General features: G+C 44.8%; 1 protein-coding gene and 1 pseudogene across 1 annotated transcript; both read left to right on the top strand.

The window, feature by feature from the left end:
* Positions 1-3,740: 3,740 nt before the first annotated feature.
* LOC110526954 lies at positions 3,741-11,303 on the top strand (annotated as a pseudogene).
* A 25,356-nt stretch (positions 11,304-36,659) lies between these two features.
* LOC110526451 (calretinin-like) lies at positions 36,660-54,581 on the top strand. Its single transcript, XM_021607442.2, has 11 exons — positions 36,660-36,853; positions 41,655-41,731; positions 42,041-42,130; positions 42,769-42,849; positions 43,623-43,679; positions 43,845-43,922; positions 44,021-44,076; positions 44,184-44,223; positions 47,150-47,203; positions 49,243-49,314; positions 53,898-54,581. Exons 1-11 carry the CDS (start codon positions 36,760-36,762, stop codon positions 54,012-54,014), a joined length of 816 nt encoding a protein of 271 aa, XP_021463117.1. The 5' UTR covers positions 36,660-36,759; the 3' UTR covers positions 54,015-54,581.
* The last annotated feature ends 17,508 nt before the right edge of the window (positions 54,582-72,089 follow it).

The following is a 72,089-nucleotide window of genomic DNA, read 5'->3' on the forward strand; positions in this document are numbered from 1 at the left end:
CTGGGCCCCAACTACAGTACAGCACATTGCAGACATCACACACAACCAGTGTGTACTTGAACTACTAAAAAATATTGCAGTGTTTTCAACTGGCACCCCCCCTCTCCATCATTCTCTCCCTCTATGTCTGCCTCTCTCAGGCTGTTATTCAGTAATTGAGTTGACAGTTAGAGGACACTTAAAGCTCGGTGCTTCCTAATCAGATGTAATCAGATGTTCACAATCATTGGGGGAAAGAAAACTGCCAAGCAGATGGAATGTGTGTTTGTCTCTTGCTGCCACTACATTAAAATACACCATATATACAAAAGTATGTGGACACCCCTTCAAATTTGTGGATTTGGTTATTTCAGCCACACTCTTTGCTGACAGGTATAAAACTGAAACGCTCAGGGACTTGCAACATGACACCGTCATAGGATGCCTTCTTTCCAACAAGTCAGTTCGTCAAATTTCTGCCCTGCTAGAGCTGCCCCGGTCAACTGTAAGTGCTGTTATTGTGAAGTGGAAATGTTTAGGAGCAACAACGGCTCAGCCGTGAAGTGGTAGTTCACACAAGCTCACAGAATGGGACAGTAAAAATCATCTGTCCTCAACACTCACTACCAAGTTCCAAACTGCCTCTGGAAGCAAATTCGGCACAATAACTGTTCGTCAGGATCTTAATGAAATGGGTTTCCATGGCCAAACAGCCGCACAAAAGCCTAAGATCACCATGTACAATGCCAAGTGTTGGATGGAGTGGTATAAAGTTCGCCGCCATTGGACTCTGGAGACCTGTTCTCTGGAGTGATGAATTACAGTATATTTCACCAAAGCTACCTGCCCCAATGCATAGTGCCAAGTGTACAGTTTGGTGGAGGAGGAATAATGGTCTGGGGCTGTTTGTCATTTTTCAGGCCCCTTAGTTCCAGTGAAGGGATATCTTGACGCTACAGCATACAATGACATTCTAGACAATTCTGTACTTCCAACTTTGTGGCAACAGTTTGGGGAAGGCCCTTTCCTGTTTCAGCATGACAATGCCCGCATGCACAAAGCGTGGTCCATACAGAAATGGTAAGTCGAGATTGGTGTGGAAGAACTTCACTGGCCTGCACAGAGCTTTGACCTCAACCACATCGACCACCCTTGGGATTAATTGGAACGCTGACTGCGAGCCAGGCCTAATCACCCAAAATCAGTGCCCGACCTCACTAATGCTTTTGTGGCTGAATGGAAGCAATTTCCTGTAGCAATGTTCCATCATCTAGTGGAAAGCATTCCCAAAATAGTTGAGGCTGTTATAGCAGCAAAGGGGGACCAACTCCATATTAATGCCCATGATTTTGGAATGAGATGTTCGACGAGCAGGTATCCACATACTTTTGGCCATGTAGTGTATGACGGCATCAAAAGTTCCGCCCTGTTCCCAGCATTCAGCAGCAGTGTCTCTGTTGTCGTGTGTTACAGTACCAACACACTGCTCCCTCTAACACACACACACAATGATAGTGACATCATGAAGGGACATCGATATCACTGACATAGACAACTACAAACACATTGTTTTAGAGGAAGAATGAAACATCTCTCTAGAGAGGGAAACACAATAAAGCAAGAAAAATAGAAAGTGGCAGACAAATAACTTGTTAGCAGGTTTACTTTGGCAATAAAGGAATTTCACACAAATAATTTTGTGTTTACTTTTCTAAAATGGTCTGAATAGGAGAATGGCATCTCCAAGTGTGAAGAGAAGGCTGAGACTACCTCAAGCTAAAGCATGTCACAAATAAACAATATAATTTTGGTTAGTGAATAAACGTTTTTAAATGTACAATAATTCCAACTCTTTCGACCCCATTGTGGCATTACTGGCATAAGTGTCTCTAAAGGTAGTAATTTCTAAGATGTCTAACTCTTATCAGTTACAACAGTAGTAATATGGGAACATAGTGAGAGACAGAGCACAGATGTACATGCCTCAGGGCAGTATGGGTAGAATGCACACAGTTCTCATGTTGTTCTCTCAGACTAATAAACGAACCATTATCATGTCAAATTAAGGCCATTACATCACCCGCAGCTCCACTCTTCAGGCTGAGACGTTGGGGGATGGGGGTAAAGTTGTGGATTGCTGGTTTCCCAATCAGAGAAGGACTTAGGTCAGACTTCACTTAATTGGTTCTGGATAAGTTCTATTCAGTGTGGGATTTCCCTAATGGCCCCATTGCCCGTGCTTAACTCGGGCCCAAGCTCACAGGAACTGTACTAGCACCTCAAATGTTCTACAGCTTGAGTTCCGACCCCTTAAATATTGGCTTAAAGTTCCAGCACCTAAATACAAACAGTACCGGGACCCCAAAATAATACCGACACCTATTTCAGACCAAGTCAAGCACCGCCCATTGCCAACCAGGCAGCCTAAGGTAGTCGTTATCCAATCTTTTCAAAATGTTATGTTGCAAACATGGATTAAAACTATTGGTTTTGTGTGGGTGTTTGTCTGGATGAGGTTCACAGACTGGATTTATTGGTTATAAAATGCACAAAATACAGATGGATATGGTGGAAAAGCAAAAAGTGATGAGATGTAAGCTTAGATATAGCCTAATAATGGGAGAACGACTATGACGGAGGAAGGAGAGCCCTAAAATGGGAAGTGGTCGATTAGGAGGAAGACAGTGGAAGTGGATGCCAGGATTGAATCAAGCAGTGCGTTGAGCGAAATTGGTGAAGATGAATGGACAACAGTAGTGTCAAAGAATGGACAAGAATGGACAAAAAGGAAATGATCTGAAGTTGGAGTGGAGGATATATATTTGTGTATGTTAAGGTTGCATACAACCTTAAGTGCTATTATTCGGATTAATTGGATTTCTGTAGAACAGAGTAAGATTGCAGTAATTCTCAAAATAATCCATACAACAGAAATATCGTGCTGTGAACTTCAGAGCAGAGAGCCTGTTAAAGGAGTCCTCTCAGGGGTGACGATGAAAATTAACATTGAATATATGAAGAGAATTTCTGGTGTAGTTGGTGTCCGGCGCCTTACCCACTGGGTGATTGTAAAAAAAATAAGAAAGTCTGTCGTCCTGTTTTATTTATTTATAAAGAGCACCTACCTACGAATGTGAAACTTGGTTATGTTCGCTGTAAGAGCTTTCTTCCCCAAACCATTGCAGTGTAAAAATTGCAAAGAATTTGGCCAAGTTTCAAGTTTGTGCAGATGGATGGAGTATATTGAAGAATGGTGTGTAGAAGGACAATGGTGTTGCAATTGTGGTGGGGATCATGATCCCGAGTTCCTGGAGTGTCCTGTAAGGGTGAAAGAGATTGAGGTGGCAAAGGTTAGAGTGGTCAATCGAATCTCCTATGTGGAGGCAATTAAAAGAGTTGAGGTTTGGTTGGAGAAAAGGTTGGGGACTGTTGTTGGGTGAAAGTAACTCGAAGTGGACTCCTGATGACTTTTTTGTTGTTTCTACCACCCAGAGGGAATGGGCGCTTCTTCCCAAGCGCCTAGGGACAAGTACTGGGACTTTCTTTATTCCCCGGATTAGGGCACTGTTGAAAGGAGTGATAACTGGGGTGGCGTTAATGGGTATAAGGTAAGTTGGTATTGCAATTTTTCTAAGAAGTGTAATGAACTCACACTCCAGAACAGTAGGTGGAAACACAGAGCTAGATAAGAGGAATACATGAATAGGGAGGCCTTGAATGGCCTCACACTCCAGTACAGTAGGTGGCAGTGTATGCACATCATGGTTGCAATCCGCCAATACACATTTAAAGAAGAAGAACAAAGTTAGACTATTCAAGCAGTTAACTGATTATGTGTCAGTGTATGTGGGCCGAGTTGATGGCCTTGATTATAGGTTTGAAATGAGTGGAGGAGGTGAAACATTCAGAATGGTGATCTGCTCTGATTTGGCTGCAGTGTTGAGTAGTGTGAAGTGGTCAGATAGGGGAGACTTGCTTGAGGAGATGATGTTGCTGTTAATGGGATTGGAGAGGATGGGAGTGATGGTAAGCTTTTGCTGGGTTTTCACCCATGTGCGTGTGGAGAGTAATGAGAAGGCTGATGTGTTGGCTAAGAGTGCTGTGAGGCGAGAGGGGGTATATATTCAGGTCCTGCTGGGCCGCAGGGAATTCAAGTCCTCGATCAAAAGGGCTCAATTTTTGGCAAAGGAAGTGGGGTGCTAGTAGTAAGGGGAGCCAATTTTATCACGTAAAGGAAGAAGTAGGGAGTATGGGATGTAGGTTAGAGGAAGTTCTGTGGAGTAGACTACGGTTTGGGCATACAGGTTTGAATGCCACATTGTGATAAGGAGACATGAAACAGGTCTGTGTGATGACTGTTTGGTGGAGGAAACGGTGGAGCATGTGTTGATATTTTGGGAATTATATATCGTAGATAGGGAGAGATTGTGTGAAAGGGTTAGAGAGGCTGGACAAGTTTGGGTGGTGTAGTTTAGGGCTCTTTCACTTTCTTAGAGGAACAGGACTAAGGAACAATTTTGTGTAGTTAGGCTGTGCCTGGCCTCACCCTCCAGTACAGTAGGTGGAGGTGTATGCACCTTAAAAGTCAGATGTAATCCACCAACCCAATCCCTAAGAAGAAGAATCTTAAGTCAATTAAAGGTAACCTGCAGTGGACTTGTGAATTTTGTTTGTGTTACGTATGACCAGAGTGAGAAGGTGCTTCGTGTCACGAAACTTGGGTCAAGATCTGTTTCTTGCTTTACTCTTAGGAATAGGGCACCATTGAAAGGAGTGATTTATGTGGTAGTGTTAAGTGTGGAGGTGTAGCAATTGAAGTTGAACATTCCTGGTGTTTGTGATGCCTGCCGTTTGGTGCCACGCACACCCATTGGGGAGCATGGTGAAACAGTGGAGTCATTGTCAGTCTCTACCAGACAAAGTGATTTTAGGATATATCAGTTATCCTTTTAGAGATTTTGTGCAGAATCTACTGCGCTGTAATCAGGAGCAACGTTTATGGTCATGTTGCCCCAGTGTGTAGGAGGGAGATTCATGTGACTGAGGATTGAAGATTTGGTGGATGAAGTTGTTTGTCAATTGTAGGGGTGCTCATGTTGCTGGGGATCGGGAATCTCTGGTGCTAGAGAGGCAGGTTGAGGTGGCCAGAGTCAGAGTAGTGCAGAGGGTGTCATATGATGAGGCAGTGAATAAAGTGGAGGAGGATGGGTCAAGGGTGAGGGATCCTGAGAGGATCCCAGTGAGTAGTAGATTTGTGCCAATACAGACAGATAGGCCAATCAGTGAGATGCTTCAGTAAGGTTAGCTTCTTAGCATTCATAGTAATGGTTATCAACTCTACTGCAGAAATGGTAAGTAAATCACAGAAAATATATGTTGTGGTGGCAACTGCAGAGAAGTATTTGGGTATATGAGATTTAACTTCAGAAGAGTTACAGGGTGTGTTGAGGAGCAGTGTCCCATCTTCCCAGGCTGTTGGCCTGAGGTAGGATCAGAGAGGGTTAAAGAAGTGGAATAAGGTGATGGGTTTTGATGAGTATTAAGTTAGTTGATGGGGTAATAAAAAATAAATGTTTTTATTTTTTTCTGATTCCCTTTTCAATCTAGTATCCTAAAGTGTAATGGATCTATAGTTAATTTGGGGGCGGTAATGCAACATATTGAATGCCAACCGCCGTTAAACCTCACCGAAAAAGAATAATACAAAACAAAAAAAGATATATATATATATATATTCGGGGGTACATCTGTTTCAATCTCGGGACAAACCACACACAGCTGCAGGGAAGTGTCTGCTTGGAAGCCAGCTGTGCTTAGCTAAAGAGGATGTTAGCTGATTTATCATTTGCTAGGTAGAAATCAGAGTTGTGTAGTTTACGACCATGGAACAAAGTTAGTATTATTACGGCGGTAAACTTTTTAAAGTTACAAACAAAAGGTAACAACCGTAAGCGTTGGAATAGTGTGCCTGTTATGGAAGCGTTTGTACAGTAAACAAGTATAGTAGCTAGTTAATGTTATTCAGAGATGTTCCTTGACGCTAGAGAAACTAGCGTAGGTAGCTAACGAAATTCGTTTAGGCCTAAAAGGCGACCCGTAGTTTCCTGTTTAGCAACCTGGACTATGCCGCTGCACCTGCAAGGAGAGGGACACATGTGCTGTTAGCAACTCACAGAAGCATGTCCTGGCCTGTGTGAGGGGTGTGTGACCATTTAAACAACTTGCAAATTTATGTATCCCTTAAATATGTATTATAGCCAGCAATAAAATGTAAATAAATCATTTCGCTTACTTGTTTCGCCTTAAGGCATTTCATACAATGTGCCTAACGTTTAACTAGCTTTATTTAGTAGGTTAGTCAGGTTTAGCAAGCTGACCTGCCTGCTTGCCTTGGGTTTGTTCGTAAATCCGCTCTACTCCGATTTCAGAGCACTCGTCAGTGTGACAGAGCGCAGAATAAGTGATGAAATTGCGAACGCTCAACACTCGTTGAATATGGCCGTCGGCAAAAAAACGTGATTAAATTGTTGCCAGCAGCACAGTTAGTCACCAAAGCTCTGAATAATGTGAAAACAGCTTAACCAGCTCTGCTATGGCGAGTAAAATGGTAAGAGGTGTTCTCTCATTTGTGTCTGGAAGTAACTTGCCAACGTTAGCCAGTTCGCTTGGGTGATTGACTGCGGTTGTGAGTTCAGAACGCTCGGATCAACCCTACTCTTCTTTGGCCGGAGCGTCCAGTGTGCGTTCTGAATGCTCCAAGAGTGAAACGCTCTGAATTTACAGCGTGCTCTGGCACTCCAGATTGAATTTACGAACACACCCTGTTGCTTGAGATTTTTTTTTTACCTTTAACTAGGCAAGGCAGTTAGGAACAAATTCTTATTTACAATGACTGCCTAGGAACAGTGGGTAAACTGCCTTATTCAGGGGCAGAACAACACATTTGTACCTTGTCAGCTCGGGGATTTGATCCACCTGTTACTGGCCCAATGCTCTAACCACTAGGCTACCTGCCGCCCCAGAAAATGATTAATGTACACTGCCAAATGTCCATTTAACATAAGGCAAGGCCTACTATTCCATCATAGTTAAATCACATTAACAACGTAGCTGGACACATGAATCAGTATGCTGCCCATGCATATATAGAGTGACAGCAGTAGTTGCGCAGAGCTGGGACCGGGCATTAATGCATATAAACTAAAAAGTCAACAAATACGGGTGTAAATAAAATACATTTACCAGATATAATCTACATTTTCAGGGCATGCATTGCATAGTGTTGTGGATGTCATCAAATCAGTTTTTTTGCTGCAGGGTGTCCAGTGGAGAGGATGAGTTGGGGAGCGAGGAGGAAAGCTGTCAGACAGCAGCCCACCGATGTGGAAGCCTTTGACCCGGAAGTGGTTGCGGAGGTCAGAGAACTCTTCAACAAAGTCAGGACATATGTCAAACCGGCAACTGGGGAGTGGTGTATCCCTTACCCCAGCGAAGCACTGAGACACCCGGCCCAGGACCACATCCTCCTGCAGACCCTGAAGACGTCACTAAATGAGGTGAAGAACCGACTTAGCGATAAGGATCTGGAAGTCTGGCACCAACATACCAATTCCACCAACCATGCCGGGAAGGTCATTGGTACTGTGCGAACCTCTGCCAATGCCGAGATCTGCACTCAGGCCTGGTGCACGTTCTATGAGATCCTGGGCACCTTCAACCTTCTGCCATAGGAGGAGTTGCAAAGCGGGGAGCTGAACACTGTTCACCTGTGTGAGGCTCCAGGGTCTTTCATTGCCGCTCTGAACCACTACCTCAAAACTAGCGAGCACACACGCTACTGGGACTGGAGTTGGGCAGCCAACACACTCAACCCCTATCACGAGGCCAACGGAGGGGGCACCACCACCACACCTCATTGCCAACACGCTGCCCTGGTGGTTCTTTGGCTCGGACAACACAAGCGTCATCATTAGCCAGAGGCAACTGCTGGAGCTGCAGGGCTTTGTTGGTAACATGCTCAGTATTGATGTGGTGACGGCGGACGGGAGCTTTGACTGCCAGGGGAACCCAGATGAGCAGGAGGCCTTGGTGGCGTCGTTGCACTACTGCGAGGCTGCGGCCGCACTCTTCCTTCTGGGCCCAGGAGGCTCGTTTGTACTAAAGATGTTCACTCTGTACGAGCACTCCTCCCTCTGCCTGCTCTACCTGTTAAACTGCTGCTTCCGCTCCGTCAGCGTCTTCAAACCGGCCACCAGCAAAGCAGGGAACTCTGAGGTGTATGTCGTCTGTCTTCACTACGATGGTAGGAAGGCTGTGAGGCCCCTGCTGTCCAAGCTGATCCGTCACTTCTGGCCGGACCTGTCTGCCCGTGAAGCCCTATTCCCCAGCCAGCTCCTCCCGCAGTCGTTCCTGGCGCAACATGAGCAGGCGTGCTCCTACTTCCATGCCCTACAGACAGGGACGATTGGGGAAAACCTGAAATAGTTTGAGGGCCTCAATGAGAAGCAGAGGCAACGACTGGAAAACATCAGGGACTGCACTGCTCACGAGTACCTGCAGCGCTTCCAGGTAAGAGTGGCAAATGTGCAAAGTTAATTAAAGTAGATAGCGAAGCCTATAGCATGCTAAAAGTTTGCTGATGCCCTTTGACCATTAGTTGGACATAAAGTGCTAGGATAATAATTATCTACAATTTCAGAATAATTTGATGAGTATAATATGAGATATTCAGTGACTGCCACATCCTGGATTTCATTTTGGTGGATCTGTAATTTATTATCAGTGAATTGTTTAACACAAACTTCTGCATAAAAATTTCAAGCCATGCTTGAGCTGTTCTTCCTATTCCTGTGTGTAGGTGAGTTCTCTGCCGCAGGACCGCTGGTTGTCTCGTAACAGTGGCCCCAGCGTGTTGCAGCGTTACGGGTCGGATGCCCCTGGGCCAGAAGAGAGAGCTGCAGGCCCTGGGCTGGAAGGAGCGTGTTGGGAAGGGCCGCAATGCTGCCTGGGTGGAAGGGCACAGGGGGCATGCTGTGTGCTGGCAGGGCCGCTGGCAGAATGTCATATGGACACCTGGTTTGTGATAGTGGGGGCGACCCTCCCTGTAGTCAGGAACTCACCATTCTGTGATGGGGGTTTGTTGAACCACCTCAATGAAGCATTGGAGCAGGCATGCCCTGCCTGGACTCTGGTCCCTCCCTGTAGCTCCTGCCCAATGGTTTGTACCACCTCCATCCTCTCTGAGGTGGCAGCCCTATGTGACATCACTCCCTGCAATGGCAAGGGAAACAGAAAGTGCCTAGTTTTTGGCAGAGCATCGTGTTGGGGGGATTGTGAAGAGCAGGCTGGGGGGTTGGCGCTGGAGTTTCGTTCGGAGCCCTCGTTACCACCTACGGCCCGCACCACTCTGCATGACGGGGAGCCACAATATCAGAGACCTGCTGGGCTGCGTCGTGCTCTCCCTGCACCGCATGGGACCCGGCGACGCCCTCCTCCTTCCCCTCTCCACCTTTACCTGCGTAACCGCTGCAACCGTCCATTGCCTCCACCTGTCCTTCCGCTCCATCACCTTAAAGTGTCCTTCTCCTCCAGGTGCTGCGGTGCTGTTATGTGTGGGGTTCTGTCGAGCTGCCGCTCGACAAATTCCCCACCTCGGTGACGTGCAGGAGCGTATGAGCTGCCTGGCCATTGGGGAGGAGGACACTGACATTCTGCCTCCTGTTGGTCAGAGACAGGTACTGCAGTTTGTTCCCATGGAGCTTCTCAAAGGAGAGCTGACAGAGTTCCTGTGGACCATGAACTCAGCCATCGTCCATCAACGGCTGCACCTGCTTATGAAGGCTTAGCTGGGGTCAACAGAGGGGGCTCTGGGTGTCTCGAGTGGATTGTACCATAGCCTGGCCTGAAAACAAGCACTGACTAGCTAATTTCTCTAGCCCCTACCCCATCAGTGTTGACAGATGTGAAGGAAGTGGATGGGTGGAAGCCCCCCATAAACTTAATCCCATCTGGTCCCTTCAGATCTGTATCACAGAAGTGGGATTGGGTTGTTTTTGGACATTGCAACTTTCATTATTTAATAAGGGCACATTTGGTCCCTGTTTGGATGAAAATTAGAGGCAAGCAATGCGGTGAAGTACATTTATTTGATATCTTTTGATTGGTGCTGTGATTATTTTTTTTAAATGATTGTCAACAGTTATTCTGTTCAAATTAGGACAACATTTGGTCACATTTCCCTGGGTCCCTGATCTAATGTATTTTTAGGACAGCACAACTCATGTACTGCTGATTCAAGTTATTTGAAATAAAAAATATATTTCATATTAGTTTCACTATTTAAATAAAAACATTATCATGCAGTTTGTTAGGAGTTAAAATGCCTTTTTTGTGTAATTTTCCTGACACTGTCTAACCAGAAGTGACTAAATACAGTAGATTGTGTAACTGTGTTTTTACCTGGGGACTGCTGTGAAGGTTAGCCGTGCATACGCTGTTTCACTCTGCAGGGGTTTGAAGAAAATGTAGTCTTGCCTCTACGGCATCTATACTTAGACCCCATTTACACCTGGTGTTAAACTAAAAATGAATACCTGATTATGTAGGATCTGATAATGTCTGCGGCACAGCTGGCCTTGAAATGTCTCATACCAGTCTAACCTGCATTTCTAGGTTTTCTTTGGAATGATGCATCCAGTAGAACAGCTAGCCTATGTGGTCAGATACTTTATTGAAGAAAATGGTTGGACCAAAATGTTGTGCTTTGGGTTTTGGGAACATGTTGTGCAAGTCGATGTGTCCACAAAATGTGTTTTTATACATACTTTTGTATTGGTTTTGTACATGTTTTGTTAGCCTTTGAAAAAAACGATTACATTTTTTTAGATTTATGTTCTTTTGAATATTTCAAGTGATTATATTTTTTTGGTGCATGTGGTATTTCCTCAAATATTGACTTCAATGGATTCTTGCCTCGTTTTGCCTTACTTTAGTCATCTTTAGTGAACAGAAACGGAGTAGAGTCTAATTATTTATTTTCAAGCTATTCATAACAAAGAGCCTGGAACAGCCATTTGTGAATACCAAGAAAAGTCTTCATTAGCAGAAGCTGTCAGGACAATCCTGGTGTCTACATTGGGAAGAGGGTTTTCAAAGGTTTACCAAAGCGAGTGTGAACTCCCAGGGGTGCTCTGTAATGAACACAAGCTGCTGAAATCAGGGTAAAGAAAGATACTGGGAGATGATTCTTCTTTCTCTTTGTTTTGCTCTGAATTTGTTTTTATAAAAACATCCAAAAGCACAATAAAGCAAACGTCTGAGCTACAGCCCTGAGCCTTGTTTATACAGTACCAATGTTCTGTCAGTACATGTTATAGGTAGATGATGAACACATTCAGTTTGTAATTTTCACATTCTTCCTCTATCTCTCTTACGTTCTCTCTGTTCCCCCTTCTCTTTCTCAGCCTCTCCCCCCACACTCCTCCACTACAAACTCATCTCTGTTGATTTCAATAGCTGTGGAGTGGAGGGCTTCAGTGAATGTAGTGCGATCTAATGAATCGTTTTAATGGAACCATTGAATGATTCCGAGTAGAATCCCTGCTTTTGCTTCGATTAACCAAATCCACTCACCATCTGTGAGTGAGGGTAGAGATGGGGTTTGGAGAGGGGAGAGAGTAGCCGAGTCGGCAGCTTTATGTAATATTTGAACAACTAGCATCTCCCTTGGCAAAATTCACATGCCAGCGACTACTAATGAAGGACTGAGCAGATGTCTGGATGAACAGAAAAGGAGAGGGAAACAAGCCACCCCTCTGCAGGTTCACTCAGATCAGAATGTGCGTGTGAGAGAGTGTTGAGGCAACAGCAGAACAGAGAATAGTGTTTGTCTTTTTCTATGTCTGGTTTATCAGAATCTCGCTGTCTGGATGAGGCTAAATGGTGAACCATATGATGGATGGCTAATGTTCTACAGTGTCACACACACACATTCTCACACTTTAAGCACTGACGTGGTATAAGGTCATTACCCACACATTGCCTTTGCTGAATAAATCACAGTTTGAATCACACAAACGTGTACATGCATGCACACAGACACGCAGACACACTAACAATAGCTTGGAGTGTTTCAAATGCATCAACTGAACATGGAAAAGCTATGTCTATTTGATTACATTATGTCTGTGTGACAGTGTGAGTTTACTGATTAACTTCTGTCTGTGTAATATACTATAGATTAATTTATGTCACAGAGAGTGAAATAGTGTGTGTGGGTAAGCGAGGTAGATGACAATGAGTTATGATAGGCTTAAATTGGTGAGAAAGATAGAGATTGGTCAGGTGATTGGGCGACATTTACTGTAAATGTAATCCCTTTTCAGTGCTCCAAATTTGTTCCTCTTTCACCGCTCTGTTCAATCCCAATCTGTACACACACACACACACACACACACGTTTGTTCATGATACACACATATCACAACTGCTGCTACCAGACTCTTAATTACCCGTGTTAATAATGCACAATTTAAAAACTTGCCCCCGAATCCCCCCTTCCCTGATACGCACATGTGTACATATTGGACTATAAATTGTGCCTTACTGTATTATACTTATGCTAAAAAGTTTATTCTGGTCTACTGAGCCATTTACTTTATGTTCGTATCCTTCTATTTTATTATTTCTTATTGTTGTTGCATTTTCAAGAAGGAACCTGCAAGTAAGCATTTTGTTGAACCGTGTCTACAATGTGTATCCTGTACATACGACTAATAAAATGCTAAGCTTGAAACACACACACACAAACACACACACACACACACACACACACACACACACACACACACACACACACACACACACACACACACTGGATCTTCTCTATGAACTCTGCCTCTTACACACTGAATGGATGAACCCCTGCCCCCTCTTCTGTGGATGGATGGTCTACACTGGTGGCATGATTCCAGCTACATTACAATCTGTGGAAAGCTTCTCCATCCATATGTCCCTCCATCCATCCAGGAGTGAATCCAAATAATGATCAGGGATGTAATCACAACACCAGAGAGAAATGCCAAAGGTGAAGTGAATGGAGTGGAATGGCCGTCTTCTTATAATAATTATAATTAATAATTATGGGGGGAGCGTGTTGCATTGAAGATGTAGGGGCTTGTGTGGGAAATTACACTCTGCAAATCCCACCCTATGCCCCAGTGATGTTGTCCACCATGCCCCACGTCTGCCGCCCAGGTTATAGTTGTGTGTTGATGTCACCCATTGTGTGAAAGGGGGTATTTACTTTCTATGGGATGTCTCCAACCCTGGCTATAATAACAGACTGACATTTTTTTTATTTCACCTTTATTTAACCAGGTAGGCAAGTTGAGAACAAGTTCTCATTTACAATTGCGACCTGGCCAAGATAAAGCAAAGCAGTTCGACACATACAACGACACAGTATAAACAAGTCTATATACGATGTGAGCAAATGAGGTGAGATAAGGGAGGTAAAGGCAAAAAGGCCATGGTGGCAAAGTAAATACAATATAGCAAGTAAAACACTGGAATGGTAGATTTGCAATGGGAGAATGTGCAAAGTAGAAATAAAAATAATGGGGTGCAAAGGAGCAAAATAAATAAATAAATAAAATACAGTAGGGAAAGAGGTAGTTGTTTGGGCTAAATTATAGGTGGGCTATGTACAGGTGCAGTAATCTGTGAGCTGCTCTGACAGTTGGTGCTTAAAGCTAGTGAGGGAGATAAGTGTTTCCAATTTCAGAGATTTTTGTAGCTCGTTCCAGTCATTGGCAGCAGAGAACTGGAAGGAGAGGCGGCCAAAGAAAGAATTGGTTTTGGGGGTGACTAGAGAGATATACCTGCTGGAGCGTGTGCTACAGGTGGGAGATGCAATGGTGACCAGCGAGCTGAGATAAGGGGGGACTTTACCTAGCAGGGTCTTGTAGATGACATGGAGCCAGTGGGTTTGGCGACGAGTATGAAGCGAGGGCCAGCCAACGAGAGCGTACAGGTCGCAATGGTGGGTAGTATATGGGGCTTTGGTGACAAAACGGATTGCACTGTGATAGACTGCATCCAATTTGTTGAGTAGGGTATTGGAGGCTATTTTGTAAATGACATCGCCAAAGTCGAGGATTGGTAGGATGGTCAGTTTTACAAGGGTATGTTTGGCAGCATGAGTGAAGGATGCTTTGTTGCGAAATAGGAAGCCAATTCTAGATTTAACTTTGGATTGGAGATGTTTGATATGGGTCTGGAAGGAGAGTTTACAGTCTAACCAGACACCTAAGTATTTGTAGTTGTCCACGTATTCTAAGTCAGAGCCGTCCAGAGTAGTAATGTTGGACAGGCGGGTAGGTACAGGTAGCGATCGGTTGAAGAGCATGCATTTAGTTTTACTTGTATTTAAGAGCAATTGGAGGCCACGGAAAGAGAGTTGTATGGCATTGAAGCTTGCCTGGAGGGTTGTTAACACAGTGTCCAAAGAAGGGCCAGAAGTATACAGAATGGTGTCGTCTGCGTAGAGGTGGATCAGAGACTCACCAGCAGCAAGAGCGACCTCATTGATGTATACAGAGAAGAGAGTCGGTCCAAGAATTGAACCCTGTGGCACCCCCATAGAGACTGCCAGAGGTCCGGACAGCAGACCCTCCGATTTGACACACTGAACTCTATCAGAGAAGTAGTTGGTGAACCAGGCGAGGCAATCATTTGAGAAACCAATCATTGACATGTCATAGTGACAGTGTGTCAGACATAAATGGTTTACAGTGTCAGGGTTTTCGAATGATAACAGTATCAGCGTGTTTGGGTTTTTGGAATGATACATGTGCCACAGTGTGTTTCTGTTTGAAAATGATGGATTGGTGAAGGTCAAGATTTTGGGAATGATGGAGTGTGGGGATGACAGCTCCATTCTGTGGCTGGTATCCCCTGAGACAAACTATCACACTGAGACACATTGGGATGCACAGACTTGATATAAACACCAAAGAAAAGAACAGTGAAAAGCTGTTTTCTGTTGCAGCAACAACAACAGGACAGAGGCAGTCACCCTCCCATAGATGCATGCATGTATACACGTTTGTGTGATTCAAACTGTGATTTATTCCGTAAACCCTCCTTGTTCCTACACTTGCTCAGTTAAGAGAGAGAATAGATTTAAAGGAAGTAGGTAGAAAAAGAGAGAGGAGTGAAGAGACAGGAAGGGAGAGAGGAAAGAGAGAGGGAGTAAGGAGACAGAGGAAAACGAAGGAAGATGAAAGTAGGGGAGATGCAGGAAGAGAGGGAGAGAGAGAGTTTAAAGAAAGGGAGGCGCGTGAAGAGGTTTGTGAGACGCAGTTGTTCTGCTGAGCCCATTCTATTTTCTCCCCAGATGCTTGCTACAGGCAGAGCCTTCCGAAAGATAACTGTGAGAGCAGCTGTGAGAGGAGCTGGGACACTGTACTGTTTGCTCTACAATAAACATGCAAATAGGAATAAATATAGAATAGAATAAAATAGAATAGAAATCAATGGCAAAGACTGGTAATCAAGACAGGGGGGGGGGGGGGGGGGGGGGTTGCCTTCCAGTATGTGATTAACCAAGAGGAGCTTGTTGGGTAAATGAGGAGTAGGTGCCCCTGTTATGTCATTGATTAACAAATTAGTTCTGTCCAGCCTCACAAAGTTGCTATGCTAATAAACATACAGTGCCTTGCGAAAGTATTCGGCCCCCTTGAACTTTGCGACCTTTTGCCACATTTCAGGCTTCAAACATAAAGATATGAAACTGTATTTTTTTTGTGAAGAATCAACAACAAGTGGGACACAATCATGAAGTGGAACGACATTTATTGGATATTTCAAACTTTTTTAACAAATCAAAAACTGAAAAATTGGGCGTGCAAAATTATTCAGCCCCCTTAAGTTAATACTTTGTAGCGCCACCTTTTGCTGCGATTACAGCTGTAAGTCGCTTGGGGTATGTCTCTATCAGTTTTGCACATCGAGAGACTGACATTTTTTCCCATTCCTCCTTGCAAAACAGCTCGAGCTCAGTGAGGTTGGATGGAGAGCATTTGTGAACAGCAGTTTTCAGTTCTTTCCACAGATTCTCGATTGGATTCAGGTCTGGACTTTGACTTGGCCATTCTAACACCTGGATATGTTTATTTTTGAACCATTCCATTGTAGATTTTGCTTTATGTTTTGGATCATTGTCTTGTTGGAAGACAAATCTCCGTCCCAGTCTCAGGTCTTTTGCAGACTCCATCAGGTTTTCTTCCAGAATGGTCCTGTATTTGGCTCCATCCATCTTCCCATCAATTTTAACCATCTTCCCTGTCCCTGCTGAAGAAAAGCAGGCCCAAACCATGATGCTGCCACCACCATGTTTGACAGTGGGGATGGTGTGTTGCTTTTACGCCAAACATAACGTTTTGCATTGTTGCCAAAAAGTTCAATTTTGGTTTCATCTGACCAGAGCACCTTCTTCCACATGTTTGGTGTGTCTCCCAGGTGGCTTGTGGCAAACTTTAAACAACACTTTTTATGGATATCTTTAAGAAATGGCTTTCTTCTTGCCACTCTTCCATAAAGCCCAGATTTGTGCAATATCCGACTGATTGTTGTCCTATGGAGTCTCCCACCTCAGTTGTAGATCTCTGCAGTTCATCCAGAGTGATCATGGGCCTCTTGGCTGCATCTATGATCAGTCTTCTCCTTGTATGAGCTGAAAGTTTAGAGGGACGGCCAGGTCTTGGTAGATTTGCAGTGGTCTGATACTCCTTCCATTTCAATATTATCGCTTGCACAGTGCTCCTCGGGATGTTTAAAGCTTGGGAAATCATTTTGTATCCAAATCCGGCTTTAAACTTCTTCACAACAGTATCTCGGACCTGCCTGGTGTGTTCCTTGTTCTTCATGATGCTCTCTGCGCTTTTAACGGACCTCTGAGACTATCACAGTTCAGGTGCATTTATACGGAGACTTGATTACACACAGGTGGATTGTATTTATCATCATTAGTCATTTAGTTCAACATTGGATCATTCAGAGATCCTCACTGAACTTCTGGAGAGAGCTTGCTGCACTGAAAGTAAAGGGGCTGAATAATTTTGCACGCCCAATTTTTCAGTTTTTGATTTGTTAAAAAAGTTTGAAATATCCAATAAATGTCGTTCCACTTCATGATTGTGTCCCACTTGTTGTTGATTCTTCACAAAAAAATACAGTTTTATATCTTTATGTTTGAAGCCTGAAATGTGGCAAAAGGTTGCAAAGTTCAAGGGGGCCGAATACTTTCGCAAGGCACTGTATATGGGGTGAGTGGGAGAGGGGGGGTCTCCAGCCAAATCAAAGACTGACCAATCAGATGAGAAGGTGAAGGGGTGTGAGGATATGGAGGGGTCACAAATCTCTGGATGGCACATGTTTTCCATCAATAAACAACAACAACAAATTAACCACTGACACCTAGTCTGGATTGGAATATCCATCTTTGTCGTTACTTGAAAATATTTCATTCTGCCCCCCAGTTAAACGGCTGGTTTTATGGATTGAGTATGTACATCATGCTAGACTGTCTATGTATTGCTGACTCCAGATGATCTATGCTTTTGTCTCTGTAAAGTGTTCTTCATCAATGCTGTCTTTCTTCATGTATTTACATTCTGTCTTTCATTTGCCGTATTGAGCAAATGAGGCCTGTGTGTGTTCGTGTTTCCTAAAGATTAAAGTGTTTACTGATTTAATTAACATCTCTCCCCTAATCTGTGCTGATGTGACGAGTTGTCTGTCTGTGTTTGTGTGTGTGTGTATGTGTTTGTGAGAGAGAGAGAAAGAGTGTGTGTGTGTGTGTGTGTGTGTGTGTGTGTGTGCACTTGAAAGTGTGCATGTGCAACTGTGTGTGTATATGTGTGACTGGGTATGTGCATGCTGGTACACAGAGCAGTCCCATAACACACACAGTGACTTAGGTGAACTTCTGTACTGGTCGTATTTGGGAACAGAGACTAAAATTTGGGAATGAAATTCAAACACTCTTAACAACCAAGTGGAGCCTGCATAGTCTGACACTCTAATAGTCTACTGCAGTCATCCCTCTAAAGCTCTCACCCATCAACATAATGGAGATGATTTAGTGTTTGTGTATATGATTAGATGAGGAATGGTACTGGTGGGACTGGTCTGAGGTCAGTCTTCTGTATTTATGATTTCTGTGCTGTGAGCTGGAGAAACTGACACAAACACCCCTCTCAGTTTTATTGCAGTCTCGCTCCTCCTTCTTACATGACAATTTACTGTCATAACTCAGTTTCAGTGTGTGATAAATGGATGAATGTGCAGCTTTGATGATGTGTCTGTAAATTCCACATCTTCCTTTCCCAAACCTGTGTTTCCATTTATCTTGGTAAGTGGAGGCGTTACACTCCCCTTGCAGTAAGGGTTGTGATTGTATAGGCCCCAGCCCAGCTCAGAGTGAGGGTGTGTGGGTCGGGACCATCAAGTGGCTTTTCTCTTCCTGTCACTGTAAAGTGTAAACTAATGCCATGAAGCCTCTCTCATGCATTACAGTATGGTCATTAGTGCGCTTATTGACCCCATATGAGGGGTCATTTATTCATGCTTTTAATCCTTTTAAGAGCTCCAATTGGGCTCCATTAATTGACACTACTTCAGTTTCCATGGAGACACAATACTTTTTAATTTCCTTGCATTTATACACCCACTCCTTTACTTCTCGCCCTTTTCTATAAGCGCATGTGACAATGAGAAATCGTTACCATTTATGCAGAGGCACCTATTTATAGAGAGGGTATTTTCTGATCCAAAATAATGGTTTGGGGTGAGTAATCGCCTTTGATGTGAGGCCTTGCTCACACTGGCTCAGATGAAAGCGCTAAACAGGCCTATGCGTAAAGTTCCCTATATCCTATGCTTTATGGACTACTAAGAAGCACATCACTTGTCCTAAATTCTTGAATATACACTCTGAAACGTGGTTGGTTATTTCATGACAGGAATATGACTAATCTAATGGCACAAGCCATATGACCAATAAGTATTCAGACCCCTTGACTTTTTCCACATTTTGTTACGTTACAGCCTAATTCTAAAATTGATGAAATTACACACAATATCCTATAATGATAAAGTGAAAACAGAAATGTTTGCAAATGTATTAAAAATAAAAAACATAAATACCAAATGTACATAAGTATTCAGATCCTTTGCTATGAGACTCGAAATTGAGATCAGGTGCATCCTGTTTCCATTGATCATCCTTGAGATGTTTCTACAACTCGATTGGAGTCCACCTGTGGTAGATTCAATTGATTGGACATGATTTGGAAAGCACAAACATTGTCAAAGACTCCAGTCACCCAAGTCATAGGCTGTTCTCTCTGCTACCGCACAGCAAGCGGTACCGGAGCACCAAGTCTAGGACCAAAAGGCTCCTTAACAGCTTGTACCCCCAAGCAATGAGACTGCTGAACAATTAATAAAATGGCCACCCGGACTATTTACATTGACCCCCACTCATTATCTATGCATAGTCACCTTACCCCTGCCTACATGTACAAATTACCTCGACTAACCTGTACTCCCGCACATTCATTCTATATAGCCTCGTTATTGTTATTTTATTGTGTAACTTTTTTATAATTTTTTACTTTCGTTTATTTGGTAAATATTTTATTAACTCTTTCTTTTAGCGCTAAAATGTATCAATTGAAAGTGTGGGTTCACAGCTCCAATCCAGATGTGTTGATCATTACTGAGATGTGGTTAAGGAAGAGTGTTTTTCATACTGATGTCAACCTTTCTGGTTATAACCTTTTTCGGCAAGACAGATCTTCCAAAGGTGGGGGAGTGGCAATCTTTACCAAGGATCACCTTCAGTGCTTGGTTGTCTCCACCAAGTCTGTCCCCAAACAATTTGATTTTCTGGTTTTAAGTATTAAACTTTCAAATAGCTCTTTGTTGACTGTTGCTAGGTACTATCATCCTCCATCAGCACCGGCCTGTACTCTACCTGCCCTAAACTCTCTCCTGGCCCCTTACACTAAGTCTGAATTTGTCCTGCTAGGTGACCTAAACTGGGACATGCTTAAACCACCTGACCAAGTCCTAAATCAATGGGACTCCCTAAATCTTTCTCAGATTATTACCAATCCCACAAGGTATGAGTCCAAACACCCAGAAAAGGCTACTCTTCTTGATGTTATCCTCACAAATAATCCTGATAGGTATCAGTCTGGTGTTTTCTGTAATGACCTTAGTGATCACTGTTTTACAGCCTGGGTTCGTAATGGTTGCTCAGTGAAATGACCTGTCCTGATTTGTCATAGACTGTCACGTTCTGACCTTAGTTCCTTTGTTTTGTCTTTGTTTTAGTATGGTCAGGGTGTGAGTTGGGTGGGTTGTCTATGTTCCGTTTTCTATGGTGTGTTTTTGCGTTTGGCCTGGTATGGTTCTGTTCCGTGTTTGTATTTCACCGTTCAGGACTGTTTTCGTTACGTTCTCGTGTTTTGTTGTTTTCGTTTTCCTTAAAAGGAGAATATGAATACTTACCACGCTGCACCTTGGTCCTCCTCTCTCTCTCCCAATGACGAGTGTTACATAGACGCTTCCTAAAAAACTTTAATGAGCAAGCCTTCCTTCATGAACTGGCCTCTGTAAAATGGTATAGAATCAGCTTGAAATGTCACGCTGGTATAAAGGATTTGGAGACAGGCGCAGGAATACACAATAGGGGTTTTTAATACACCCAAAACAAACACGTATACAAAACACTGGGCTGTACCCAAACAAAAGAGCGAGGGTAAACCTCGTTGAAGGACACAGGACGATACCATAATACACAATATATAAAGCGCACAGCATAACAGCTGCATCAACACATAGGTACTCACACGACCAACAAACACAGGAACAATAATCTAACAGGACAATGGTGAACAAAGGGCACACTTATAGAATCACTAATCAAAGGGAATAGGGACCAGGTGTGCGTAATGACAGTTCCGGAGGGATCCGTGACAGTACTCCCCCCCCTTGCGCTGCACTATCTGCGCAACAACACCGGCCTCGAGGGTGATCACAGGAATGTGATCAACAGGAAAGGCCAGTTGCAGCTGCGGAAGTTGCAGCGGACAGGCCAGTTGCAGCTGCCGAAGTTGCGGCGGCGCCTGACGGACCAGTCGCAGAATCGTCGGACGGGCCATTCCCGCTGTCTCCCTTAATGGTCGATTATTCTGTCACGCTGGTATAAAGGATTTGGAGACAGGCGCTGGAATACAAAATAGGGTTTTTAATAAACCCAAAACAAACACATATTCAAAAACACTGGGCTGTACCCAAACAAAAGAGCGAGGGTAAACCTTGTTGAACGTCACGGGACGATACCCGTAATACACAATACATAAAGCATGCAGCATAACAGCTACACCAACACATAGGTACTCACACGACCAACGAACATGGGAACAATAATCAAACAGGACAATGCTGAACAAAGGGCACACTTATACAATTACTAATCAAAGGGAATAGGGACCAGGTGTGCATAATGACAGTTCCGAAGGGATCCGTGACATGATCCCCTCTGTCGAAGACGCTTGGACCTTCTTTTTTCCCCGATATTTTCAGTGGTATTGTTAACAAACCTGCCCCCATAAAGAAAATGAGAATTAATAACAGGTTCAGCCCCTGGTTTGACCGTGATCTTGCAGAGTTACTCCACCTCAAGAATTGCATTTGGAGAAATGCTCGGCACACTCATACTCATGCTGACTGGTTCTCGTTCAGGCAAATGAGAAATAAGTGCACTCAGGTGATCCGGAAGGCCAAAGTTAGTTACTTTAAGGAGCTGTTCTTTCTCTATGGGTCTAACCCCAAGAAGTTCGGGAAAACGGTTAAATACCTGGAGAATAAACCCTCCTCCTCACAGCTGCCCGTGTCCCTTAAAGTTGATGATGTGGTCGTTCCTGACAAGAAGCACATGGCTGAGCTCTTTAATCACCACTTCATTAAGTCAGGATTCCTATTTGACTCAGCCATGCCTCCTTGCCTGTCCAACATTTCCTCATCTCCCACCCCTTCTAATGTGACTATCTCCAATGCTTCTCCCTGTTTTTTCCCTGCCCCGCAACAACGTTTCTCTCTGTAGGCAGTCACTGAGTCAGAGGTGCTAAAGGAGCTCCCGAAACTTGACCCCAAAAAATATCTGGATCAGATGGTTTAGACCCTTTCTTCTTTAAGGTTGCTGCCCCTATCACCGCCAAGGCTCTCTCCTTACTTGGGAGGTTCCCATTGCTTGTAAGACAGCCACATTTCTGCCTTCATTTAAAGGTTGAGATCAAGCTGATCCTAACTGTTATAGGCCTATTTCTATTTGCCCTGTTTATCAAAAGTGTTGGAAAAACGTGCCAATAATCAATTGACTGGCTTTCTCTCAGAGTGCAGTGTATAAAGTCAGAAAATCTGCTGTCTCAGCAGAGCCTGTCACCAAGAATCTGCTGTCTCAGCAGAGCCTGTCACCAAGGGAGTACCCCAAGGCTCAATCCTACACCCCACACTCGTCTCAATTTACATCAACAACATAGCTCAGGCACTAGGAAGTTCTCTCCTCCATTTATATGCAGATGATACAGTCTTATATTCAGCTGCCCCCTCCCTGGATTTTGTGTTAAATGTTCTACAACAAAGCTTTCTAAGTGTCCAACAAGCTTTCTCTACCCTTAACCTTGTTCTGAACACCTCCAAAACAAAGGTCATGTGGTTTGTAAGAAGAATGCCCGTCTCCCCACAGGTGATTACTACCACTGAAGGTTTAGAGTGTAAGGTAAGTCACCTCAAACAATTACTTGGGAGTATGGCTGGGCAGTACATTGTCCTTCTCTCAGCACATATCAAAGCTGCAGGCTAAAGTTAAATCTAGACATGGTACCCTCTATCGTAATCACTCCTCTTTCACCCCAGCTGCCCAACTAACCCTGATTCAGAAGACCATCCTACCCATGCTAGATTATGGAGACATCATTTAAAGATCGGCAGGTAAGGGTGCTCTCGAGCGGCTAGATGTTCTTAACCATTTGGCCATCAGATTTTCCACCAATACTCCTTATAGGACACATCACTGGACTCTATACTCTATACTGTAAACTGGTCATCTCTGTATAACCGTCGCAAGACCCACTGGTTGATGCTTATTTCTAAAACCCTCTTAGGGCTCACTCCCCCGATCTGAGATATCTACTGCAGCCCTCATCCTCCACATACAACACCCATTCTGCCAGTCACATTCTGTTAAAGGTTCCCAAAGCTCACACATCCCTGGGTCGCTCGTCTTTTCAGTTCACTGCATCTAGCGACTGGAATCCATCATAGACTCAATCATAGACACTTTTACTGACAGTTGTGGCTGCTTAGCATGATGTATTGTTGTCGCTACCTTCTTGCCCTTTGTGCTGTTGTCTGTGCCCAATAATGTTTGTACCATGTTTTAGTGCTGCTACCATGTTGTTGTCATATGTTGCTGCCTTGCTATGTTGTTGTCTTAGGTCTCTCTTTATGTAGTGTTGTGTTGTCTCGTCGTGATGTGTGTTTTGTCCTATATGTTATATATATATATATTTTTTTTTTTTAAATCCCCGTCCCTGCAGGAGGCCTTTTGCCATTTGGTAGGCCATCATTGTATATAAGAATTTGTTCTTAACTGACTTGCCTAGTTAAATAAAGGTTAAATAAAAACAATTACAAAATCAATACACCCAATCACTACAAAGATACAGGTGTCCTTAACTCAGTTGCCGAAGAGGAAGGAAACCGCTCAGGGATTCATCATGAGGCCAATGGTGACTTTAAAACAGTTACAGAGTTTAATGGCTGGGATAGGAGAAAACAAAGGATGGATCAACTGTCACACCCTGATCTGTTTCACCTGTCTTTGTGCTTGTCTCCACCCTCCTCCAGGTGTTGCCCATCATCCCCATGTGTTCTCTGTTTGTCTGCTGCCAGTTCATTTTGTTTTGTTAAGCCTACCAGCATTTTTCCCGTGCTCCTGTTTTTCTCTAGTTCCTGTTTTATAGTTTTCCCAGTTTTGACCGTTCTGCCAGCCCTGACCCTGAGCCTGCCTGCCGTTCTGTACCTTGTCACACCACCCTGAATTACTGACCCCTGCCTGCCGTTCTGTACCTTTCGGACTCTGCTCTGGATTACTGACCTCTGCCTGCCCTTGACCTGTCGTTTGCCTGACCTAATGTTTAGTAAAAAAAAATGTATTACTTCAAAACTGTCTGCATCTGGGTCTTCTCCTGAGCCTTGATATCAACAACATTGTAGTTACTCCACAGTACTAACCTAATTGAAAGAATGAAAATAAGCAAGCCTGTACAGAATAAAAATATTCAAAATCATGCATCTTGTTTGCAATAAGCCACTAAAGTAAAACTACAAAAAAATGTGGCAAAAATATTAACTTTATGTCCTGAATACAAGCGTTATATTTAGGGAAAATCCAGCACAACACATCACTGAGTAACATTCTTCGTATTTTCAAGCATGTTGGTGACTGCATCATGTTATGGATATGTTTGTAATCAGTAAGGAGAAGGGATTCTTTCAGGATAAAAACAAACGGAATAGAGCTAAGCACAGGCAAAATCCTAGAGGAAAACCTGTTTCAGTCTGCTTTCCAGCAGACACTGAGAGACAAATTTACCTTTCAGCAGGACAATAACCTGAAAGACAATGTCAAATATACACTGGAGTGACTGGCCTAGTTACAGTTTTGACCTAGTTAATCTTGTAAATCTGTGTCACGGCTTTCTTCCTGTGAAGGAGAGGCGGACCAAAACGCAGCGTGGTTATAGTTCATGGTTCTTTAATAAGAAAACTCAAACATGAACAAACTACAAAAACAATAAACGTGAAAACCGTAACAGTCCTAACTGGTGCATAAAACACAAAGACAGAAAACAATCACCCACAAAATACCCAAAGAATATGGCTGCCTAAATATGGTTCCCAATCAGAGACAATGATAAACACCTGCCTCTGATTGAGAACCACTCTAGGCAACCATAGACTTACCTAGACAACTAAACTGAAAACAACCCCATTAATCTAATAAACCCCTAGACAAGACGAACACAATAAATCACCCATGTCACCCCCTGGCCTAACCAAAATAATAAAGAAAATAAAGATAACTAAGGCCAGGGCGTGACACTATAGCAAAACTTTAAAATGGCTGTCTAGCAATGACCAACAACCCACTTGACAGAGCTTGAAGAATTTTAAAAATAATAATGTGTGAATATTGTACAATCCAGGTGTCCAAAGCTCTTAGAGACTTACCCAGAAAAACTCACAGCTGTAATCGCTGTCAAAGGTGATTCTAACATGTATTGACTCAGGGGTATGAATACTTATGTAAATTATATATTTATGTTTTTCATTTTCAATAAATGTCATTATGGGGCATTGTGTGTATATATTTTTTTCAAATTCAGGCTCTAACAACAAAATGTGGAACATGTCAAGGGGTTTGAATACTTTCTGAAGGAGCGAAATTGGGGGTAAGAGAAGACTACTGTGCCCCACAGAGTTCTACGACTATCTTTTTGTTTTTATTGCATTTTTATTTTTAAAACCTTTCATAACGTTGATTGTCAGAAAACAGCACACGAAGACATTTCTCTTCAAGCACACACACCCAAATCACTGTCTATCAATGCAACTATCAACACAGGACTGTATGTGATGAGGGCTTGAGCCAAAATGAGGGTTTGTGGGTTTGTGGGATTGTGGGTGAATATATATGTACATACAAAGTAAACAATCTACAATTCAATAATATCTCACCCGACGATCAGGAACTTCAAATTCCATGGTGTATTTTGGACTTCTTCTCTTTAAATTGCCACAGAAAAATGTCCTTAAAAGATTGGCGAATCAGGGTGATAGGAAGAGGAAGCTGGACTTCCGTAGATCCAAATGACATATAGATCAAGTTGAGAATGATTTGTCCAAATCGCAGAAACAAAAAACTAGAAACGCATCTCTAAATTGTAAAATTAGCAGAGATTAGACGAGAACAACGCCGCTGAAAGCGGCATGTACCAGCTCAAGTTACAATGAAATAATGCATTTCCAGTAACAGCATGGTCAAATACAAGTTAACAAAGGTAATACCAACATAATGATGAACACTGCTGTGTAGTTTAATGTCATGATAGTGATAAAAGGGTGTTTTTAACATTGCTTAAGTAGTATCCTCTTGAGTGAAATCGTATTTCCATGCATTCTAAGAGCAGTGCATGAACTACATATATCTTTATTTTATTTTTTGGGGCCTCTTGGGCCCCCCACAGGCTTGGGCTAAGGGGCTTTAGCCCCGGTAAGCCCTTGCAATAAACCGGCCCTGGCACTCAAACCAGTCCGCGTGCTGCACTATTGTCAATCCACCCTGTGAGTGAATCACTCCACCCCCATCTTTCAAGTCGAAAACTGTATCACTTCGCATCAAGACAGCGAGAGAAATCAATCTAACAATTTCCTCAACCGCCGCCGACATGTCATCCACCAGCGAGAGCAGGTACGATAAATAAACAACTAGATGATATTATGCTCGGTCAGAAGGAACAAACCTTCATCTATCACTTCATAAACATGTTTCGCCTATTCGAATTAACCATTAACTCGGGCACAACCAGATCATTGCCATAGCAACGGCGATCATTCCTGGTAGAGAATTTGAGATTTCAGTGAGAAAGCGCAAGAGTTATGTGGCGGCAGTAGCTCTCGTTTCTGATAACGGCCCCGGTCAAAGTGACAGGTAGATAGCCAAAACGTCCTTCCCATATGATTCAATGTGGATGGAATGATATAGACTACAGATAGCCAGTTTGAATTCGATGAGAGCTTGCCTATATTGCACACAATAAAACCACGCTGCAGCCAAAACACTGCAGGCTATGCAGGCACAAGATTAGGCTATAAACCTATTCTCTTAGAAAAAGGGTTTCAAACGTGTTCTTCGGGTGACCCAATAGGCAGTGGTGTAAAGTACTTAAGTAAAAATACTTAAAATGTACTACTTAAGTTTTTTTTGTGTGTGGTATCTGTGCTGTACTATATATTTTGCCAACTTTTACACCGCTACATTCTCAATGAAAATAATGTAGGCAACTTTTTACTCCATACATTTTCCCTGGCACCCAATGGTACGCAATGCATTTCAAATGCATAGCAGGACAGGAAAATTGTCCAATTGTCCACACACTTATCAAGAGAACACCCTGATCATCCCTACTGCTTCTGATCTGGCAGACTCACTAAACCCAAATGCTTCGTGTGTAAATGATGTCTGAGTGTTAGAGTGTGCCCCTGGCTATTCATAAATTAAAATAACAAGAAAATTATACTGTCTGGTTTGCCTAATATAAGGAATGTGAAATAATTTATACTTTTACTTTTTATACTTACGTATATTTTTGCAATTACATTTACATTTGATACATAAGTATAAATAAAACCAAATACTTGTAGACTTTCACTCAAGTAGTATTTTACTGGGTCATTTTCTATTAAGGTATATTTACTTTTACTCAAGTATGACAATTGGGTACTTTTCCCACCACTCTCCCTTGCTGGTTCCAGGTAAAACCCTTTTGGTTCCAGGTAGAACCATTTTGGGTTCCATGTAGAACCCTCTGTAGAAAGGGTTCTACAGTGCCTTGCGAAAGTATTCGGCCCCCTTGAACTTTGCGAACTTTTGCCACATTTCAGGCTTCAAACATAAAGATATAAAACTGTATTTTTTTGTGAAGAATCAACAACAAGTGGGACACAATCATGAAGTGGAACAACATTTATTGGATATTTCAAACTTTTTTAACAAATCAAAAACTGAAAAATTGGGCGTGCAAAATTATTCAGCCCCCTTAAGTTAATACTTTGTAGCGCCACCTTTTGCTGCGATTACAGCTGTAAGTCGCTTGGGGTATGTCTCTATCAGTTTTGCACATCGAGAGACTGACATTTTTTCCCATTCCTCCTTGCAAAACAGCTCGAGCTCAGTGAGGTTGGATGGAGAGCATTTGTGAACAGCAGTTTTCAGTTCTTTCCACAGATTCTCGATTGGATTCAGGTCTGGACTTTGACTTGGCCATTCTAACACCTGGATATCTTTATTTTTGAACCATTCCATTGTAGATTTTACTTTATGTTTTGGATCATTGTCTTGTTGGAAGACAAATCTCCGTCCCAGTCTCAGGTCTTTTGCAGACTCCATCAGGTTTTCTTCCAGAATGGTTCTGTATTTGGCTCCATCCATCTTCCCATCAATTTTAACCATCTTCCCTGTCCCTGCTGAAGAAAAGCAGGCCCAAACCATGATGCTGCCACCACCATGTTTGACAGTGGGGATGGTGTGTTCAGCTGTGTTGCTTTTACGCCAAACATAACGTTTTGCGGACCTCTGAGACTAACACAGTGCAGGTGCATTTATACGGAGACTTGATTACACACAGGTGGATTGTAATTATCATCATTAGTCATTTAGGTCAACATTGGATCATTCAGAGATCCTCACTGAACTTCTGGAGAGAGTTTGCTGCACTGAAAGTAAAGGGGCTGAATAATTTTGCACGCCCAATTTTTCAGTTTTTGATTTGTTAAAAAAGTTTGAAATATCCAATAAATGTCGTTCCACTTCATGATTGTGTCCCACTTGTTGTTGATTCTTCACAAAAAAATACAGTTTTATATCTTTATGTTTGAAGCCTGAAATGTGGCAAAAGTTCGCAAAGTTCAAGGGGGCCGAATACTTTCGCAAGGCACTGTACCTGGAAGCCAAAACGGTTCTACTTGGAACCAAAAGGGTTCTACCTGGAACCAACAAGGGTTCTTCCAAGGGTTCTCTTATGGGGACAGCTGAATAACCCTTTTAGGTTCTGGATAGCATCTTTTTTTCTTACAGTGTAGGCATGGGTTTCATTTAAGTAGCTTATAGAAAGTTTTGAATAGTCTATTTGGTAACACTTTATTTTAACGTTCCTTAATTAATAAATAATTTATCAATCATTACTCCCACATTTATAAACCTTTAATAATCATCAGTAAAGTATTTTTGCAGTCCCTAATCTTTAGAGAGCACTTTTTAACCCTAACCCTTACCTACCCTAACCTAACCCTAATCCTTAATAATGTGCATTTGTTTTGTAAATGCCTTATAAATAGTTGAATATGGACCGTATTAAAGTGTATCTGTCTATTTAGCATACAAACTACAGAAGCTGCTCACCCTACAAAAAACAATGCTAAAACATGCAGGATTCCGCTGCATAATTTCAAGATTCAAACTTGAAAACTCATCAGTCACTGGAGTGATTTTCCTGCACAGCTACAGGAGGGACTAGGCTAGGGAGAGATTAGAATTCAGAGTACATGCCTCTCTAGGCTGCTCCTGAGAAGAAATACTGTATATCAGGGCTTCTCTTTGTAGCCTAAATAATTCTCTCTCTCTCGCTCTCTCTCTCTCTCTCTCTCTCTCTCTCTGTCTCTCTCTCTCTCTCTCTCTCTCTCTCTCTCTCTCTCTCTCTCTCTCTGTCTCTGTCTCTGTCTCTCTCTCTCTCTCTCTCTGAGTGAGAGATGTTTGCTCTCCCAGTGAATTGAATTTGATGAATTGCTCAAGCCATTCCACCCCCACCTCCCACCCTCCTTGACAAAGGCTATCACAAGTGCGTTTATCCCTGCTGGCTGACGGGGCCAGAGGGATGGGGGTTTACTTACGCATCCTAACCCTCCAATCAGGCTTCAGGGGCCACTTGTTGGAAGTGCATGTGTGTGCATGCACTCACACACACTCACACATCACCGCCCACGCATGTGTGTTGTGTTTGATGTGTGTGTAAGGGACTGCTTGCTTGCTGTGCTCCAGTGGATTTGCTTATGGAGGCTTCTCAGCCTGTGATTCATCACCATCCTGCCAAGTTACCCTGCCCAGGGCCTGAGCTAAACGCTCCACTGCAGGAGTGGGACAAAACTGCATTCACACACCCCAAATCCTTCCCTTTGCCCCTAACCCTTCACTGTTCTTTCTCTTTCTTTCTTCACTGTTCTTTCCCTCACTTCCCTCAGAGCACAGGTACAGTATCCACACATAACATTGAGGACTGCTTACCTCTGACACTGTGTTGTGAGTCTGTAGCTTAACATCTTCTTCACCTCAAAGCACATGACTACATTGCATAATAAAGTTCTAAAGCCATATCATCAACATTGTATTTATTCCTCTGTTCCCCATCATGTCTTTGTGTAGGATTGTTTGTGTTACGTGTATTTTGATATTGTGGATATTGTTACGCGCATTACTTTTTGTCTATGTTCCGTGTTTTGGGCACATTTTATGTTATTTTGTGCTGTCATTTTGACCAGAATAAAAAGTGCGCCTGTTCACTACACTCTGCTCTCCTGCACCTGACTTCACCTCCGACAACCTGTTGCGTATCCGGGAGGGAGACGAGTGGAAGACGTCTTTCAGTACCACCTCAGGGCACTATGAGTACCTTGTCATGCCATACGGGTTGATGAATGTGCCATCAGTCTTCCAAGCCTTTGTAGACAAGATTTTCAGGGACCTGCACGAGCAGGGTATAGTGGTGTATATTGATGACATTTTGACATACTCCGCTACACGCACTGAGCATGTGTCCCTGGTGCACAAAGTGCTTGGTCGCCTGTTGGAGCATGACCTGTACGTCAAGGCTGAGAAATGCCTGTTCTTCCAACAGCATTTCCACCTCAGGGGTGGAGATGGAGAGTGACCGCATTTCAGCCGTGCGTAATTGGCCGACTCCCACCACGGTAAAGGAGGTGCAGCTGTTCTTAGGGTTTGCCAACTACTCTTGGAGGTTTATCTGGGGTTTTGGTCAGGTAGCGGCTCCCATTACCTCCTTGCTGAAGGGGGGACCGGTGCGACTGCAGTGCTCAGCTGGGGCGGACAGGGCTTTTAGTCACCTGAGGGCTCTGTTTATCCACCTGAGGGCTCTGTAGATCCCTCTTTGGCCTTCATAGTGGAGGTGGACGCGTCCGAGGCTGGGATAGGAGCTGTGCTTTCTCAGTGCTCGGGTACGCCACCGAAGCTCCGCCCCGGGCCTTCTTCTCGAAGAAGCTAAGCCCGGCGGAGCAAAACTATGATGTGGGGGACCGGGAGCTGTTGGCTGTCGTCAAGGCCTTGAAGGCGTGGAGACATTGGTTTGAGGGGGCTAGACATCCTTTTCTCATCTGGACTGACCACCGCAGTCTGGAGTATATCCTGGCAACTCGCTAGGCAAGTTGGGTCATGTTTTTCACCCGTTTTGTGTTTACCCTTTCCTTTCCTACAGACCAGGCTCCCAGAACATGAAGGCAGACGCATTGTCCCGGCTGTATGACACAGAGGAGCGGCCCATGGATCCCACTCCCTCCTCCTGCCTGGTGGCGCCGGTATTGTGGGAGCTGGACACGGACATTGAGCAAGCGTTACGTGCAGAGCCCGCTCCCGTCCAGTGTCCCGCTGGGCGTCTGTACGTCCCGTCTGCTGTTCGTGACCGGTTGATCTATTGGGCCCACACGTCACCCTCCTCTGTTCATCCTGGGATCAGTCGGACAGTGCACTGTTTGAGCGGGAGGTACTGGTGGCCTACCTTGGCTAAGGACGTGAGGGTTTATGTTTCCTCCTGCTCGGTGTGCGCCCAGGGTACACCCCTTACCCGTTCCACAGCGGCCTTGGTCGCACCTGTCGGTGGATTTTCTGACTGATCTTCCACCTCACAGGGTAACACTGCGACCCTGGTCGTTGTGGATCATTTCCCTAAGTCCTGTCGTCTCCTCCCTCTTCCCGGTCTCCCTACGGCCCTACAGACTGTGGAGGCCTTGTTTACACACGTCTTCCGGCACTACGGGGTGCCTGAGGATATAGTGTCTGATCTGGGTCCCCAGTTCACGTCTAGGGTCTGAACGTCTGGGGGTTTCGATCTGCCTTACTTCAGTGTTTTACCCTGAGAGTAATGGGCAGGTGGAGAGAGTGAACAAGGATGTGGGCAGGTTTCTGCGGTCCTATTGCCAGGACCAGCATGGGGAGTGGGCGGCGTTCGTGTCCTGGGCCGAGATGGCACAGAACTCGCTTCGCCACTCCTCCACTAACCTCTCTCCCTTCCAATGCGTACTGGGGTACCAGCCGGTTCTGGCACCTTGACATCAGAGTCAGACCGAGGTTCCTGCTCTGGACAACTGGTTCAGGCGCTCAGAGGAGACAATGGGAAGCTGTCCGTGTTTACCTTCAGCAGGCCGTGACGCACCGAAAGGTGAACGCACATCTCCACCGCAATGAGGCCCCGGTGTTCGCACCGGGGGACCGGGTCTGGCTCTCGACCCGAAACCTGCCCCTCCGCCTGCCCTGCCGGAAGCTGGGTCCGCGGTTTGTGGGGCCATTTAAAGTCCTGAGGAGAGTGAACAAGGTTTGTTATAGGTTACAACTACCACCCGATTACCGTATTAACCCCTCGTTCCATGTGTCTCTCCTCAGGCCGGTGGTGGCTGGCCCGCTCCAGGAGTCGGAGGTGCGGGAGGTTCTTCTAGACATCGGGGGGGGGGGGGGGGGGGGCCCCGGCGTACTCCGTTCGCTCCATACTGGATTTGAGGCGTCGGGTGAGGGGCCTTCAGTATCTCGTGGAGTGGGAGGGGTATGGTCCGGAGGAGAGGAGCTGGGTTCCGGTCGAGGACGTGTTGGACCCTTCAATGCTGCAGGAGTTCCGCCCGGATCACCCTGCGCCTCGCCTTCCGGGTCGTCCCTGAGGCCGGTGTCGAGGCGCAGCTGGAGCCTAACGTCAAGGAGGGGGTACTGTCACGGCTTCCGCCGAAGTTGGTCCCTCTCCTTGTTCGGGCGGCGTTCAGCAGTCGAAGTCACCGGCCTTCTAGCCATCGCTGATCCACTTTTCATTTTCCATTGGTTTTGTCTTGTCTTCCGTCACACCTGGTTCCAATTCCATCAATTACATGTTGTGTATTCCCCTCATGTCCTTGTCAGTAATTGTTTCTTGTAGTGCTTATGCACGGTATGCAGGTATTTACCGGGTTTTGTTTGACCCATTTATTGTATTGTTCTGTTGATGGTGGTTTATGGATATTAAACGACACTGTTGTAAATCAGTTTTCGCTCTCCTGCGCCTGACTTCTCTGCCGCCAGTATGCACCTCACTACACCTAGACTACTCTGACCACAGGGCAGGCAGATGACATAGTTGGGACAGCAGTGAGCTGCTGAGTCCTAAGTAAAGACAGCTGATTCATGTGATGATGCTCTCTGTCACTCTAAGACACTGTAATGATTTAGGCCACTCTGACTGCTGAAGTCGTGTGTGTTTATATATACTGTATATTCTGTGTGTTGTGCAGGTGATGTACCCGGTGCATTTGTTTGGTAAGTTAAACCAATATTGCTTCTCTGATCATGCTACATCGAAAGAGAGGGAATGGAGGAAGAGTGGGAATGGAGGAAGAATGGGAATGGGGAGATGGAGAGATGCTAGAATAAGTCTCATTAAACCAAACACGTGTTGGATGTTGTGGTGAAACTACAGAAGACAAGAAAGGTGTCATCATCAATAACAGGGATCAATAACCAAATGGAGAGAGGGAGGGAGTTAGAAGGATAGTAAGGGATTAGAGAGAAATGATGAAGGGAGAAAAGGAGAGTTTTTCAGCTGCATAGAGGGGATGACTGGGGCAGGATCTACAGGAAGCAAAATTAACCTCTTGGTTTAGAATTAACTCCCTGAACACCCACCCTAAACACACACATGCCTAATGGACACACACACACGTTATGCATACTCTCATCCCGCATAGCTCTACCTCAACTACGGTGTTTTTTGTTTGTTTATCCATTTCAGAAATGAAATTAAAATGGTCTGAAAAGCCTCTTAAACACCTGCCAACATATTTTATGCCTCCTCCCTCCCCCATGTTCCCTATTGTGTTAAAATGTGCACATGATCTTTTATTAATATCTATCACATTCTAGCCATTTCATCCTCACTCTAATTTGCATTTAAATGCTAAATATACAGATTAAGTTTTTTTTAATGACATTACCCAGATTGAAAAATTACTTTCAAATGATCCATGCAGTGAGAGTGGCATGCTAAAATAATACCCTCACATTCTTATCAGCAGATGTCCTCTTTTCAATGTAATGGCCTTTCTGAAGACCGGATGGTTAAATAAAGGGAGTAGGTCTGAGGGTCACTGTACAGTATGTGTGTTTGGGTCACTGTGTGTGTTTTCCTACTCACAAAGCATGTAGAGGTCTGTAATTTTTATCATAGGTACACTTAAACTGTGAGAGACGGAATCTAAAACAAAAATCCAGAAAATCACATTATATGATTTAAGTAATTTGTTTTCATTTTATTGCATGACATAAGTATTTGATCACCTACCAACCAGTACAAATTCTGGCTCTCACAGACCTGTTAGTTTTTCTTTAAGAAGCCCTCCTGTTCTCCACTCATTACCTGTATTAACTGCACCTGTTTGAACTCGTTACCTGTATAAAAGACACCTGTCCACACACTCAATCAAACAGACTCCAACCTCTATACAATGGCCAAGACCAGAGAGCTGTGTAAGGACATCAGGGATAAAATTGTAGGCCTGCACAAGGCTGGGATGGGCTACAGGACAATAGGCAAGCAGCTTGGTGAGAAGGCAACGACTGTTGGCGCAATTATTAGAAAATGGAAGAAGTTCAAGATGACGGTCAATCACCCTCTGTCTGGGGCTCCATGCAAGATCTCACCTCGTGGGGCATCAATGATCATAAGGAATGTGAGCGATCAGCCCAGAACTACACGGCAGGACCTGGTCAATGACCTGAAGAGAGCTGGGACCACAGTCTCAAAGAAAACCATTAGTAACACACTACACCGTCATAGATTAAAATCCGGCAGTGCATGCAAGGTCCCTCTGCTCAAGCCAGCGCATGTCCAGGCCCGTCTGAAGTTTGCCAATGACCATCTGGATGATCCAGAGGAGGAATGGGAGAAGGTCATGTAGTCTGATGAGACAAAAATAGAGCTTTTTGGTCTAAACTCCACTCGCAGTGTTTGGAGGAAGAAGGATGAGTACAACCACAAGAACACCATCCCAACCGTGAAGCATGGAGGTGGAAACATCATTCTTTGGGGATGCTTTTCTGCAAAGGGGACAGGACGACTGCACCGTATTGAGGGGAGGATGGATGGGGCCATGTATCGCGAGATCTTGGCCAACAACCTCCTTCTCTCAATAAGAGCATTGAAGATGGGTCGTGGCTGGGTCTTCCTGCATGACAACGACCCGAAACACACAGCCAGGGCAACTAAGGAGTGGCTCCGTAAGAAGCATCTCAAGGTCCTGGAGTGGCCTTGCCAGTCTCCAGACCTGAACCCAATAGAAAATCTTTGGGGGGAGCTGAAAGTCCGTATTGCCCAGCGACAGCCCCGAAACCTGAAGGATCTGGAGAAGATCTGTATGGAGGAGTGGGCCAAAATCCCTGCTGCAGTGTGTGCAAACCTGGTCAAGAACTACAGGAAACGTATGATCTCTGTAATTGCAAACAAAGGTTTCTGTACCAAATATTAAGTTCTGCTTTTCTGATGTATCAAATACTTATGTCATGCAATAAAATGCAAATTAATTAGTTAAAAATCATACAATGTGATTTTCTGGATTTTTGTTTTAGATTCCGTCTCTCACAGTTGAAGTGTACCTATGATAAAAATTACAGACCTCTACATGCTTTGTAAGTAGGAAAACCTGCAAAATCGTCTGGAGCCCCAAATAGAAAGAATGGGAGAAAAGTGAGAAGAAAATAGATAAAGGAGGAGTGGGGATATCCCCCATACCAGAGCCTAAAGAGACTTTATCATACTTTAGTGGCAGTACAATATAGTTGTCCTACTGGGTGATATGATTTAAGCCAGCTATGGGATTGAATGGCCAAGGAGTCTAAGGAGAAACTTAAATCTAAACAGACCCTATAGAAGAGCTGGGCTCACTGCGAGGGAGATGAAGCAGTGAAAGAGGGATGCATGGATGGATGGGGGGAGAACATAGGAGTAAATTAAGAAGGTGAGAGTGGAGATAGTACAGTCTTTTTTCAAAGTGATACTTTATACCTACAGTAAGATCAATAGCGAGGCAGGCATTTGGTAGAGCAGAGAGATGGATGCTGGATTGACTCTGATACCCAAAATACTCCTTACTGGAGCATGCACACACACACACACACACACACTTAGTTGGATTCCTACTGTCTTCCTGAGGTGTTGGCCTGTTTGATGGAACAGACTATGTGATGTAATGCTTTGGTGTAATTTTCAGCTCATGAGTGCAAGAATATGGGGCCTTTCTCTATATGATTATATTTCCATAATTCCAATCAACACAGAGAACTGCCTCCAGAGCGAGGAGCATGCATGGACAGTGCCATTGAGCATCTATCATCCCTCTGAGAGGAGTGACTGAGAACCGATCAGCCTGTCTCACACTCCATGCAGGCTCAGAGCCGCTGCGCCCCCGTTCTGTCAGCGTGAGAAGTGCATGCGCCGCGGGTGGATTTAAAAGCCCTGGTTGAGCGCGAGCTGCTGACAGTTTAGAGAGGCTTTAGATCCGACTGGGACAAAATTAACTCGGGATTTCCACGTGCTCCAGGAAGAAGGGAAAAATCAGTAGCGACTGAACGATGGCGACTCAAGCACAGCAGCCACCTCATCTACACCTGGCAGAGCTCACTGCAACGCAGTTTCTTGACATCTGGAAACATTTCGATGCAGACGGTCAGTACTGCGGCCAGGGGGTTAAACTTGGGCAGGACTGTACTATGGGCATATCATAGGAGTAGGCTGGTTGTAAATGCAGAATGGTTGGATAGTTGTTAAATTGATAGACTAGTGCTTGGTGGAACAGAGTTAGTGAGCAGATGTGATAGATGAGGGTAGAAAGTCATGTGTGTTGTACTGCGGGACAGAGGAAGTGAGAAGATGTGATAGATGAGGGCAGGAAGTTCTGTGTGTTGTGCTGCGGGACTCATATGGGTTGTTATTTGGACAGAGTCTTGGGACTCTTGGCAGTGATTGTCAGTTAGTGTGTCCTGTGCCCTGTTCCGTGATCATGCACTTCTGGAAAGATTTGTAACTTTACACTTGTTTATTAACTTTAATTACAAAATTATCATATTGAAGTTGTATAAAGGGGCATTTGTGGGGTTTGTAGATATTTGTTGCAGAACTGTCAGGTAAGGAAACATATTTTAAAGTAGCAAAGTAGAAAAGCATTTTCAAATAGTTCAGTTTGTGCATTTTTCCCACACGAGCATTATAAGAGATTTCAGTCGACACGTAGGCAACATATAATCCCCTATAACCATGTTTGTTAATCATCTTTTTTTTTGTTCATCAATTACGCCTCAGTAAGAACCGCGCAAATCTATAGAACAGAAGAGCGCTGCTTTGGACCACATTTGTGCGTAAAACACAAAAGTCTAATAAAACATTTACATTCTTTGAGATTGAACATGCGTTCTTGCGTGATCATATTATGTGGTGACGTGGGTGTATTACGGTGTGGCTGTTTTTAACACTGTTTGTTCGCTGTGAATTATATATGTTTCTGGCTTGTAGCGACCCCCACGAGGCAACCGGATCCGCGCGTCTCCTATGAATGAATTTACAGTAGCCTATGGGTGGAGATGGAGAGAGCGTAGGGGGAAAGGGGGATAGGAGAAGGGGGAGCAGTGTGTGAAGAAGATGGGGAGAGAGGACAGAGAGGAGGGAAACGTGGAAGTGGGGAAAAGGAGAGCGATGGAATGAATATAGGGAATAGCCATATAGCCTTTAAAGTCATTGGGGGAAGGATGGGGGGGCTCGAAGGCCCAGTCGCGGGTATGGTGTGCGTCACTGTGCGCTAGAGCTGGTCTCCGCTACACAGCACTCAAAGGTGATCATGAAAGGTTATTAACAGTGATTATAACAGCTATACGAATTGCTAAATCCCATGACCCCCAGTACCTCTTATTTACGTCTTTGGATTTAAATATATTGCATGGTATATATAGCACTGCGTTCTCTTTCTTTAATCTACCCATGCATTAATTTCTGCACTGCGCAAAGCATGTTGAATCCTTCTCGCCCATCCCATGGTGGTCCCTTAGGGCCGTTGGAGACGTTCTCCTTGGCAGCAAAACGCTTAGACTTACTGAGGGCTCTACTAAACAAGCCCTGTTGAAGTGTGTAAAGATGTGTCAAAAAGTCTGTGACATTGTGCAGACTTGACATGTTTCCGCCCCATAGCGCTCACTCTGAGCTCTGCAGCCTCTCACCTAGAGCGTGTAAACAGTCACACCTGAGCAAGCGCAGGGATTCTCCGAGCCGATCAAGCACTCCACTGCCCCAGCCGAGGGTTAAATCCGCCCACCGGGTCAACTAAGCCATACCCATCCCTGGCGTGCGCTGGGCTGGAATGGACCTAGAAGTAGTAGAGCCAGGGATGAGGATGGAGTGCAATTACACACACACACACACACACACACACACACACACACACACACACACACACACACACACACACACAAATTATAGTTTGTGGAATGTAAAAATAGGTCTCACTGTTCACTGTGAATACATGAATGCATTTAAGGCTTTTCAGAGATGTCGTGCCAGTGATCCATCTGTGGGAGGCAGAGGTGGTTAACAGAAACATATTGGGCGCCAAGTGGGTTTGTGTCGGTCTGTCAAGTCGAATCCGTGTGCCAATCTGTGTCCATAGTCTCATACATGATAAAGTGGGACTAGAGCTAGGGTAGTGGAGCATGTTTTTCAAGAATCATAGATTTTATTTTTGGGTCAATGTCAATGATGCGTTTCAGACGTAAAACCTTAGATGTTTCACTCTTAAGACAGGATGTCACGCCCTGGTCAAAGTATTTTGTGTTTATCTTCATTTATTTGGTCAGGCCAGGGTGTGGCATGTTTTTTTTTTATGTGGGGTGTTTTGTCTTGGGATTTTAGTACGTATTGGGATTGTGGCTTAGTGGGGTTTTCTAGGTAAGTCTATGGCTGTCTGAATTGGTTCTCAATTAGAGGCAGGTGCTTATCGTTGTCTCTGATTGGGAACCATATTTAGGCAGCCATATTCTTTGAGTGTTTTGTGGGTGATTGTCCTTAGTGTACTCTGTGTTAGTTTGCACCAGTTTAGGCTGTTTTGGTTTTCACATTACGTTTATTGTTTTTGTACAGTTCATGTTTCATCATTGTTAAATAAACAGGAGACAATCATTCACAAAACCCAACACCAAACAGGCTACCTAAATATGGTTCCCAATCAGAGACAATGACTAACACCTGCCTCTGATTGAGAACCATATCAGGCCAAACACAGAAACAGACAAACTAGACACACAACATAGAATGCCCACTCAGATCACACACTGACCAAAGAAAACATAGAAACATACAAAGCAAACTATGGTCAGGGTGTGAAAGGGGCCCTATACAAGATTTGGTTGGGGGGCCTGCCACCTATCTAGCAACATATTTGAGTGGCTCCCCACTTGACCACGGAGATATTTATTTATTTTTTAAAGTTAATTTCCTGTAATTCTACACATTTTGCCATGGGGCATAGAGAAAATGTTGCCGTTTAAAAGCAAGTTTTCTGCAATTCTACACATTTTTCCATAGGGCGAAAAAAAAAACTAGCGCAAATGTCTAACTAATTTCATGCAATTCTATTTGTACGTGAGATTGGCAAACAAAATCAATGTGGGCCCCCTAGAGGGCAGGGCCACTGCGCACGTGCCCTTCATTCCCGTTCGGTAATTTGGTCATTATTACTACAAATTTATATAGCAGGGAAGACCAATTTACCATTCTAAAAATGCTTAGCTTCGTGGGCTAATTGAGTGCTGTCAGTGACTGACATAACAAGAGGAAAACTGCTGATGCACAACCACATTTCGAAATTGCACCTTGTGTATTCTACTGTTCTAACTCTCAACTGAGAGTTAGAGGGAGATTAAACTAGTGACTCTCTCTACTATAGTCCCATTGATGTAGATCGGGGAATATTCCCTCCTCTGCTTCCTGAAATCAACAGTCAACTCATTTGTTTTGCTGACATTGAGGGAGAGGTTGTTGTCATGATGTCACCACAATGCCAGTTCACTTACCGCCTCCCTATAAGTGGACTGGTCGTTGTTGGTTATCAGGCCTACAACCGTGGGGTCATCAGCAAACTTGCTGTACACCATGCGTAGTCAGTCACATGCCTGTCATGTTTGTGAATGTCGCTACAGAATATCTAGTGCCCCAATAAACATCTACCTGACCCCCCACTGTCAATCCCCCAGGCACAAAGCAATTCCACTGTGAATATGTTGCTAATGCTCTCTGAGCTGCTGTTTTTAAATATCGATCTGCAGCAGCATTACCAGAGAATTTCCACACTTCCCATTCGTAAATGCCATCCTGATCCGCTGAAAGGCTTCAGATGCGGGCAGTGCTTTGGTCATGTGACTAATGCAGAACCCCCACCTTCTCCCAACACTGAGCTAAACTACAAGGATGTTAGAGCTGGTCTCTCTCTCTCTCTCTCTCTCTCTCCCTCCAGACCTGGGGGAACGCAGAGAGCACAGGCCGTTAGAGATCTGATCAGCCAAGAGAATTAGGAACTTGTTATATTCTCAATCAGCCTTAAATATCTACAGCATGTGGATTGCCCCCACAGTGTACACACACACACACACACACACACTTATCAAGTTCTCACTTTTTCCTTTCAATGATTTTCTTCCCTGTGTGGGTCAGCTATCATTTTATTCCTATGGTGCTATGACACAATAAGTCACATTAAGCCCCTGCCCTTTCAAATCCCTCCCTCCGACCTACCCTCCCATTCTCTCCTCCTTCCTCTATCTCATCCCCATCAGATACTGGGCCTGATGGTTTTGCTGGGATATCAGACTAATCCTAATAAGGGCCAGGGAGCTCAGCAGTGTGCGTGCGTGTGTGTTAGATATACTGTATATATGTGACATATGTGACTCAATGTCATGTTACTGTACTCCTGTGGGAGTCGTGTTGGCCAGATGGACAATATCGTGTGACTGTAGCATTAGGCTAGATAATGAGAGTGTTTTTGTAGATAATGAGAGTGTATTTGTCAGCAGGTTTCCATATGGTTTAGAGTATGCAAACAGTCATACTCTCTGGATTCCTTGTGGACTCGTTGTTCTGGACTTTCAATGAGCTACTTGTTGAGCAAAGGGCTTTAAAAAAATGCCTCTATATTGAACCCTGTTTTTCTTACAGTAATGGAACACACACTACATACCAGGGTTCTATTTCAATTCACATTTGGTGATATACTGAGCATCTTATCCCCTCACCTTCTTCTCAACTGTATTGGAGAAGAAGGTCCAAGGTCCCTCCCCTGACTTTTTTCTCCAATGGGATTTGCGAAGGAGGTGAGAGGATGCGAGGACATAATTAACTATTATGTTTTCCACAGGTTCAAAGGTCAATGTAATCCCAATCTCACTGATCCCAGGAATTACCTTTAACCCTTGGGTATGTTCTACAGGAAATGGCTACATCGAGGGAAAGGAGCTGGAGAACTTCTTCCGGCAGCTAGAGACTGCGCGGAGAGGAACAGGCGTGGTGAGTGGATTTGAATACTTTGAAAATGCACCCTTCCTTCCTTCCTGCCTTAAAGTGAGTGACTGACTCCATCCTAGTCGAGGCAACCTTAAACATTGTATTTAAATGATAAAATTGTCCACTTTACTTGACTGTCATCATCCACAGTGTATTCAGACTTCTAGATAGGCTGATAGACTGGATAATGACAATTTCATATAATATGCTGTAACAACTCATCATCATAGAGAGTCGTTAGGTAGGAAGTCTCTGTTTTATCTGTTTCTGATTTATTCTGTGTGTGTGTGTGTGTGTATTTGTCTATTCAAGGATCCCACACATGCTGCGTTTAGAGAGAAAATGAAGGAGTTTATGATGAAATTTGACAAGAATGCAGACGGAAGAATCGAGATGTCAGAAGTAAGACTCATACTGTACACAAGCACATTCAAACTCCTCTGTTGAAATGTCTGATTACTTTTTATGTTTTCCTCTGATGCTACAGTTGAAGTCGGAAGATTACATACACCTTAGCCAAATACATTTAAACTCAGTTTTTCACAATTCCGGAAATTTAATCAGAGTAAAGATTCCCTGTCTTAGGTCAGTTAGGATCACCACTTTATTTTAAGAATGTGAAATGTCAGAATAATAGTAGAGAGAATGATTTATTTCAGCTTTTATTTATTTCATCGCATTCCCAGTGGGTCAGAAGTTTACATACACTCAATAATTGTGATACGGTGAATTATAAGTGAAATAATCTGTCTGTAAACAATTGTTAAAAAAATTACTTGTGTCATGCACAAAGTAGATGTCCTAACCAACTTGCCAAAACTATAGTTTGTTAACAAGTAATTTGTGGAGTGGTTGAAAAACAAGTTTTAATGACTCCATCCTAAGTGTATGTAAACTTCCGACTTCAACTGTATATCTGCATATATGTTCTTTGTTTTGTACACAGTGTTGTTGTTGAAATCCACTTTAATATTGAGTTAGTAGCCAAGTGTACTAATCCTCTCTATATATTTTCTCTCTCTCTCCCTTTTTCTCTCCAGTTAGCTCAGATTCTGCCCACAGAGGAGAATTTCCTGCTTTGTTTCAGAACATTTGTGGGATCCAGTGCAGAATTCATGGCGGTAAGTTGTGTCTGTCTGTCTGTCTGTCTGTCTGTCTGTGTAAACCCACTGCACTGTACAGTATATCAATCACTAAAGATGGCTCCTGCTATCATTGCTCTCTGATACAGATAACATTTTGGTGTTTTGCTAAGTCTGATCACTTCGTCCCATACACAGAAGCCAACACAAAAACACATCCATCCACATACACAGAGAGCTTAGAAATATCAGGGAAACAGGCATCCCCTTGTCTAAAGCATTTTATATCTAGAAATAACTAGAGAGAGAAAGAGAGATAGGGAGGGGGTTCCTTTTAACTGTTCTCTGCTGGTGGAGACACACAAAGTAAGGAGAAGGGAGGCTAGACAGAAGGAAGGAGTTTTGCAGTGGTCCAGTGTGCTGGCTACCCCGTGTTAAAAGTGGAGGGGTGGGCGGGGGGGACACAGGAGCTATTCTCAGACTGCCATACATTATGGATGGGTTGCAGGCTTACTGCAGGAGAGTGGGGGGTGGGGGGAGGGGTGATGTGGTTTGGGCATACATCTTTGATAAGGTTCCGCTCTAGACATGGGACAGCTGGTAGATTAAAACACAAATTATATACTTTTCTGTCTCACTCTCATCCTCTTCTATCTCCGTCTGGCTACATTCTCTCTACCGATTATAGCATTATGACTTTTCTACTTGTTGTTAAAGTAAAGAGGGTTTTAAGGCTTTAGAGTTCTTAATCTCTGTGTTTAAATGCATGTGTACTGTGTTGTAATGAAATGTTAAAAATGCTCTGTCTACAGGCATGGAGAAGGTATGACACTGATCGCAGTGGATACATCGAAGCCAATGAACTGAAGGTAAACAAATGTGTCAAGCTTTTAAACATTCATAACCTTCATTAGTCAATTTCCAAGGACTTGTGCTTTTTGTCAGAGGAGGACCCCTGAGCACTCATCCTTAAACTTTAATGTTGGGTCATTGAGCCAGTTACTAGTGGGGTAACGAGGATCTGTCTTCCTCAGGGTTTCCTGTCAGATCTTCTGAAGAAGGCCAACAGACACTACGATGACAAGAAACTCAACGAGTACACACAGACAATCGTGAGTGTGACACACATACTGTACATGTGTACACAGACACACAGGTGTAACACCGTGTAGTAATGTTACGCCACTCACTGTTGCATTTCACTCTCCAGCTGAGGATGTTTGATCTGAATGGTGATGGGAAACTGGGCCTGTCTGAAATGGCCAGGTGAGTGTATGTGTGTCTTGTTCACTGAGAAACTCTCTGTGTTATACTTGAATCCATTTTGAAGTAAAGAATCTGAATGTGAACGATTTTCTTTTATCTCATTTAAGGCTGCTGCCAGTTCAGGAAAATTTCTTGCTCAAGTTTGAGGTGAGACCTGACCCACACACCCCACCCCACCTCACACACAAAATCCTTTAGGAATTGGGGCAACTTATTCATTTGTGAAAGAGTCGGTCACTATGTGAATTAAAGCAGTCTTGACAATAACCCTAAGGTAAAGGTCATATAGATCGGCAGATCTATGGTACAATTCAGCTTTATTGTATTCACTTTAAGAGGATTAAACTGTTCATCACAGGATAAGTTTACTGAGTCTGCACCTGTCTAGACTATCACATCGACACCCTTAAAAGTCCTTGCAACATTCTTGCACATGCACTCAAGCATGCATGTTCACACACACACACACACACACACACACACACACACACACACACACCTGTCTGTCTGTCAGTCCTGCAGGCTCATTAATGAAACCAGTTAGACTCCAGTTTGTGAGGAACATATGCATGTAATGGGATTCTTGTGTCGAAGGAGAGGCAGACCAATACGCAGCGTGGTTGAAGTTCATGGTTTTTTAATAAGAAAAACTATACATGAACAAACTACAACACAATAAATGTGAAAACCCGAAACCAGTCCCATGTGGTACAAACACTGACACAGGAGACAATCACCCACAAAAACAGGCCAAGCCTTTTGGGGCTGTAACGCTTTTCTTGTGTCGAAGGAGAGGCGGACCAAAATGCAGCGTGGTTATTATTCATGGTTCTTTAATAAAGAAACTATACATGAACAAACTACAAAACAATAAATGTGAAAACCCGAAACCAGTCCCGTGTGGTACTGACACAGGAGACAATCAACCACAAAACCCAACACCAAACAGGCTACCTAAATATGGTTCCCAATCAGAGAAAATGACTAACACCTGCCTCTGATTGAGAACCATATCAGGCCAAACACAGAAACAGACAAACTAGACACACAACATAGAATGCCCACTCAGATCACACCCTGACCAAACAAAACATATAAACATACAAAGCAAACTATGGTCAGGGTGTGACAATGCAGGCATTCCCATGGTGCTGCAAGTCAATCTTGGGAAGGTGTTCCTAATGTTTGGTATACTCAGTGTATACAGTTGAAGTCGGAAGTTTACATACACCTTAGCCAAATACATTTTAAACTCAGTTTTTCACAATTCCTGACATTTAATCGTAGTCAAAATTCCCTGTCTTAGGTCAGTTAGGGTCACCACTTTATTTTAAGAATGTGAAATGTCAGGATAATAGTAGAGAGAATTATTTATTTCAGCTTTTATTTCTTTCATCACATTCCCAGTGGGTCAGAAGTTTACATACAATCAATTAGTATTTGGTAGCATTGCCTTTAAATAGTTTAACTTGGATCAAACGTTTCGGGTAGCCTTCCACAAGCTTCCCACAATAAATTGGGTGAATTTTGGCCCATTCTTCCTGACAGAGCTGGTGTAACTGAGTCAGGTTTGTAGCCCTCCTTACTCGCACACGATTTTTCAGTTCTGCCCGCGAATGTTCGATGGGATTGAGGTCAGGGCTTTGTGATGAGTTTACTGTGCCTTTAAATGGCTTGGAAAAGTCCAGAAAATGATGTCAGGGCTTTAGAAGTTTCTGATAGGCTAATTGACAACATTTGAGCCAATTGGAGGGTACACCTGGTACATCTGGATGTATTTCAAGGCCTACCTTCAAACTCAGTGCCTCTTTGCTTGACATCATGGGAAAAATCAAAAGAAATCAGCCAAATGTAGACCTCCACAAGTCTGGTTTATCTTTGGGAGCAATTTCCAAACGCCTGAAGGTACCACGTTCATCTGTACAAACAATAGCACGCAAGTATAAACACCATGGGACCACACAGCTGTCATACTGCTCAGGAATGAGACACCTTCTGTTTCCTAGAGTTGAACGTACTTTGGTGCGAAAAGTGCAAATCAATCCCAGAACAACAGCAAATGACCTTGGGAAGATGCTGAAGGAAACAGGTACAAAAGTATCTATATCCACAGTAAAACGAGTCCTATATCGACATAACCTGAAAGGCCGCTCAGCAAGGAAGAAGCCACTGCTCCAAAACCATCATAAAAAATCCAGACTACGGTTTGCAACTGCACATGGGGACAAAGATGGTATTTTTTGAAGAAATGTCCTCTGGTCTGATGAAACAAAAATAGAACTGTTTGGCCATAATGACCATCATCATGTTTGGAGGAAACAGGGGGGGGGGGGGGGCATGCAAGCCGAAGAACACCATCCCAACCGTGAAGCACGGGGGTGGCAGCATCATGTTGTGGGGGTGCTTTGCTGCAGGAGAGACTGGTGCACTTCACAAAATAGATGGTGTCATGAGGAAGGAAAATTATGTGGATATATTGAAGCAACATCTCAAGACATCAGTCAGGAAGTTAAAGCTTGGTCGCAAATGGGTCTTCCAAATGGACAATATTGTGGCAAAATGGCTTAAGGACAACAAAGTCAAGGTATTGGAGTGGCCATCTCAAAGCCCTGACCTCAATCCCATGGACAATTTGTGGGCAGAACTGAAAAAGCGTGTGCGAGCAAGGAGGCCTACAAACCTGACTCAGTTACACCAGCTCTGTCAGGAGGAATGGGCCAAAATTCAGCCAACTTATTGTGGGAAGCTTGTGGAAGGCTACCCGAAACATTTGAAGGCAATGCTACCAAAAACTAATTGAGTGTATGTAAACTTCTGACCCACTGGGAATGTGATGAAGTAAAAGCTTAAATAAATCATTCTCTCTTATTATTCTGACATTTCACATTCTTACAATAAAGTGGTGATCCTAACTGACCTAAGACAGGGAATTTTTAATTTTTAAATGTCAGGAATTGTGAAAAACTGTGTTTAAATGTATTTGGCTAAGGTGCATGTAAACTTCAGACTTCAACTGTTTATCATATACAATATATATTAGATTTTTCCTTCCCTGTCTTTTCCATCTCTCCAGGGATGCAAGCTTTCAGCAGAGCAGTTTAATGTAATCTTCACCTTCTATGACAAGGTAAATGAGCACAATATACATATTTGTAGGGAGGGTGTATAGGTGGAAGAGTGTGTGAGAGAAATTGCTTGTATCCCTGTCACTCAAGCTACTAGCTCCATGCAAATGGTCTCTTGCACAGGTAAGTACTCCAGAGACACACCTGCGTCTGTATCCATTATTTTGTTAGTGTTACCTTGGTAACCTTCCCAGTAGCGGTGCGTGGGTAAAATCAGGGGGGAAGCCAATCCAGAAAAAAACCATATTACAACCTCTGTTTGCTCTATAACCTGTTAGTTCATATGCCTTGACACCGTGATATATAGGCCTAATGCCGAGACAATAAGAAGACACAGTGGCAGAATAAATTCAACCACACATTTGTTTCATTACAAAACCGGAGAGCAACATCTGTCCAGTGAAGTCCAGAAACATATTGCATGTAACAGTTACATGACCTACAGCACAGTCAAGCAAGGTAATGTTTCCCACATTTTCGTACCACTAAACAACTATTCATTTAGAACCACAGAGAGTTACTGCAAGTTACAAAAAAACAGGAGCTGCCTCCACTCCTCTAGCACCATTTCAACTTCAACATTTCAACATCATCTAATAACATCTGCTTTGTCTACTACAGTGACAACTACAATATACTAAAAACGATTTAGTCCAATCAATGTAAGCTAAATATGTGGCTACTGATTTATGTCACTGATTTATGTGTGCGCGCGCGCGCGTGTGTGTGCAAGTAGAAAAAACATGTTGACTCAACCTATTTGTAGAGAAACGCCAATGCCATCCTCCTCTTTCATGTTGCTTAAACGGTCTATGACTCTGTCATACAGTACACACTTTTATTTTTTGTTGTCCTAGGCTATCTTGGTAAAATACTTGCTCGCTAGCTTCCTTTCATACGCAACGATACACCAGGCCAGCTAGTTAACATTAGCATACTACACTCTTTGAAAAAAAGGTGCTATCTAGAACCTAAAAGGGTTCTTTGGCTCTCCCCATAGGAGAACCCTTTGAAGAACCATTTTTGGTTCCAGGTAGAACTTATTTGGTTCCAGGTAGAACCCTTTTGGGTTTCATGTAGAACCCTTTCCACAGAGGGTTCTACATAGAACCCAAAAGGGTTCTACCTGGAACCAAAATGGGTTCTCCTGTGGGGACAGCCGAAGAACCCTTCTGGAACCCTTTTTTCTAAGAGCGCACATCTAGCTGTGTGTTTAAATGCCATCCTATCAGGCCAGGGGCACAATGTATGAATGTATGGTTGGATCAGAATCGCTGTTATAGTCATTGGCCAGTACAGAGAATTAAGTAAAACCACGAGTCCAAATCCCTAATTTATGAAAGGGCCGAACACCACAAGATGCAACAATTCAAGTTTCTTTCTGTCAATAATGACATTTGCCTTGTGATGTGTTTGGTCTGAAGCCAAATTCAAACTGGCTTCCATTACACACACTTTTATTTTTGGTGCGCCAGGACCATTCACTGCTGAGCTCACTCAGTTTAGCTGATTGACTTTTATTTTATAAATTTTTTATTAAGGGAGGTCAAATGCTCGCTGGCTTCCCTTGAATTCAATGCTATGGGCGGCAATAATGGCATACTCTTTCTGACCAGAGAGCTTCAGATAGATACGCTACACATATTGAGACAGAGGGGAGCTGTTTTGTTTGGTCAGATGCTTTCTCCGTTGAGATACATTCTTTTCAGCCTCTTGCGAATTGAAGGAAATTTATGAAACATAGAATGACAAAATATAATTTTTGGGGGAAGCCTGGCTTCCCTTGGCATCCATGAATACGCGCCACTGAACCTTCCACAAAGAAAACAGTACAGTAGGAAAGACAGGTGTACAGTACAGGAGTCTCATACTAATGCCTTTGTAATGACTGAATTGGCAGTTGGTCTGCGAATGATTGATATTGCCTGTGTATACTCTGAGTGGGAGGATATCTGAGTGTTTGATTGTTCTTTTAATGAGAATATGATATGAGATGCCCGGCCCCTGTCTGCTGTTTTACTGTTTTTCACTTTTTCACTAGGATGGAAACGGTTACATCGATGAGCAGGAGCTGGATGCACTGCTGAAGGACCTCCATGACAAGAACAAAATAGTAAAGAACAAAAGACTTCACTTATTTACTGACTCATCTTTTGATTAGTTGATTGGTTTATTATGTTGTACTGCACCTGGAGTGTTTACAAGATCAGAATGATTGGCAGCACATTTTGGTCTTGTACAGGTTATGGTCTTTTGAGTTTTTGTTTGATCAGGATGTGGTGTTGCTTTGACTGTTAGGGCCATACCCAGCAAACGGGACGTCCTGAGGATATTTGGCGACTTTCCCATAAGGCCCCTTAAAGGTTTCTGCGTGACGTTATCCCACTGACGTTCTGAGAATGTTATAGTTTCCTGAATGTCACTGAGGACCATGTCAGGACCTTTTTAGACGTTCTCAGGACTTTCATTTTACTAGTCCTTAGGACGTCGAATGATGTTCCCAAGGGAACATTCTCTCTGGTGGACCTTTTTATAGTTCCCATCTTGACCTGGGGATGTTTTTAGGATGTTCTTGGCACGTTGTGTCATGGTCCCCTGAAGGTCACCTGAACGTTCTTGGGACGTCGTGTCATGGTCCCCTGGAAGTTTTGTTTAGTTCCAGGTTTGTTCTGGGGATGTCCCCAAGGACGTTTTTAACATGTTCTTGGGACATTGTGTCAAGAAATAAGTAAATCCCTAGCAATGCCAAAATATAAACAGCTGTGCCTGGATCAGTGGTTCACCAATCATCATATTGATGAGACCAAGGCGCAGCGTGATATGAATACATACTTCTTTTAATAAAGAAAGAACACTAAACAAACTAACAAAATGACCGTGAAGCTATATCAACTGAGTGCTGACAGGCAACTACACATAGACAATAACCCACAAAACCAAAATGGAAAATGGCAACCTAAATAGGAATCCAATCAGAGACAACGATAAACAGCTGCCTCTGATTGGGAACCAATTCAGGCTACCATAGACCTACATTTACCTAGACATACCAAAACCCCATAGATATACAAAAACCCTAGACAAGGCAAAAACACACATACCACCCTCGTCACACCCTGACCTAACCAAAATAATAAAGAAAACAAAGATAACTAAGGTCAGGGAGTGACAGTACCCCCCAAAGGTGCGGACTCCCGGCCGCAAACCTAAACCTATATGGGAGGGTCTGGGTGGGCATCTAACCTCGGTGGCCACTCTGGTTCTGGACGCCGCTCCCCTTCTTTACACTGAGTCTGCTCTTGTAGCATTGACCCGTGGATCATCGTCGGAGGCTCTGGACTGCAGATCCTCGCCGTAGGCCCCGGGCTGGGGACCCTCGCTGCGTGGATCATCGCTGGAGAACCCGGACTGGGGACCGTCGCTGGTGACCCCGGACTGGGGACCGTCGCTGGAGACCCCGGACTGGGGACCGTCACTGGAGACCCCATCGGACGCTCTGTACTGGGTACCGTCGCCGGACGCCCTTGACTGGGTACCGTCGCCGGACGCCCTGGACTGGGTACCGTCGCCGGACGCCCTTGACTGGGTACCGTCGCCGGACGCCCTTGACTGGGTACCGTCGCCGGACGCTCTGTACTGGGTACCGTCGCCGGACGCCCTTGACTGGGTACCGTCGCCGGACGCTCTGTACTGGGTACCGTCGCCGGACGCCCTGTACTGGGTACCGTCGCCGGACGCCCTTGACTGGGTACCGTCGCCGGACGCCCTGTACTGGGTACCGTCGCCGGACGCCCTGTACTGGGTACCGTCGCCGGACGCCCTGGACTGGGTACCGTCGCCGGACGCCCTGGACTGGGTACCGTCGCCGGACACTCTGTACTGGGTACCGTCGCCGGACGCTCTGGACTGGGTACCGTCGCCGGACGCTCTGGACTGGGTACCGTCGCCGGACGCTCTGGACTGGGTAGTGTCGCCGGACGCTCTGGACTGGGTACTGTCGCCGGACGCTCTGGACTGGGTACTGTCGCCGGACGCTCTGGACTGTGGCCCGTCGCCGGACGCTCTGGACTGGGTAGTTTCGCCGGACGCTCTGGACTGGGTACTGTCTCCGGACGCTCTGGACTGGGTACTGTCTCCGGACGCTCTGGACTGGGTACTGTCTCCGGACGCTCTGGACTGGGTACTGTCTCCGGACGCTCTGGACTGGGTACTGTCGCCGGACGCTCTGGACTGGGTACTGTCGCCGGACGCTCTGGACTGGGTACTGTCGCCGGACGCTCTGGACTGGGTACTGTCTCCGGACGCTCTGGACTGGATACTGTCGCCGGACGCTCTGGACTGGGTAGTGTCGCCGGACGCTCTGGACTGGGTAGTGTCGCCGGACGCTCTGGACTGGGTACTGTCTCCGGACGCTCTGGACTGGGTACTGTCGCCGGACGCTCTGGACTGGGTACTGTCTCCAGACGCTCTGGACTGGGTACTGTCTCCAGACGCTCTGGACTGGGTACTGTCTCCGGACGCTCTGGACTGGGTAGTGTCGCCGGACGCTCTGGACTGGGTACTGTCTCCGGACGCTCTGGACTGGGTACTGTCTCCGGACGCTCTGGACTGGGTACTGTCTCCGGACGCTCTGGACTGGGTACCGTCGCCGGATGCTCTGGACTGGTTACCGTCGCCGGACGCTCTGGACTGGGTACTGTCGCCGGACGCTCTGGACTGGGTAGTGTCACCGGACGCTCTGGACTGGGTACTGTCTCCGGACGCTCTGGACTGGGTACTGTCTCCGGACGCTCTGGACTGGGTAGTGTCGCCGGACGCTCTGGACTGGGTAGTGTCGCCGGACGCTCTGGACTGGGTACTGTCTCCGGGCGCTCTGGACTGGGTACTGTCTCCGGACGCTCTGGACTGGGTAGTGTCGACGGACGCTCTGGACTGGGTACTGTATCCGGACGCTCTGGACTGGGTACTGTCTCCGGACGCTCTGGACTGGGTACTGTCTCCGGACGCTCTGGACTGGGTACCGTCTCCGGACGCTCTGGACTGGGTACTGTCGCCGGACGCTCTGGACTGGGTACTGTCGCCGGACGCTCTGGACTGTGGCCCGTCGCCGGACGCTCTGGACTGGGTAGTGTCGCCGGACGCTCTGGACTGGGTAGTGTCGCCGGACGCTCTGGACTGGGTAGTGTCGCCGGACGCTCTGGACTGCCGAGGCGCACTGTAGGCCTGGTGCGTGGTGCCGGCACTGGTGGTACCAGACTGGGGACACGCACCTCAGGGCAAGTGCAAGGAGCAGGATCAGGGCGTACTGGACCCTGGAGGCGTACTGGAGGAAGAGTGCGAGGAGTAGGAACAGGACACACCGGGTTGTGAAGGTACACTGGAGACCTGGTGTGTATAGCCGGCATCAATTGTTCCGGAACTTTAACACATGTTTCAGGATGAGTAAGAGGAACTGACACAGGTGGCATCGGACAGCTAACACGCTCCTCAGGGCGAATGCCGTGCATACTACGCCAACCCAACAGCTCTCTCTCTTCACTCTCCTCCAATTTCATTAACAACTCCTCGAAGGTCTCATAATCTCCCCTCCGTTCACTCTCCTCCAATCTGTTCAAAAACTCCTCGACAATCTCAGACTCACCCCTCAACTTTGCTGACTGCTCTGTGCCTCCCCCCCAAAAAAATTATTGGGGTTTCGGTGGCCTACCTCCCCGACGTCGTTGCTGTCCTCTCTTACTTCGCCGTTCCTCTTGCGCAGTTTCCACCTGCCTCCATGGTAGGCGATCCTCTCCTGCCAAAATCTCCTCCCACGTCCAGGATCCTTTACCGTTCAGTATTTCGTGCCAGGTCCATTGTTCCACTAAGCGCCATTCCTCCCTTTCACGCTGCTTGGTCCTGGTTTGGTGGGTTATTCTGTCACGTTCGTCATAACGATGAGACCAAGGCGCAGCGTGATATGAATACATACTTATTTTAATAAAGAAAGAACACTAAACAAACTAACAAAATAACAAAATGACCGTGAAGCTATATCAACTGAGTGCTGACAGGCAACTACACATAGACAATAACCCACAAAACCAAAATGGAAAATGGCAACCTAAATAGGATCCCCAATCAGAGACAACGATAAACAGCTGCCTCTGATTGGGAACCAATTCAGGCCACCATAGACCTACATTTACCTAGACATACCAAAACCCCATAGATATACAAAAACCTTAGAAAAGACAAAAACACACATACCACCCTCGTCACACCCTGACCTAACCAAAATAATAAAGAAAGCAAAGATAACTAAGGTCAGGGCGTGACATCTTGATAGTCTTGGCAACAGTAACAAGAGGTTATGTGTAATGAAACTAGGGTGTGTGTGCCCAAGGTAGATTTTTTTGGGGGGGAGGAAATGTTTCTTTGCGACTGGGAACTAGGCAAAAACCTTCATGGGACCATGACCCAACATCCCAAGAAAGTCCTATAAAAAAGTCCTTCGGATGTCCCCAAGACCAACCGGGAACTAGACAAAACCTCCAGGGTACCATGACACAAAGTCCTGACGACTTCAGGCGACCATTTCGTGAAGTCCTGGGGACGTCCTAATGACTCATGATTGTTTACAGGGTATACACCATAGTTAATGACATCATTGGCTGAGGCACTAGCACTCACGTCTGTTTCGCCCCCCATTTGCTGTAGGAGTTGGACTCGACCGGTCTGGTGGGCTATAAGAAGAGCATCATGGCTCTGTCCGACGCGGGGAAGCTCTACCGCACCGAGCTGGAGATCGTCCTCTGCCGCGACTCCACACTGTGATCTTTCACCTATGACCCCTGACAACCCCCCACTGTCCCCCTCCTGGCATAACCAGGTGCATGTATGACCCCCTCCTCCACTCCAATATCTGTAGAGTGGAAGTGAATGTCCACTTGAAGGCATAAGCAAGACCCTCAGCCCACCTGCCCGACTCTGTTTAACTACCTGTCCATTACTTTGCCCCACCCCACCTCCCCTCCACCCCTTATCGCAGCGTGGCGCTACCTGATGATGTCATCAGCGTTTGCAGCTTTTTTGTTCTTTTTTTTTTACATGCAATTCTATAGTGAGTTAACCATTACGTATGGAAATAATAGAAGGAATATATGATATGACTATTTATTTGAATGCATATACATTTTGCCTGAATGTCCTTTATACTGTACTCCCTTAGCCTACTCTTTGTTTTTTCACAGTTCGCCTGTAAATCTCTCTCTCTCTGTTTCTATTTACCTCCAATCTCAATGCTATTCGTTTCAGTATGTTGCCTTGTTTTTGAATTGGGTTTAGGCTCATACTGTTTTAATTGAGAAATTATTGAGAGCATCAGTAAATATAGTTGATGATCACTTGTGTCTTTGCCTTACTCACAACCACAGGGCCAAACTGTCTCTATCCAAACCATGGGATCTCAGTCTGCTTAACTTCTATATTAGCCTATAGATCTCTATAAACGCCTAGTTAAATATGTTTCTATGAAGGCTTTATCTTGGCCAAGCAAGGGAGGGCTATTTTTCTTTGCCAGCAAAATGTGTTTCCTATGAAGATAACGGTTTCAATACAGATGTTGTGAGCATTCGCGTTACCTCCCTGAGCACTCCACTCTCGCTATTCTAATCTCCCGTTGAAAGGCAGCTTGATGGAGCCTGCACACTCCATTTTTCATAGATGAGAACTTTCAGAGGTACTCATCTGTCTCTATGGCACACTAGGAACACTGAGTGGGTCAATGAGTGAGATGAGTGACCGAGGGGAGGGATATCCTGCTAGTAGACTAGTCCTACCATAACAGCCTAACACACCTTTGAGATCACAAATTAATTGAAAGTTTACTTACTGTATCACTACAAGAAAAACTCTTGATTTTTTTTTGCCTCAGCAGCTCCATCTGAGCCTTTGAGCCTCACTACTTACATGCACCTCCCGAATTTGCAGACAGAGCAATTTAGGGCATATATATATTTGGGAATGTCCAGAGTCCTAAAAGACAATGGCAAATATGCACCAGGCTTGTTTTTAGTCTTTAAAGGTTTAAAAAGACAACACCACATTTTATTTTAAATATATATTTTTGTGAAAGCCTTCAGTTTCTTGGGTAATACATCTCATTTTATGTATAATGTTTTGGAGCTGTCCACATTTTTCACTGTATGGAGAAGTCTGGACACCCCTGGTTTAGTACCACATGGAATAGTCTGACTTCCATCAATTAATCATCCGCACTTTCATCTTTAATTAAACTCACTCTAGTTTTCTTTAAGCACAAAAAAACACCAAACCACACACACACACACACACACACACACACACACACACACACTACTTTGATCCCAAAGCAGCCAACTGCTGACAACAGTACAGGAGAAATAGAGTCCGCTCTGTATCCCTCCCCCACAATTGTTCCTCACTCAGAAAGAAAAAGGGAAGAGAGGGAAGCGAGAGATGGGGAAAAAGACAAGCTGCTAAGATTGGGGTCCATATTTAGCTATTCTCCCCTGAGTAGATTTGCTATAGCTTCAAACAAAAAGGACAGGTACACACACACACACACACACACACACACACACACACACACACACACACACGTGGAGAGGTGCATGCAGCTAGAAACAATATTAGGCACAAACAAACAGATGTTAATAACAGAAAACGTCTGATGCTCCTCTGTCTCAAACACACCAAAACAGCTTCAGCTGAGTCAGAGGATGAGGCAAGGTTGCAGCCTCGGTGCACAAACACATTTAAGAGTTATCGGCACACCGAGTAGAAAAGTTGAATCTTTTTAGAAATGAGTTTGGGTTTATAAAGTCTGCTGTCTTTTTGGTCCAGTACAGACACAGACACAGCCACGCATACACACACACACACACACACACACACACACACACACACACACACACACACACACACACACACACACACACACACATCACTGAGTGTTGTTGTACAGCTCTGCGCTGGCTGGATAAGGCAAACAGTTGTAAAGCTTTTCAGGAATCTTCTCGGTGAGTCATGGACATGGCCGGAGCAGAGAGGGGAACAGATGCTGTCAAATCCCTGATGGGTTTTGGAACACCGGCCTCTCCTGCTCAGCACTGTCCCAATGTGCCACTAATCTCTGATTTCTGAAATGGTGGCAAAAGAAAAAACACTCGTTGGATTTTCCCTCCATTGTTTCTGTCTCTAATCCATTTATTCAGCAGAAAAATTCATCTCCATAATTTCTGAAAATGAGTGAGACTAAGAGAGACAAAGATACTAACACACACACACGGATGCATGAATTATCACAACTGTCAGTACCAGTAGTAGTAATACGTTGTCTTCTTTTGTTGCTTTGCTAATCAATTATTCTTTGGAGTCTTAAATGCTTGTCATTGGCTGTGCTTCCTCTGTGAATATACATGTATGTGTTTGAATCCCCCACTAGCAAGGATACACTGACAGAAACACACCCATAAAAATGTATATACTGTAGCTACAGTCTCTCAATCAACTCTCTTTGTCACACACAAGACGTCCTGCAAAAGAGTGTCCCACTCTCCCTGGCCCATTTCTGTGTTTGTGTGCTTACATATGGCTGTCCTTTGAGCGTTAATTGCAATGCAACAACTTCTTATTTCCCGCAGTAACGTATTTCCACAGCAACTTTTTACAGTGTAATTAAACTGGCCTGAATCTCTCCCTGGGAAACAACCTGTGGCTGTGGAGGAACATTGGGGAACTGTTTGTCTGTGTGTGGATGTGTGTGGGTGTGTGTGTGTCGGATGGGGGCAAAACATGATCTGTTATTGTTCCATATAATTACCTTTCCCCTTTTTGACAGTTGCATTCCCTGCAAGCAATTGGCTTTACATTGTTGTTTACTCAGTCATCAATGACTGACATTCAACGATGTTATAAAATATGTTTAACTCCCCATAAGTGAGTGTCACATTCTATTATAGAGCTCTAGAATTCATTCTGCACCATGTTATCTCACTACTATTCGACAAAACAGTGCAAGGGTCATCATCACAGAGAAAGAGAGAGGAATGAAGACACGCAGATAGAGGGTGAGACAGTGACATACACAATCTCTCCATCTTCATCTCTCCTTCTCTTTCTCCCCCCCAAATATACATGCACAGCTACACACACATAGAGAGTTACACGCAAGCACACGCACGCACGCACACACACACACACACACACACACACACACACACACACACACTGTGGGTTTTATGAAAGCCTGTCTGACATGGTGCTCAAGGAAAGGGGAGGCTTTCAAATGTCACTCAGCATTACAGTCAGTAACACCTCTCTCTAAACATTTCCTCCTGCTTCTATCCCTCTCTGTCTCTGTCACTCCTCCTCCACTGTCTATTCATTTATTGTTTCTTCCTCTCTTCCTCTCATTTCTTCCTTCTATTTCTCTGTCACTCTCTGTCCCTCCCTCTTCAATTCTTCTTTCTTCTCCCTCTCTCCACCCTGTCCTGTCATCAGCTACTCCCCTGAGGAACTGCTACAGCAGACCTCCATTCCTGTAAAGACTGTGTCTTTCATCCCAGAGCAAATACACACAGCCACAACATGCTTCTAAGCAGTGGTGTAGAGTACTTAAGTAAAAATACTTTAAAGTACTACTTAAGTCGTTTTTGGGGGGTATCTGTATTTTACTTTACTATATATATATTTGGACTACTTTTACTTTTACTTCACTACATTCCTAAAGAAAATAATGTACTTTTTACTCCATACATTTTCCCAGACATCCAAAAGTACTCGTTACAATTTGAATGCTTAGCAGGACTGGAAAATGGTCCAATTCCCGCAATTATCAACAGAACATCCCTGGTCATTCCTACTGCCTCTGATCTGGTCGGACTCACATGCTAATCGAACAGGGTTATATTGGTGATTCCCCTTGCCACTTTATTGTTAAGCCAATGGGTTTTTGGTTTGAGTTTGTCTTGCCTTCACCTACTCAACATGGCATCTTATTGGCTGGTTTGCGTAGCTTGCTTACGAGGGGGGATGTTCCAGTTAGAATCGTCCCAGTGAACAAGCACCAAACCAGCGGTAAGTTGTTGGTTGCAAAGCACTGTACATCAAAAGTGATTTTTATACTCTCAAGTGATGGTTTAAATGTACAATTTATATAAAATTGTTTGTAAATGTTATTCGAACATCACACATAAGATGCAGCGGTTTTGGGAGAATATTTGTTGTGCATTTTGTTGTAAAGAATTCCCGCAGTACTAGCTAGCAACTTACTGTGTCTGGTGGGGGGGGGGGGGGGGGGTTCATATATTTTGTACAGTGCGTGAGTGCAGAGTTGGATGGTGAGAAGTGCATTGCATGACGTGCAATTTTGTGCCGTTCCTATCAGAATAAATCTACATGACTGGTGCTACATGTTGGAGTTCCGTGTCGATGACTGATTGTACACAACGCAAGAAGAGTACTGTTACACTTAGTTTGTAAATAATGCCTGAGTGTTGGAGCATGCCCCTGGCTATCCGTACATTTAAAAAACACAAGAAAATGGGGCCATCTGGCTTGCTTAATATAAGGAATTTGAAAAGATGTATACTTTTACTTTTGATACTTAAGTATATTTACAACCAAATACTTTTGGACTTTTACTCAAGTAGAATATTACAGGGTGTCACGACTTCCGCCGAAGTCGGTCCCTCTCCTTGTTCGGGCGGCGTTCGGCGGTCGACGTCACCGGCCTTCTAGCCATCCACTTTTCATTTTCCATTTGTTATGTCTTTGTCTTACACACCTGGTTTCAATCCCTCAATTACTTATTAATTATTTAACCCTCTGTTCCCCCATGTTTGTTTGTGAGTGATTGTTTTTATGTAATATGGCCCGTTTATTGTGGGCTCGCTTATTTTGTATCGTATTTGTCTATTTTGAGTAAAATACGTTTATTTACTCATATCTGCTGTCCTACGCCTGACTCCTCTACACCAGCTACACACAGTCTACATCACAGAATCACTCACCTTTAGAATGGAGTCAGCAGGAGCAGACGCCCTCCCTGTGGAGATAGAGTAGCGCGTTCAGCAGCACGCGACCATATTGCACCACCTGGGCACCGCCATGGATCGCATGCTGCAGAAGATGGATCGTTGGGAGAGAGGAGGAGGTCGTGCAACGCCTCCACCAGGCCCAAAACAGCAGGTCCCACTGTCAACCCCTCCTTCACCCGGTTCCAGCGGGATTCGCCTCGTGTCCGCCCTCGTCTCCTGCCTCTCGGGCAAAGCCCTGGAGTGGGCCAACACCGTATGGAGTGAGGGAGACGCGGCGTTGGACCATTACACAGTGTTCACCTGCCGCTTTCGGGCATTTTCCGACCATCCGCCTGAGGGTCGAGGGGCGGGTGAACAACTGTTCCACTTAAGACAGGGGACGAGGAGCGCGCAGGATTTTGCATTGGACTTCCAGACCCTGGCCGCCAACGCGGGACGGAACAACAGTGCCCTGATCGATCACTACCGGTGCAGTCTGAGCGAGGACGTCCGTCGGGGATTTGGCCTGCCGAGACACCACCCTCACATTGGACCAGCTGGTGGACCTGTCCATCCGGCTGGACAACCTGCTGCCCGCGGACGTCCGGATTGGGGCCTGTCAGTTCCATCCCCCAGCACCTCCACTCCGACGCCCATGGAGCTGGGAGGTGCTGCACTTAGGGCGGCTGGAGGAGGGGCCATTCCCTGCACCATCTGTGGCTCCAGAGGGCACATTTCTGGTCAGTGCTGGGGGGTTCCTCAGGGAGTCGAGGCAGCAGGCAGGGCACTATCGTGTCACCCTAGGTGAGTCAGCACCAGACTCACCCAGAGCCCCCTGTTGCTCACATGTATGTGTTTATTTCATTTCCTGAGTTTTCCCCACCTTCCCAGCATAAGGCGCTCGTAGATTCAGGCGCAGCTGGGAATTGTATTGACCGTTCATTTGCCCATAGTTTAGGGATCCCCCTTGTTCCTGTTGATATGCCCTTCCCTGTGCACGCCCTAGATAGTCGACCATTAGGGTCAGGGCTGATTAGGGAGGCCACCACTCCACTAGACATGGTTACGCAGGAGGGTCATAAGGAGAGAATCAGTCACTTCCTTATTGATTCTCCTGTGTTTCCCGTGTTTCTCCTTCCTAGGGTACCGCATTTCCACTTCAGGGGTGGAGATGGAGAGTGACCGCATTTCAGCCGTGCGTAATTGGCCGACTCCCACCACGGTAAAGGAAGTGCAGCAGTTTCTATGGTTTTCCAACTACTACCGGAGGTTTATCCGGGGTTTTGGTCAGATAGCAGCTCCCATTACCTCACTGCTGAAGGGGGACCGGTGCAGTGGTCAGCTGAGGCAGACAGGGCTTTTAGGCACCTGAAGGCTCTATTTACCTCGGCTCCTGTGCTGGCTCATCCGGATCCCTCTTTGGCATTCATTGTGGAGGTGGACACGTCCGAGGCTGGGATAGGAGCCGTGCTCTCTCAGCGCTGGGGCACGCCACTATGACGTGGGGGACCGGGAGCTGTTGGCTGTTGTCAAGTCTCTGAAGGTGTGGAGACATTGGCTTGAGGGGGCTAAACACCCTTTCCTCATCTGGACTGACAACCGCAATCTGGAGTACATCCAGGCGGCGAGGAGACCGAACCCTCGCCAGGCAAGGTGGGCCATGTTCTTTACCCGTTTTGTTTTCACTCTGTCCTACAGACCAGGTTCCAAGAACGCTAAGGCAGACGCACTGTCCCGGATGTATGACACAGAGGAGCGGTCCATGGATCACACTACCATACTTTCGGCCTCTTGCCTGGTGGCACCTGTGGTGTGGGAGCTGGACGCGGACATAGAGCGGGCGTTACGCACAGAGCCCACTACCCCCCAGTGTCCAGCTGGGTGCCTGTATGTTCCGTCTGCTGTCCGCGACCGTTTGATCTATTGGGCCCATACGTCACACTCTGGTCACCCTGGCATTGGTTGGACGGTGCATTGCCTTAGTGGGAAGTACTGGTGGTCCACCTTGGCCAAGGACGTGAGGGTTTATGTTTCCTCCTGCTCGGTGTGCGCTCAGTGCCATGCTCCCAGGCACCTGCCCAGAGGGAAGTTACAACCCCTACCCATTCCACAACGGCCGTGGTCGCAACTGTCGGTGGACTTCCTGATGCATCTTCCTCCTTCACAGGGCAACACCACGATCCTGGTCGTTGTGGATCGGTTTTCTAAGTCCTGCCGTCTCCTCCCTTTGCCCGGTCTCCCTACGGCCCTACAGACTGCGGAGGCCCTGTTCACTCACATCTTCCGGCACTACGGGGTGCCTGAGAATATAGTCTCTGATTGGGGTCCCCAGTTCACGTCCAGGGTCTGGAGAGCATTCATGGAACGTCTAGGGGTCTTGGGCAGCCTCACCTCAGGTTTTCACCCCGAGAGTAACAGGCAGGTGGAGAAAATAAACCAGGATTTGGGCAGGTTTCTGCGGTCATATTGCCAGGACCGGCCGGGGGAGTGGGCGGCGTTCATCCCCTGGGCAGAGTTGGCCCAAAACTCACTCCGCCACTCCTCCACTAACCTCTCTCCTTTCCAGTGCTTAATGGGGTATCAGCATCTTGGCATCAAAGCCAGATCGAAGCTCCTGCGGTGGACGAAGGGTTTAAGCGCTCGGAGGAGACCTGGGACGCCGCCCATGTGCATCCTGGACTCGAGGCATCGGGCGAGGGGCCTTCAGTACCTCGTGGACTGGGAAGGGTACGGTCCGGTGGAGAGTTGCTGGGTGCCGGTGGAGGACGTCTTGGACCCTTCGTTGCTGCGGGAGTTCCGCTGTCTCCATCCGGATCGCCCTGCGCCTCGTCCTCCGGGTCGTCCCCGAGGTCGGTATCGGCGCGCTGCTGGAGCCGCGCATCAAGGGGGGGTGGACTGTCACGACTTCATCCGAAGTCGGTCCCTCTCCTTGTTCAAGCGGCGTTCGGCGGTCGACGTCCCCGGCCTTCTAGCCATCGCCGATCCACTTTTCATTTTCCATTTGTTTTGTCTTTGTCTTACACACCTGGTTTCAATTCCCCAATTACTTGTTCATTATTTAACCCTCTGTTCCCGCATGTTTATTTGTGAGTGATTGTTTTTATGTAATACGGTCCGTTTATGTGGGCTCGCTTATTTTGTATCGTATTTGACTATTTTAAGTAAAATATGTTTATTTACTCATATCTGCTTTCCTGCGCCTGACTCCTCTACACCAGCTACACACAGACTACATCACACAGGGTGACTTTCACTTTTACTTGAGTCATTTTCTATTAACGTATCTTTACTTTTACTCAAGTATGACAATTGGGTACTTTTTCCACCACTGCTTCTAAGTCTTTGATGTTACATGCAGAAATACACTATGCAAAAATGAGCTTAAATCAAATCAAATTGTATTGGTTGTGTAAACATAGTTAGTAGATGTTATTGGGGGTGTAGCGAAATGCTTATGTTCCTAGTTCCAACAGTACAGTAATATCTAACAATACAAAACAATATATGCAAATCAAAATGTTTTAAATAAATTAGAACGAGCAATGCCAGAGTATATATGTATATGAAAATCTGTTTACAGCAGTAGTTAAATAGGATGAGGCTTGACTAGAACACAATATGTACTGTACATATGAAGTGGGTAAAACGGTATGTAAACATTATTAAAGTGACCAGTGTTCCATGACTAAAATAGATTTTTTGGGGGGGTTGTATCATTTCATTTACACATCATGCCTACCACTTTGAAGATGCAAAATATTTTGGGGGTGAAACAAACAAGAAATAAGAAAAAAAATAACGGAAAACTTGAGCGTGCATAATTATTCACCCCCCAAAGCCAAAACTTTGTAGAGCCACCTTTTGCAGCAATTGCAGCTGCAAGTTTCTTGGGGTATGTCTCTATAAGCTTGGCACATGTTAGGGAAGATTCAGAATTTGTTGGTAACATATGTAAGATGTTTTATATTCATCAAATGTGTGTAAGTTAATTCTCATCAGAATGGTATTTTTGTGTAATTCTGTGGTGAGGTTGCAGTTATCTGTTCTATGTCAAACTAAGTTGCCTGGGCCGCTGAGAGGGGAGAGGTCAAAGTGTCATCATGTGTAAACATATCTTTCACTCTCTACCTTTCCCATAGTGGGGAAAGGAAGGTTGCAGTGTCTGGAATCATTCTATGCTCCCTCTTATGTTGTTTCTATCTGAACCTATAGCCTCACCCTCCTCTCCGTGAGTTTGTCCAGGAGTTTGTATTTAGAGTGGGTTGTATCTAAATGACAATTTGATATATGCCTGTTGATATGGAGGATTGGTTTATGGTTCTGGGTTTGGGAAAGGAGACAAAGCTGAACGATGAGTTATGTCTATGCTGTCTGACTATGTGTGTCTTTGCTATTAAAGGAACTCAGTTGTATTGTAAGGGGGCTCTCAGAGGATTCACTGGGAGACACTGAATCAATCTGAGAGTCACAGGGTTGTGATAGAGCTCATATAATTAAAGATGGACTTTTATAACTAACTCTGACTTGTGTGTGTGGTTTGCTCCCATGATTTGGTAAATAGAGGAAATTTCCACGACACACATCTAGCCACTGGGCTTTTTGCCCATTCTTCAAGTTAAAACTGCTCCAGCTCCTTCAAGTTTGATGGGTTCCGCTGGTTTACAGCAATCTTTAAGTCATACCACAGATTCTCAATTAGATTGAGGTCTGGGCTTTGACTCTGCCATTCCAAGACATTTAAATGTTTCCCCGTAAACCACTCAAGTGTTGCTTTAGCAGTATACTTAGGGTCATTGTCCTGGTGGAAGGTGAACCTCCGTCCCAGTCTCAAATCTCTGGAAGACTGAAACAGGTTTCCCTCAAGAATGTCCTTGTATTTAGCACCATCCATCATTCCTTCAATTCTTGATAATTTTTTTCTTCAAGCAATGGCTTTTTTTCTGGCCACTCTTCCGTAAAGCCCAGCTCTGTGGAGTGTATAGCTTAGTGGTCCTATGGACAGATACTCCAATCTCCTCTGTGGAGCTTTGCAGCTCCTTCAGGGTTATTGTAAGTCTCTTTGTTGCCTCTCTGATTAATGCCCTTTTATTTGTACGATTTTTTGAAACATTCATTTCACTTCACCAATTTGGACTATTTTGTGTATGTCCATTACATGAAATCCGAATAAAAATCTATTTACATTACAGGTTGTAATGTAACAAAATAGGAAAAACGCCAAGGGGAATGAATACTTTTGCAAGGCACTGTAGAAGCTGTTTTTCTGTCTCTCGGTCCCAGCTTTGATGCACCTGTACTGTCTCCGCTTTCTGGATGGTAGTGAGCTGAACAGGCCGTTGCTCGGGTGGCTGAGGTCTTTGATAACCTTCTTGGCCTTCCTGTGACACTGGTGCTTCAGTTGTCCTGGAGGGTAGACAGTGTGCCCTCAGTGATATGTTGGGCTGACCACACCACCCTCTGGAGAGCCCTGGGGTTGTGGACGGTGCAGTTGCTATACCAGGTGGTGATACATCCCAACAGGATGCTCTCAATGGTTCATCTGTAGAAGAGTGTCTTAGAGGCCAATCCGGATTTCTTCAGCCTCATGGGTGAACAGGGAGTACAGGAGGGGGCTGAGCACTCACCCTAGTGGGGCCCCTGTGTTGAGGATCAGTGGAGGTGTTGTTGCCACCTTCACCACCTGGGGTCGGCCCATCAGGAAGTTCAGGACCCTGCTATACAGGGCGTGGTTCAGACCCAGGGACCCAAGCTTAGTGATGAGCTTGGAGGTCACTATGGTGTTGAAGGCTGAGCTGTAGTCAATGACCAGCATTCTTACATAGGTATTCCTCTTGTTCAGATGGGATAGGGCAGTGTGCAATGCGATGGCGATTGCGTCATCCGTAGATCTGTTGGGGCAGTATGCAAATTATAGTGGGTCTAGGGTATCGGGTAAAGTGGAGGTTACAGTGGGGCAAAAAAGTATTTAGTCAGCCACCAATTGTGCAAGTTCTCCCACTTAAAAAGATGAGAAAGGCCTGTATTTTCATCATAGGTACACTTCAACTATGACAGACAAAATGAGAGAAAACATCCAGAAAATCACATTGTAGGATTTTTAATTAATTAATTTGCAAATTATGGTGGAAAATAAGTATTTGGTCACCTACAAACAAGCAACATTTCTGGCTCTCACAGACCTGTAACTTCTTCTTTAAGAGGCTCTTCTGTCCTCCACTCGTTACCTGTATTAATGGCACCTGTTTGAACTTGTTATCAGTATTAAAGACACCTGTCCACAACCTCAAACAGTCACACTCCAAACTCCACTATGGCCAAGACCAAAGTGCTGTCAAAGGACACCAGAAACAAAATTGTAGACCAGCACCAGACTGGGAAGACTGAATCTGCAATAGGTAAGCAGCTTGGTTTGAAGAAACCAATGGTGGGAGCAATTATTAGGAAATGGAAGACATACAAGACCACTGATAATCTCCCTCGATCTGGGGCTTCACGCAAGATCTCACCCCGTGGGGTCAAAATGATCACAAGAACGGTGAGCAAAAATCCCAGAACCACACGGGGGGGACCTAGTGAATGACCTGCAGAGAGCTGGGACCAAAGTAACAAAGCCTACCATCAGTAACACACTACGCCGCCAGGGACTCAAATCCTGCAGTGCCAGATGTGTCCCCCTGCTTAAGCCAGTACATGTCCAGGCCCGTCTGAAGTTTGCTAGAGAGCATTTGGATGATCCAGAAGAAGACTGGGAGAATGTCATATGGTCAGATGAAATCAAAATATAACTTTTTGGTAAAAACTCAACTCGTCGTGTTTGGAGGACAAAGAATGCTGAGTTGCATCCAAAGAACACCATACCTACTGTGAAGCATGGGGGTGGAAACATCATGCTTTGGGGCTGTTTTTCTGCAAAGGGACCAGGACGACTGATCCGTGTAAAGGAAAGAATGAATGGGGCCATGTATCGTGAGATTTTGAGTGAAAACCTCCTTCCATCAGCAAGGGCATTGAAGATGAAACGTGGCTGGGTCTTTCAGTGTGACAATGATCTGAAACACACCGCCCGGGCAACGAAGGAGTGGCTTCGTAAGAAGCATTTCAAGGTCCTGGAGTGGCCTAGCCAGTTTTCAGATCTCAACCCCATAGAAAATCTTTGGAGGGAGTTGAAAGTCCGTGTTGCCCAGCAACAGCCCCAAAACATCACTGCTCTAGAGGAGATCTGCATGGAGGAATGGGCTAAAATGCCAGCAACAGTGTGTGAAAACCTTGTGAAGACTTACAGAAAACGTTTGACCTCTGTCATTGCCAACAAAGGCTATATAACAAAGTATTGAGATAAACTTTTGTTCTTGACCAAATACTTATTTTTGCACCATAATTTGCAAATAAATTCATTAAAAATCCTACAATGTGATTTTCTTTCTTCATTTTGTCTGTCATAGTTGAAGTGTACCTATGATGAAAATTACAGGCCTCTCTCATATTTTTAAGTGGGAGAACTTGCACAATTGGTGGCTGACTAAATACTTTTTTGCCCCACTGTATATGATCCTTAACTAGCCTCTTAACGCACTTCATGATGACAGAAGTGGGTGCTATGGGGCGATAGTCATTTAGTTCAGTTACCTTCACTTTCTTGGGCACAGAAACAATGGTGGACATCTTGAAGCAAGTGGGGACAATAGACTGGGATAGGGAGAGATTGAAGATGTCCGTAAACATTCCAGCCAGCTGGTCTGCACATGCTCTGAGTGTAAGGGATTTCTTCCATTGACGGAGAGGCGGACCAAAGCGCAGCGTGGTGGTTATTCATGTTTTAATAAATCACTTCACATGAACAAACTAACAAAAACAAGAAATGTGAAAACGCAAAACAGTCCTATCTGGTGCAAACACAGAGACAGGAACAATCACCCACAAACACACAGTGAAACCCAGGCTAACTAAGTATGATTCTCAATCAGAGACAACTAATGACACCTGCCTCTGATTGAGAACCATACTAGGCCGAAACATAGAAATACCCAAATCATAGAAAAACAAACATAGACTGCCCACCCAACTCACACCCTGACCATACTAACTACATACAAAACAAAGGAAATAGGGGTCAGAACGTGACACTGAGGATGCATTTAGGGATGCCATCTGGGCCGGCAGCCTTACGAGGCTTAACACGCTTTAATGTCTTATGTCGGCCACGGAGAACTAGAGCTCACAGTCCTTGTGTCGTCCTCGAAGCGGGCGAAGAAGGTGTTTAGCTTGTCTGGGAGCAAGGCGTCGGCGACGTGGCTGGTTTTCTCTTTATAATCTGTGATTGTCTGGAGTCCCTGACACATACTTCCCATGTCTGAGCCGAGACATATGTAATGTAAACAGGACAGTACAATTGTGCATAAATATGAATCATGCAATTACACATGACCACATGCATGTACAAATGTAACCGATGTGAAATGTCTAGCTAGTTAGAGGTGGTGTGCGCTAATAGCGTTTCAATCGGTGACGTCACTCGCTCTGAGACCTGAAGTAGTTGTTCCCCTTGCTCTGCAAGGGCTGTGGCTTTTGTGGAGTGATGGGTAACGATGCTTTGTGGGTGATTGTTGTTGATGTGTGCAGAGGAGCCCGGGTCGGGGCGAGGGATGGACGAAAGCTATACTGTTACACACACTACACACCCACAAACACACACACACACACTCTATTCTTGTGCCAGTGGAAGCTGTTGTCATCTGCCAGAAGGAGGATGTTTCATGGACTTCCAAGTTCTGTCTGTGGAGGTTCCTCAGCTGGTCCTTGGGGAATATGATGAAAGTATAATCAGAACATGCAGAAAAGAAATGCAGTAAGCGTCAATGTGTACAGACTTACAGAAGGCACGTTGAGTAAATAGGCTACAGTCTATCTACTAATATATCAATGACATGAATTAAATGTATGTCGGACTGTGAATGGATCAGAGGTTACTCATTGTGAGGGCTGCTCCAGTTAGGCCTACTCTCTTTCAGGAATTGATACAGAACCATTCTCTCCACAACCTACAAAACAACACAACAACAAGATCAAATGTATGCTACTTTAGGGTAAAGAAGCAACTGGGACTAAGCAAATAATTAAGTGGAGGAATATCCATCTACACCCTCTCTCCCTTTGTAGTTTACAATCATGGAAGAGGAAAGGGGAATAGGGCTAAATAGCTAGATTAAATAAATGCCAAAGAAGAAGAAAGAGGAATAGGGACTATATTGAGAAAGCGTGCCTCTGCCGCAGGCTGGAAGCCAACGCTAAGAGACCATAATAAACGCATGTACATTTTGTATACTCGTCCTATATCTTTTTACTTGGAATTTTGTCAAAGATGCAAAAAAGTGGCTTGAAGTTGGAGGTTTAGCCGATATGTTTAGTCTACTCTAGCCAAAGAGAATATACATTTGAAAACTCTCAGTTACGCCAACGAGGGAGTCTGCGCTTCTCGAGATAGCTAATGCGCAGATCAAATACACTGCAGGAACGGCAGAGCTACCGACTTTGGATGTCCCTACCCCTTTGAGGTTGAAAATGTAAAATGGTTTGGGTAAGGATAGGTGTTAAGATTGGGGTTTAAGGTAGGGATGTCCCAAGGAACCCAGATTGCACAGACCCTGCAGGATCATGCGAGCAACTGTTTAACACTTGTAGGACAATTGCACCCCCTCGTGGTGATATATATTACTGCACACACTCAAAGCACGAGATCTCATTTGACATGAGCGCTTTCCCATGGTAGTGAATACCTGTAGGCCTACACTGCAGCCTGAAATCAACAGGATCCAGAAATGGTTCATGTGATGGTGGTTTTAGTCTCTTTTATAAACAATGGTGATAAACGGCACTTCTCAAGTTGAAAATAAGTCACGAAACAAACATTATTGTTTCTGCAGCTGAACGATATCTGGGATTAAAATATTTCACACCTGAAGAGCTACATGTAGTACGCCTACAATCTGGAGCGGTCCCTGCCTCTCAGGCCCCAGAGCCTGCAAATTACTGAAGGTGTGGGAACATTTCTGTTGATAATTACAGTTGAAGTCGGAAGTTTACATACACCTTAGCCAAATACATTTAAACCCAGTTTTTCACAATTCCTGACATTTAATCCTCGTAAAAAATCCCTGTTTTCGGTCAGTTAGGATCACCACTTTATTTTAAGAATGTGAAATGTCAGAATAATAGTAGAGAGAATGATTCATTTCAGCTTTTATTTATTTCATCACATTCCCAGTGGGTCAGAAGTTTACGTACACTCAATTAGTATTTGGTAGCATTGCCTTTAATAAATTGTTTAACTTGGGTCAAACGTTTTGGGTAGCCTTCCACAAGCTTCCCACAATAAGTTGGGTGAATTTTGGCCCATTCCTCCTGACAGAGCTGGTGTAACTGAATCAGGTTTGTAGGCCTTCTTGCTCACACACGCTTTTCCAGTTCTGCCCACACATTTTCCATAGTATTGAGGTCAGGGCTTTGTGATGGCCACTCCAATACCTTGACTTTGTTGTCCTTAAGCCATTTTGCCACAACTGTGGAAGTATGCTTGGGGTCATTGTCCGTTTGGAAGACCCATTTGCGACCAAGCTTTAACTTCCTGACTGATGTCTTGAGATGTTGCTTCAATATATCCACATAATTTTCCTTCCTCATGAAGCCATCTATTTTATGAAGTGCACCAGTCCTGCAGCAAAGCACCCCCACAACATGATGCTGCCACCCCGGTGCTTCACGGTTGGGATGGCCTCCCCTTTTTTCCTCCAAACATAACAATGGTCATTATGGACAAACAGTTTTATTTTTGTTTCATCAGACCAGAGGACATTTCTCCAAAAGGTATGATCTTTGTCTCCATGTGCAGTTGCAAACCATAGTCTGGCTTTTTTATGGCAGTTTTGGAGCAGTGGCTTCTTCCTTGCTGAGTGCCTTTCAGGTTATGTCGATATGGGACTCGTTTTACTGTGGATATAGATACTTTTGTACCTGTTTCCTCCAGCATCTTCACAAGGTCCTTTGCTGTTGTTCTGGGATTGATTTGCAGTTTTTGCACCAAAGTACGTTCATCTCTAGGACACAGAACGCGTCTCCTTCCTGAGGGGTATGACGGCTGCGTGGTCCCATGGTGTTTATACTTGCATACTATTGTTTGTACAGATTAACGTGGTACCTTCAGACGTTTGGAAATTGCTCCCAAGGATGAACCAGCCTTGTGGAGGTGTACAATTGGTTTTCTGAGGTCTTGGCTGATTTCCTTTGATTTTCCTATGATGTCAAGCAAAGAGGCACTGAGTTTGAAGGTAGGCCTTGAAATACATCCACAGGTACTCCTCCAATTGGCTCAAATTATGTCAATTAGTCAATGAGAAGCTTCTAAAGCCATGACATCATTTTCTGGAATTTTCCAAGCTGTTTAAAGGCACAGTCAACTTAGTGTATGTGAACTTCTGACCCAGTGGAATTGTGATACAGTGAATTATAAGTGAAATAACCTGTCTGTAAACAATTGTTGGAAAAAATCCTTGTGTCATGCACAAAGTAGATGTCCTAACCGACTTGCAAAGACGACAGTTTGTTAACAAGAAATTTGTGGAGTGGTTGAAAAACAAGTTTTAATGACTCCAACAAGTGTATGTAAACTTCCGACTTCAACTGTATATTTTTTGTATTGTGGATTTATGTTACTTTTTCCCTTCCAGTAATGGAATTTACTTTTCTTTTGTGAATTCTTATTCAGTGAGGTTTAACGGCGGTTGGCATCCAATATGTTCCATTGTCGCCCCAAACTGAACTATAATATAGATCCATTATACTTTGTGTTCCAAAGTGGGAAAGGGGAACCGGAAAAAATAAAATGTAAAAATATCATATACACTGCTCAAAAAAATAAAGGGAACACTAAAATAACACATCCTAGATCTGAATGAATGAAATATTCTTATTAAATGCTTTTTTCTTTACATAGTTGAATGTGCGGACAACAAAATAACACAAAAATTATCAATGGAAATCAAATTTATCAACCCATGGAGGTCTGGATTTGGAGTCACACTCCAAATTAAAGTGGAAAACCACACTACAGGCTGATCCAACTTTGATGTAATGTCCTTAAAACAAGTCAAAATGAGGCTCAGTAGTGTGTGTGGCATGCTCCTGATGAGGTGGCGGATGGTCTCCTGAGGGATCTCCTCCCAGACCTGGACTAAAGCATCCGCCAACTCCTGGACAGTCTGTGGTGCAACGTGGCGTTGGTGGATGGAGCGAGACATGCTGTCCCAGATGTGCTCAATTGGATTCAGGTCTGGGGAACGGGCGGGCCAGTCCATAGCATCAATGCCTTCCTCTTGCAGGAACTGCTGACACACTCCAGCCACATGAGGTCTAGCATTGTCTTGCATTAGGAGGAACCCAGGGCCAACCGCACCAGCATATGGTCTCACAAGGTGCCTGAGGATCTCATCTCGGTACCTAATGGCAGTCAGGCTACCTCTGGCGAGCACATGGAGGGCTGTGCGGCCCCCCAAAGAAATGCCACCCCACACCATGACTGACCCACCGCCAAACCTGTCATGCTGGAGGATGTTGCAGGCAGCAGAACGTTCTCCACGGCATCTCCAGACTGTCACGTCTGTCACATGTGCTCAGTGTGAACCTGCTTTCATCTGTGAAGAGCACAGGGCGCCAGTGGCGAATTTGCCAATCTTGGTGTTCTCTGGCAAATGCCAAACGTCCTGCACGGTGTTGGGCTGTAAGCACAACCCCCACCAGTGGACGTCGGGCCCTCATACCACCCTCATGGAGTCTGTTTCTGACCGTTTGAGCAGAAACG

This window comes from Oncorhynchus mykiss, chromosome 6 (assembly GCF_013265735.2).
Source record: "Oncorhynchus mykiss isolate Arlee chromosome 6, USDA_OmykA_1.1, whole genome shotgun sequence".
Classification (NCBI taxonomy): domain Eukaryota; kingdom Metazoa; phylum Chordata; class Actinopteri; order Salmoniformes; family Salmonidae; genus Oncorhynchus; species Oncorhynchus mykiss.

Bases quoted from the DNA above. Each gene is read 5' to 3' on its own strand.
- LOC110526451 (XM_021607442.2), top strand. From the start codon at position 36,760: ATGGCGACTCAAGCACAGCAGCCACCTCATCTACACCTGGCAGAGCTC. The intron at 41,732-42,040 runs GTGAGTGGATTT...TGTCTATTCAAG, and splicing joins CGCGGAGAGGAACAGGCGTG to GATCCCACACATGCTGCGTT. The intron at 42,131-42,768 runs GTAAGACTCATA...TTTTCTCTCCAG, and splicing joins GAAGAATCGAGATGTCAGAA to TTAGCTCAGATTCTGCCCAC.